The following is a 72,089-nucleotide window of genomic DNA, read 5'->3' as shown; positions in this document are numbered from 1 at the left end:
AACTATGATCAGTAATAAGGGTACACTTACGACCTTCCAAATAGTAACGGAAAGCCTCCAAGCCGTGAATAATAGCAAGGAGTTCACGCTCGGTAGTGGAATAATTTTTCTGGGCCTTATTGAGCTTCTTACTAGTATATGCTATGGGGTGTTCAGAACCATCTTTCATCTGAAAGAGTACACCACCTGAGGCGGTATTTGAACAGTCAGTCATGAGGTAGAAATGTTCACTGAAATCAGGTGAAGTCATGACCGGAGCACTAGTAAGAGCTTCTTTAATACGATGAAAAGCATCGTCGGCTTCAGGAGTCCAGGTGATAGTCTGGCCCTTTTTCCTATTCTTAAGGAGGTCAGTAAGGGGTGATAATAAAGTAGAATAAGAAGGCACAAATCGACGATAGTAACCACACATGCCCAAGATCCTACGTAGTTGTGTAGTAGTTTTAGGAATGGGGAAGTCCTTAATAGCGGTTACTTTATCAGGGTCTGTTCTCAAACCTTGATGATCAACAACATATCCTAGAAATTTCAAATTAGGACGACAAAAATTACATTTCTCTAAATTAACAGTGAGATTAGCCTCTTTAAGGCGTGAAAATAATTTCTCCAATATTTCAATATGTGAAGAAAAATCAGGAGTAACAACTATGATGTCGTCTAAATAATAGAATACGAATGGTTCGAGTTGGGGACCAATAACCAAGTCCATTAAACGACACATTGTTTGCGGAGCTGAAACTAGACCGAAAGGCATTGTGACAAATTGAAATAACCCTTTACCACTGACAGCGAAAGCAGTATACTTCTTACTCTCTTCGCTTAACGGAATTTGTAAGAAAGCTTTGGATAAATCGATCGAAGAGATATATTTGGCATTCTGAAGTTTGCTCAGAATTATATCTATCCGAGGGATGGGATAAGCATCTCGATTAGTAGTGATACTATTAAGTTTGCGACCATCAAAGCATACTCGGAATGATCCATCCTTCTTCTTTGTCATCCATAACGGCGAACAAAATGACGACGTCGACTTTTCGATAATGTTTAAAGAGAGCATCGAATCAATTTCTTTACCTAAATCTGCTTGCCATGCCTGAGGTATGGGATATTGATATTGTCTAAACGGAGTTGAAGTGTTCACTTCGATAGTATGAGATATTAAATGTGTACGGCCTAATCTATCTTTGGAAGAGATAGAAGAAAATTTAGAGATAATATTCTCTAACTGGTTTTGTTCTAAGCTAGACAAACTAGAAAACTCACGAATGGCACTTACAGTTGCGACATTAAAGGAAGATATAAACAACGAAAAATCTGAGCAATTTAGTGTACTATTAAATGCATTCAAGAAATCCATGCCAAGAATTACAGAATTTTTAACTGAAGGTATAACATAAAATGTAACCATTTTCCGAATATTGGCAACTACGATTTCTGTGTCAAATTTACCTGTAATTGACTGGATAGCACCATCCGCAGTAGAGACTTGTAAAGAAGAAATAGGCATACCATTAATATCAGTATTTTCTAATAATTTCAGCGATTACGAACCTATTAGAGAAATGTTCGAGCCACTATCTAATAGAGCTAAACAAGATTGTCCTAAAATTTCAATTTCAAGATAAGGTCGGTTATCATTATGTTTCCTAACTAATAACGAATTTATATCAAAATCCAAAATCTCTGATTTATTTTCAAAATTATCTGGTATTAACATAGACATATTATTATTATTTACAAACGTACAACCTGGTATAGAATTTGGAACTGTTTCCTCGTCTTGATTATGCTTATTACTAAAATTCCAGTTTAAGACTGGAGGGGATAATCTACGATCAAGCGAACCGCACGAGTCAACTGAAGTGTTACTAACAATTACTTTTTCCCTGATTTCGGTTTGCGTGCTGGTCTCCGATTGGAAGTGTTTCTTCCTTCCTGAGAGGTGTTCGAGCTGCTGGCGGGTATTGGACCTGAAGCTTCGTCTACAGCTGCGGTCATGTTCCCTGATGGGGCTGCTGTTTGAGGAACGCTCAGGGTACGAGCCTCTGCATGCTCGTTTCCCGAACACTTAAAACAGTTACGTTTAAGCGTATTTTCTCTACCACAACCGTGGCAGAAAATCCGTGTTTGGGGTCTGGTACAATCCCGAAATGCGTGACCAACAACCTGACAATTCCAGCAAGACAAAGAATAAGTAGTCACAGACACATTCGGTGTATGGGGTCTAGATTGCCAAGAACGATTTCTCGAGGAGTAAGAGTTAAATCCAGCACCAGAATTAGGTGTTGTAGGAGGATGAAAAGACCAGGATAGAGTTTCCTCTAACCGTTTACACTTATCTGTCAGGTCTTCGATAGTGGCTATATCAACAAGTGCCAATTGGGCATGGTAAAAAGGTAGCAAACATTTTAAAATTATCTTAATTTTTGCATTATCTGTTAAAGGAGTATCTAAACGACTACACATACCCAACATAGTGTTAATAAACATAGTCACTGATTCTCCAGGTTTCTGCTTGCGGTTCTTGATCTCGTCTAAGAGATCAGTTTGGAAAGAATAAGGCAGAAAATCGGATTTTAGTTTCTGAGCCAAACCAGTCCAAGTGGTAAAGCTACCACGGTTGTTCATAAACCACGTAAAAGCATGGCCTGTAAATAATTCGGCAGAAGCCGAAAAAAGATCTTCCTCACTCACACCTCTCGAAACACGAAGACATTCTACCCTATCTAAAAATGAAATTACTTGGTCATAATGACCTTCACCAGAAAACGAAACTCCCCACTTATGTACCTGCACAGGCTTGGGATGTAACAAGGAATTAGAGGCTTGAACTGAAGAAACAGGAGTGGACGTGGCTAGAGGATTTACTCGAGAATCGAGTTCACCTTCTAGACTGAGAATCCTAATGGACATAGAGCGTTTGTAAAGTTGTTGCTCCTCATCTGAGCAACATAATAAGTGGACACGACCAGAGATATGAGCAAGACGTGAAATGTATCTAGAATACATGCTATCATGGACAGTCCCTCTAAAATTATTTATCTTTTGCGTAAGATCCTCTAGTGTCTCATTTATTCCCTGTTGTTGTTCCAGGAAAGGAATAGCTGCAGCTGAAATCTGACGGAAACTCCTATTTCCTTGCTCCTGTTTAAGAGCACCACGCAATAGACTGCGTTTTCTATCACATTTAGCGGCTTCTTCAACCTCTATTTCCCTTATCCTCAGCTCATAATCTAACTCCCTAACTAACAAATGTTCTGGCTGAAAGGTACACATGGTAGTAGGAAAAATTTAGTAACAATAAACCCAACCCAACAACGACAAACCGAACCCACCCCAACAACTAACGACCCAATTAACCGACAATCTACTAAGCGAGCTGCTCAACCAACGAGCTGCTAAACTAACGACCTAACAAACCGACAAACCAAATATAACCGAGATATATATTTGGGGTAGATATTTAAAATAATTTAAGTAAATGTTTAAACGAAAATGTATATAAAAAAATGAAAACTTTATAAATTATATATAGGTATGGTAAGCAAAAATTTAGCTAACTGTAGTATATTGTGGCTGAACCTAAATCAAAAGTAGTAATGTACCTAGATATCAAAAAAAAAAAATCATTCAAAATTTTTCAAAATAAATATCCAGGTATCACCAAACCGACCAGACCGAAATGTCAACCAATACACCTGTTCAAATATTATCCTATTCACGATTTACAATTATTATTTTAAATAAATTAAAATAGTACCAATACAGCAATATAAGTGCACTAGTGTATTTTCCAAATAACGTACAAAAGGAATCAAAAATGTATCTCTATATAATTACAAAATATACAACAATAGACCAGAAAGATACTTACTAGAAAAATTTACAATAAGCAACAAAATAAAGAAAGGTACTGTCTTACTGAAAGTCGGGCTCCACGTTGGCGAGCGCCAATTGTAACGTATGATTATTCTGTTTGAATGGGGTAGCTTAATAAATGACTAAAGTTTTACAGAAATAGGCTAGCTGGAAATTGAAGAGACTAAACAGTAGGGCTCAGGGAAGGATCAGGCCGTATTTGCACGCCCTAGTAAGACGGTACCTACTGAAATACTTGAATGATAAAGAAAATAAATTAATATAAGGAGTAATGACAAGAAGAGAACTATTGACCAAGAAGATATTCAGAAGTAGTGTTGAGCGCCAGGGAAGAATTGAATAAATTCTTCTCCACGTGACCTATATTGCTGTACCTAACTAATACTATTAATAGATACTATTAAAATGATAGGATAATAAAACATATAAGTATGTACAACCACATTTAATAAAAAAATACCTATAAACCCTATATACAATTTTATACACTAGCTAAATATCCGACGTACTATGGTAGTACACTCCTGTCGATAATGCAGGTTTTACAGTATGAAAAAACTAATATATGTAATGAATTTATTCTACTAAGGAAGTGATTTGATCTAAATATGCATGTACAAACTAATTATTACTGTAGAATACAAGATTGGCTGACAATCCCGTATCTGATCGGAAGTGACAACCTGACAATATCTGGTGAATGGAATAAATATTATTGAGTAGGAAATAAACCCTTCGATAGTGTGCACAGTATCGTCCCAGATAGTTTACAATCCTGAGATTATTTTAAATACCTGATACAATCATGAAAATGAAATATAAAATTCGTTGACAAAAAAAAATTATTGAATATTATAAAGATAATAGGGTTTAAGAAGGTGAATTTATATTATTATTAAGGTTATGTATTTGAGTTATTGAAAAAAAATTGAAAATTGAAAACTATTATTTAAAAGGATTGAAAATTCAAATTTTATTATAAAAACCTGGCGTTTCTACAAAAGTAGGCCTGTGGCTTCTCCAAAATCCTGGTGAGGTTGATGATGAGAGAGCCAGGTACGTATCCTCCGATCTTCCCAACCCTCGGGAGGTAAGGAACAGCAACACAGAGTATTGACGAGGAGGTACTTGCTAGTGTCGGTAGAACTCAGTGTCTATTCCAGAAACGAAAAAAAAAACATCCAAAACTCTTCCAATCCAAACCCAAAATAATACCAAAATGATTGTTTATTCCATAAATAAATGAAGCATCCAAATGTGACTTAAATTTTGTTATAGTCTCCCTCCAGTGGCTAAAAGAACAGAAAACCTTCTATTAGCTGGTTTTCCTTAAGTATCTAAGAAACAGGGCCTCTATAAAAAGGTGTTTCACCTTATCAGAACTTGACAGAGAAAAAAACTACGGAAAAAGTGAGGTTTGATGTATATGTTTTCATTGACATTACAAAACTGCACAGTTTCTGTACCAAAATGCCTATACTGCGATCTCGAACACCTGGCCACAAATAAAATTTGCAAAGAATTCGAAAGACAAAAAAAATAAATGAAGTAATGGTATTTCAAGATCTCACCTTTTTTGAAGCTGCTAAGCTGTTTCCCCCAATTAAGGAAAAGCCAGAGAATTCGAGAATGTTTGAAAGAAGAAGTAGGGATTTTCCTTCCTTACTATCCAGTTCACCCAGAGCATTCACTCAAGCTCTTCAAAAATCCCCATCCTCCACTTCCCATTTCCAGAGTCAAAGTCATGTGGTCCCAGTTAAAATGAAAAATAAAGTAATTCTTAAAGACATTAGTTATGACAAAGAGGCGCATAAAGCTTTATTAAATGAGGATCTAAGCAGAAACTTATCTAGATTACCGATTTTAAACAAATTAAATGATTCACAAAAGCATATGGGATCACAAGGCCCAAGTGTTGCACTCTCATTAACAAGCAATCCTGTACATTCTCAGGACAGTGTATCTTCAAAAAACGTTGATTTAACCTCTGATAATAATATGGATTTTGCAGGTTTTGATGAGTCACATAATACATCTAATTTTAGTAAAAGTAGTGTTGAATGAATTGTCATTTATTTCTTACAGATAATGTAATATATTATTTTTTATATTAAAAAGAAAAAATAATAATAATAGTAACAAATTGTATATATAGTTATGATATATAGGGCCAGTTGTTCGAACGCTTATCAACATTGATCACTATCAAATACTTAATTACTGTCACAACTATCAATGTCAACTTTGGTTGGGTTGCCGAAAACATAATTATTGATGACAATTATGAAATTAGTTAATCAATTATGTTAATAATTGTTATGCTAATTGACTAACTAATCTCATAATTATAATTAACTATGTTTTCAGCAACCCAACCAAAGTTGACATTGACAGTTGTGACAGTAATTAAATATTTGATAGTGATCAATGTTGATTAGCGTTCGAACAACCGGCCCTTAATATTTTACATTGGAATATTAATGGTTTCTTTAACAATAAGCAAGATCTAATGGTTTTTCTTAACGAATATGATGTTAATATCATTCTTCTAAATGAAACACATCTGAAATTTTCACAGCACTTGCATATTCCCAATTTTTACTGCTATAGGGATGATAGGATTGATGGATGGGGTGGAATAGCGGTACTTATTCATCAGTCTCTGGCAGCTGATAGGATAGACATTTCACATATTCACTTGCCTGAAAAATGGCAGGCTATCATTGTCAAATTTGAAAAATTTTGTATTATAGGATCGTATAAGACACCAGATGTTCGTTTTCGTAAGGAGATCTTTAGAGAATTGGTTCAAATGTGTGATAAACCGTTTTTCTTCATAGGTGACTTGAATTGCCAACATTCTTTATGGGGTTCATCATCTAACAATCCGAACGGCAATCGTCTTGCAGATCTTTTGGAGGAGGATAACTTGTGTTTTCTCAATACAGGTGAGGCGACAAGAATCTCACCGCCTGACTCAAACAGTGTCCCTGACGTAGCTGTCGTAGCTATAGCATCTCCAGGTTTGACTGTGGACTGCCTTTGGGAAGTTTTTCCAGAGATAGGAGCAAGTGATCACTTTCCTTTTGTAGTGTGTTATGGGCAGGATAGAAATAGTCCCCAAAGAAATGACCCTCTTCAAGATCGCAGTATCTTTAATCTGAAAAAAGCCAATTGGGAACAATTCAACCAGCTAAGGCCATTCAAATGAAGAGAAGAAGAAGAAGGATTAAATCAAAATACAAATTTAGTTGTGAATTATTTTCTTTAATTTTATATTGTTACTTTTTAATTTACATAATTTTTCCTTCTTACTATCGTTAATTTTATTTACGTACGCTTTTATTACCGAACTTGAAACATTAGAATATTTATTTATAAAAGTTCTGTGACCATTTGTACTACATTTTGGAGAGTTTCTTGTAACATTTTATTTTAATTTATATTTAACATTTTCAACACTCTCTTGTATATAATTTTGAAAATACCTTTTAAATATATCATTATACCTCAAGTTGCACCTAAATTTCACACTATCAGGTGCAGTGGCGGATCCAGAATTTTTTTTGGATGGGGTCATGGATCTTGAGGGTGATTTAATTACTTTTCTCTTATGCAAGGTCACTTAGTCTTACCACCCCTTTCTAGGATAAGTGGGATTTTCATTATTTTTTGGATCGGCCTATTTTTTTTGTTTGACGGCTCTTGGTTTTTTTAGCATTATTGAATTGATATTTATTTTCGTCTGGAGGGGGGGGGGTGGTCATGACCCCCGTGACAACCCCCTTGGACAGTCTTGGGTTAGCCTTCTTGTAAAAAGAAATTGCAGCTAAACACACTCTTATCGGGGTGAATGGAGGCAAAGTAATACGTACATTTTTTAGTTAATTTTGTTGCCATCCTAGGTATTTGCTCAGAATCAATTTTACCGAACCTATTTTATAAGACATTTTGTGTAAAAATACAAATTCAATACCAAGATTAGCTAATTAGTTATCCAAAAATTAACAAATTTAAATTTGTATGTTTACATTGAGAAAACGTAGTTATCAACTCCAACCGGCAGAGGCGTTAGTAGCACCGTGCTGCCAGTTTTCTGTCGGAGTTGGATGTAATTTGCTTTATCTTAATGATGGATAAAAATTCAAAGCCGTCATACGAAGTACTTTGTACTTCAGTAGGTACTACTACAAGTAGGCACTGTACTACAAGTAGGTACTGTAGGCATAGGCGTAACCAGGGGGTTTTGGGGTTATAACCCCCCCCCCCACATTGGGCTGTACTTTGAGCTTTATACGCTTAGCACCATACCCCTCAGAGACATTGCAGTAGTTGTAACTCCCCTTTCCAGTAGTTGTAACCCCACCCCTTAGGATCATCCTGTTTACGCCTATGACTGTAGGTAGGTGTAGGTATATCTTTTTTCCTATCAAAGTATTGATAATTTTTAGCGAGTCGAGTATGTTATATGGTACGAAAATCTGAACTCTCGTTCTTTGTTATTGGAGTGTACTTTTTCCGAAAGAGCCACCTATGTATGTCCGATATTGCTATTTCCCCTGTTCTAGAGATAAAATCTTCACTTACTGCAGGGTAGTCATTTCTGGTGTTGTTAACACCCACTTATACACAGGGTTAACGAATGGGTAACCACAGGTTCCTGAAGTCGATTTCAGCTATGACAACTTACTTTCGTAGGTACCAGTGGCGCATCTAGAATTTTCCTCTTGGGGGTGGGCTGGCTTGGGTACCCATTTTTTTGTATTGGTTGTATTATATTGTTTATATGCCTTGCAAGGGGTTTTAACCCCCAAAACCCCCCTCGGTGCGCCAGTGGTAGGTACGAAAGTTGATAATTTCCGAAATACAGAGTGTCAAAGTTAAACTTTTATTTTATTTATTGTTGAATATTTCCTGACAGGCATAGGATAACAGCACGAAATTTGGTAAGCGGGGGTCTTTTGGGACGAGAAATCTAAATTCGTCGCCAAGAATTGTGTATTACCCAGAGGGCGCCACATACGTCCTTCGCGCGCTCATTTAATACGTTTAATTTAGTACCCTTTCTACATAGTTTTTGAATTAAAAATTTTATTCGCCTATTATTTTTACTTAAAAAAGGACCATATTAATCTCGCTAAACTCAACCGTTTTCGATATAAACGCATTTTAAATCAGCGATGCAAAAATTTTTTTTTGCATATTATTGTAGTTACACCGAAAAATAAACTTAAAACTATAATAATTTACAAAAATGTATCGCAAATTCCTTCAAATGGAATTTACTTTGCAATGACATAAATATGAGAACTTGCACAATTATTATGGTTCGTTTATTTTTCGGGTGTAACTACAATGTTATTATGCAAAAAATTATGTTGCATCGCAGATTTAAAATGCGCTTATTTCGAAAACAGTTAAGTTTAGCGAGATGAATGTAGTACCTATATCTTTTTCTATAAATAAAAATATTAGAATAAAAGTTTTGATTCAAAAAGTATGTAGAGTGGGGGATAAAAAAATTGAACGTATTAAATGAGCGCTGAAAGACGTATGTGCAGTGTTGCCAATCGCATTTCTCTAGATTATCCGATAATCGCTAGAAAAAATATCCGATTTGTCACGAAAAGGTACGCAAGGTCAAAAATTATTCTGTTATTAAAATCAATGTTGCCAATGTTATTCTTTTAGTCCCCTTAACAACCATCAAATAACAAAATCCGTTGTTCGTACGCCAATCAGTTGATTGTAATCAATTATCATTATGATAATTACCATAATTGATTGATTAATTAATTATTAATTATCAATTAACGTAACAATTATTAAGATAATTGATTAATTAATCTAATCTTATAATTGTAATCAATTATGTTTTCAGCAACCCAATCAAAGTTGACATTGACAGTAATTAAATATTAAATATTTGATAATGATGAGTTGATTCCATTTCTGCTTAGCGTTCGAACAACCGCAACCGGCACTTTAATCTACTACTGGATTCTCTATTTCAAAGTTCAAAAATTTTCGTTTATAGATGAAAATCTTGTATCCTAGCTGATTATTACCTAATTCATGTATGTAAATACTATTTACTTACTATTATTATATTATTCGTATTTTGTATTATAGTAAGTGTTAAATTCTAAATAAATAAATATAAATATTTCGTTATTTGGATCGTTATATTAATTTATTAATATAACGCTACAGCTACATTAAAAGCATAGGCGCAAAATTTCTGGTCAATGCTTTTAAAATGCATTATTTTTTCGAGTCCTGAGACAGCTATAAGTATTATTTAAAAATTTAAACGCAGAATGAAAGATTACATTAATACCGAGGGCCGAAAGTCTCTGAAGACTTCTATAATTTTTATTCTAATATGTTACAGGGGTAAAAGGAAAAGAGAATATTGAGTGTGATTTTTAATTTCAAATATCTCATTCAAAAGAAACATTTTGTTTATTCTAAGGGACTTTCAGCCTTCGATAATAATGTAATCTTTCATTCTGCGTTCAAATTTTTCAAAAATATTGATTAGTTTTCTCAAGATTCGAAAAAAATGAATAAGTTTAAAGATTATTGGTCCGAAATTTTGCGCCTACGCTCTTTTAACAACTAAAGATTTATTACAACTAAAACAATAGAAATGTATTTGACAGTCTTGTAGTTATTAAGGTATCAAAGTTATTATCCATAATACCCGTGGTGCGTTCAACGTTAATGTCCGGCTAAATAATTTTTATAGGCAAAAAATTTGAAGGATTTTTAAGTTAATTAGTAGATATCTAGATATTACTAGTTTCAGATAAGTAGATTTTTCTACAGCCACTATTCCAAATGCATTTTTCTGCACCATTTTATGTTAACAAACTTAATATTTTCTCACAGAATAACTGACAGTAGTGTGCAGAAAAGTGACGTTTCTGTGCCGGAAAGTTTTTTCTGCATAGTACCATTACATTCATCAAAAAAATCATAAATATAATTGAGTAAAACATTAGCTTCTAATAACACAAAAACATACTGGGTGATTCATTAAAACTAAAGATCATGGACTATGCTAGACTTTCGTGACACACCCTGTATATTTAAATCTATGTTTATAAAGCGCCCATTTGAATTTAAAAGTTAACGGGTCACAGCATTTTTTAATAATTTTCTAAAATAAGTACACAAACAATTTTATTCCATAAGTAGTTTCCATACTTTCTAATTTCAAAATTTCACCCTGTATTATTGTTAATTATATTTCGTTAAAATTGGTTGTTAAGCAGCTTTTAAAAATATAAAAATATATAGGGTGTTCCAATAAAAATAAAACATATGGACTCTGCCAGGCTTGCGTCAATCACCCTGTAGATTTAAATTTATATTTAAAAAATGCACATTTATATATATTAAAATCGATTGGTCCCAGCGCTTTTTATAGTTCTTTAAAACAAGGACACAAATAATTTTATTCCGTAAGTGCCTTTCACACTGTATAACGGTTTTTGAAATTTGAATTGGATTAGTATGCCTTAAGTGGATGCACTTGTGCATTTAAATTCTAAACAAAAGAATCGGCACATGTCCCTTTTGTCAAAAGATGAAAAGTATCGGATGTCACCTGATGTCACTAACATTCATCAAGTATAGGCTCACAAACCATACATACTTATAGACGTTTCACGACCATGTTAATCTTTTGGATCGAATTAACGCCATCTCTTGATTGGAATGGGAACTAAATTGACAAATTTTAGTTACGTGGGAATTTTAAATTATAAATTTTGCGGGATTTTTGATGAAATTTCGCAGGAAATTAAAACAACAGAAAGACAATTCAATGTTTTACTGAAAACTTCAAATATTCCAATTTGTTTTGAAAATGCTAAACACTACTGCCATGTGTCACGTGAAAGCACTGATGTAATATTGAGTTGAATGAAAATTTTTGAAAGAATCTTGTAGGATGATTGTTTAGATAAATACCTTATAATCTTTTACAAACTTCCAAAAATATATAGGCCCGAAATGTTGATGACACACTTGTCTATTGGAATAAACTGTTTCAGGATCTATTATATTGTTTTTTTAAATGTGGAGAAACACAACACGGGATGATCAATCAATGTAAACTAAAAATTCTACTCATAAAAACGGAGAGGAGGTTAATACAATTGATTAAAATTGTAATTAAATCTAATTAAAAACGTAACACCACTATACACAATAAAATAATTAAGTCACAAACTGTAAAATAAAAAGTAAATAACAAAACAAATTAATTTAATTGTCAACTGTCAGTTGTTAAATATGACAAGAGAATTGACTGACAGCGACATCTCTGGATTGGAATGGTAATTAATTTGCTGTCTTGACCTTGACAATTTACGTGAAACGTCTATGAGTATGTATGGTTTGTGTATAGGCTATTTATAAAAATTTGTGTGGAACCAAGCAAAATTAATGTGTTGTTGGTGTTGGGAATATGTATATGGATGAGAAAGTTTTAGTCGATGGTAGATATATTGAAAAATATCCGCAAATATCCGATATATTTAAAGGTACGAAGAAGATACGACAACTCTCCAAAAATCGGATAATTATCCGCAGATTGGCAACACTGCGTATGTGGCGCTATCTGGGTAATACATCATTTTTGGTGGCGAATTTACATTTCTCGTCCCAAAAAACCCCTCGTGGTGTTATCCCATCTTCTTCTTCTTTAGGTGCCGTGTCTGTATTCAGACGTTGGCCGTCATCATGTTTACAATTTCCTGAAATCTCTCTCTATCGGCTGCTGCGCGAAATAATTCTTCTACTGTGCAGCCACACCATTGTCTAATATTACGCAGCCATGAAAGTTTCTTTCGACCAATCCATCTCTTTCCCTCCACTTGTCCTTGTATTATAAGGCGAAGCAGATGGTATTTAGGTCCTCTAATTATATGGCCGAAGTATTCTGTTTTTCTCCTCTTTATGATGCTTATGAGCAGACGTTCCGAATTCATCATTTGAAGAACACCTTCATTGGAAGTGTGCGAAACCCACGATATCTTTAGGATTCGTCGATGGCACCACAATTCGAATGCTTCTATTTTGTTTAGCATTGTGGTTTTTAACGTCCATGTCTCACAACCATACAATAGGATAGACCACACATAACATTTCAGCACCTTCTTTCGAATATTCATCGACAGGTTTCTATTACATAAAACTGGTTTCCAGGTCATAAAAGCCTTCCGTGATATTTCGATCCTAGTTATTATCTCTTCATCAGAGTCACAATTTACATTTAACCAGCTGCCAAGGTACTTGAAATGATTTACCCGTTCTAACTCCTCTCCATCAAGAGAAAGCTGACCTTGATCTATATTAATCTTTCCAACTGCCATCCACTTTGTTTTTGAAATGTTGATTTTAAGGCCTCTCCGATAGCTTGCTTCACTGACTAGATTTAGTAGTGTCTGAAGATCTTGTAAATTTTCAGCAAGAATGGCTGTATCGTCAGCGTATCTAATATTGTTGATTACTTCTCCGCCTAGCCTTACTCCCTCTTGTCTGTCATCCAAAGCCTCCCTAAAGATTTCTTCAGAGTACAGATTAAAAAGGGTGGGTGATAAAACACAACCTTGTCGTACTCCACGTTTTATCGGCAGTTTTTCAGTACGACTGTCTCCAATTTGGATAGAGGCTACTTGATTGTAATATAAGTATTTCAGCAGTCTTATATCGTAGTGGTCAAGTTCTGCTGCCTGCAGGCAATCGAAAAGTGTATCATGTTTTACTCGGTCGAATGCCTTCTCAAAGTCGATGAAACAAACATAAACGTTCTTTCGGAATTCACAACTTTTTTGTAATAGAACGCGCATACAAAATAGTGCTTCTCTAGTTCCTAGACCATTTCTAAATCCAAATTGCTTATTACCCATTCTAGTTTCGCACAGAAGGAATACTCGGTTTTGTATAATACGTAAAAGTATCTTAAGTGTGTGACTCATCAAACTGATTAGTCTAAAATCGCTGCATTTGGTGGGCCTGCTTTTCTTTGGTAATGTTATAAACAGTGACTCCAACCAATCATCTGGTATTTTTCCTTCGTTGTAAATTTTGTTAAAGAAAGTAGTCAAGTAGGTAATGTTTTCCTCGTCCAAAAGTTTAAGTAGCTCAACAGGGATTTGATCTGGTCCAGGTGCTTTATTGTTTTTGGCTTGTTGTATTGCTTTTATGACTTCTGACTTCAGTATACTGGGACCTCTGTCTAATTGGTTGTCACAGGTAGTATTTGGAGCATTTTCTCGAGAAGCATCGTCAAAAAGGTCACTGATGTGTCTCTCCCATTCTTTGCATTGTTGTTCGTGATCACAAATTTTTCCGTCTGCGGTTTTAAGTACGTGAGCATTTTTCTGTTTTCTAATTCCGGAGGTATATTTAAGTTTCTTATGGAGGTTGAAACTGTCATGCTTTTTTTGGAGGTCTTCTATTTCTTTACATGAATTCTCGAGCCAGGATTCTTTGGCCTGTTTAATTTTTCTTTTTACGAGTTTGTTAATTTCACGGTATTTGATAATATTTATATTTTTGTATTTTCGTCGAACTTCCATCAAGTCTAGAATTTCTTGGTTCATCCATTCATTTTTTGCCAACATTGTAGGTGTTTTTAAAGATTCCCTTACGTCCTCTAAAATCGAGTTTTGAATATCGTACCAACATTTGTTAATAGTTCTGTTTTCGTTTGGTATATTTGATATTCTGTGCATTTTACTATTTATCTGCTGTGCTATGTGTTCGCGCGTTTGGGTGTTTTTAAGGGGGTCGAGATATTATATCTTACTAGGCTTAGTTGGCTTTGTTAGTTTCTTTAATTTAATTTGTATTTTGGAGCAGAGTAAATTATGATTTGAGTTTATGTCGGCGCCGGGGTAAGTTCTTACATCTTTAATATTGTTCCGAAATCGATGGTTTATTAGGATGTAGTCTATTTGATTCCGTACTATTTTACCTTGATGTCCATCTTGAGGGGATTTCCACGTGTAGAGACGCCTTTCTGGAAGTTGAAACCAGTTATTTGTAATGACGAAGTCATTTTCTTGGCAGAATTCTATTAGACGCTCACCTTAGCCGAACTTTCCGGTGATGTTTTGTGTCATCTTTTGTCCAACTTTAGCGTTAAAGTCTCCCATAATTATTGTTGTTTCGTGTTTCTTTGTTGTTCTTAGCACTTCTTCTATTTGATGGTAGAATTCTTCCCTTTTCTACTCATCTGCATCTGTAGTGGGAGCATAAACTTGGATGATATTTATATTTACAGGTTTAGCATCATTTTAGCATTCAGCTGTATTAAAATTACTCTGTCTGACATTGGGATGAAGTTAGTCACATATTTACTAATATGCTGTGTCATAATTATTGCTACTCCGTTTCGATGCATATGGTCTTGATTTCCAGAAAAATAAACGGCGTATCCGTGTGCTATGAAATTCCCTGTATTTGGCCATCTTGTTTCACATACCCCATGATAGTAATGTTTAATCTGTCCATTTCAGAGAGTAGATTTCTCAGCTTACCGGCTTCATATAAAGTTGTTACATTCCATGTAGCTATTTTATCCCATGCCTATCAGGAATTATTCAAGAATAAATAAAAGTTTAACTTTGACACCCTGTATTTCGGTTCAACTTTCGTACTAAAGTAAGTTAGCTTAAATCGACCTACTTTAAGCTCAGGAATCTAAGGTTAAGCTATGGCCCATTCGTTACCAAACACCCTGTACATTTTGACTTGTAGTTAGGTCCATAGTACTTACTGTAATACTTGTAATAAATAATATAATTCTTTTATAAATTTTACCACTTCATGTGCCGAACGGTTTGTTTGAATCTTTATTAGCCCTTTTGTGGCTGCTTAACTAAACGCTGCTAAATCCAGAAATTCAGTTCGGACACTTTTTTTGTAAATATACCTAGTAAATAATCCATAAAGGAAGTACTGAAAATATGTCATTGGTTAGTTAAATTTCAGTTCGGTTTGAAAATATGCCCTTTAAGGATCACCCTAAGACTTCCGTGGAATTTAGAACAAACACCAAAGTAACAGTTAGTCCATTAAAATGTTATATTTTTTAGGCCGTACCTTGCATTTCTTAGAGGAGTCAATTTTATTTCTTTAATGTGTAGGGGGGATCAGTAGAAGCTTAAGTTTTTGGGGTTGTCATCCTTGTCCCCCGGTCGCCATCTTGGAAATGGGATGCAAAGTGGATTCGCGCTATATCTCGTAAACTACCAACCCTACGGAAAATCTAATTAAACATAGAATATAGCAAATTAAATTTTCCACAATTTTGTTTCTATTACTTTTTTCGTCAAGTGACCAACAAAAAAGATATAACCAAAAATATGTAAATTTTTTTTAACAAGTTTCCTTTTGGAGGTTATAACTTTTTTTCAGTTCATTTTAAAATAAAATAACATTATAGCAATTTTGTAGAGGGTTTTTCAGTGAACAATTTCCACTATAAAGTTGTTTAATTCTATTTATTTATATAGGTTTTACAGCGCTCCAAACTTGACCAGATTCTTCAACGCTCATAGGGATACAATAAAAACAAAAGTTACGCTTACTTTTCTATCTATATATATTTTTTATTCATACAATTTATTATGATTTTAACATTTCTATGCTATTATTAATCTGTTTTTGACCTTTCTTCCCACTATAAAACTTATAACTCTAAGCAGATATAGAAAAGGCCCAAGAAGTTGTTGAGGACAAACTCGCCGCTTCAGAAGAAGAATGACGCAACCGCAAAATTCTTAAGCATAGCAAAAAAACGATTTTTGATATCAAAATCATAAAGTATGATAAAAATTAGCCATTCACCACACCGTGGTCAGGATCTCGAGATATAAGCGTTTTTTGGAGTGTGCCGCTTGTATATGAAGTAACATAACTTTTTTCCTATTACATATTTTGACTTAAAATTTTCCAAAAAACTTTTTCATGAACTATATTTTATTTTTGTGTTGGTTAAAATTATAAACTAAAAGTTTGTCACTCAACTTTTTTAAGTAAACATGAAACTAACGAAATATGATGACAAAATGTTAATAAATTAACAACTCCTTTTTTAATGTGTTTAAACATTTTGGACAAATTTCATTGTTATCTACATACTTCAAAGATGACACAGTAAAATTTTTAAAAGGAAATATTTACAGAGACCAAAGATACAGCGAGGTAACTTTGAAAAATCATCAAAATTGATTTTTTGGCATTTTTGTATAAAATTTATTTTTTTAACATGTTCCACCAACTCTAGATAAAAATAAACTTCATATTCGGATTCAGCAACCTCGAAAACATAAAAATAGACCAAAATTGATCATCCACCTTAAATTTGATTTTCGTGGTTGGCATAACGGTTAATGCCGCTGGTCTAATATAGATAGAAAAGCATTATTTTTCTACGAGAATTTGAGAATCTGGTCAAGTTTGGAGCGCTGTAAAACCTAGATAATAAATAAAATTAAACAACTTTATAGTGAAAATTGTTTATTGAAAAATCCTCTACAAAATCGCTATGATGTTATTTTATTGTGAAATGAACGTAAAAAAAGTTATAACCCCCAACAGGAAATTTTCTCTTATTTTTGTTTATAACTTTTTTGTTGGTCACTTTACGATAAAAAGTAATAGCCATAAAATTGTAGAAAATTTAATTTGCTTCATTTTATGTGAAAATAAATTTTCTGTAGGGTAGCTAGTTTACGAGATACGGCGCGAAAGCCCTTTGCACCTCTTTTTCCAAGATGGCGGCCGAGGGACAAGGGCCTCAACCCCAAAAATTTGAACTTAAGCTTCTACTGAACCCCCCTACACATTAAAAAAATAAAATTGACTCCTCTAAGAAATGCACACTAAATGTAACATTTCAATGGACTAAGTATTTTCCCTCTGTAAATATTTCTTTATAAAAAGGACATCTTCTTCTTGATCTAATTTCATTATCCGGTGAGAAGTATGTAATGAAAGTGTGACTTGTGTGTCTTCGGAGACCCATGTCAAAGGATAAGATATTTTTGATACCTTTCGTATTTCTTTATATCCTTTCTTTCGGTATCTTTTGTTTCCTTTGCCTATTTTTGGATATAAAGTTATATAGTTATAGTTGGATATAAAGTTAGTTCTACCTAAATAATAGGTACATCGGGAAATTTTCTTGAAATAAAAAACATGTAATAAAAATAATGTTCTCTTATTAAATAATCAAATAAATATCGTTGTAAAAACTTATGTACAATTATATAAGTACAAATGTAATTTGGCAGCTTACATGAATAAAAATCTGGAATAGATTCAAAAATTTAGGAACTCAAAAGAATAATAAAAATTATAACTCAGTCATTATCATCTTTCTTTTTTCTAAGTTTACCTTCTCTTTGAATGGTTCTAGTAACCAAATCAACACATTCAGAGGTGGAAGGTTCACTTTCATCACTTTCATCGTTTACAATGGAAGACAAAGTCATTATATAAGAGCAAGCTATCCTTAAAACAGATAACTTTGATAGTTTTTGATTATGAGAAAAAGAAGGTATCGACCTCCTCAACGTATCAAACGCGGCACTAATTGTATGCACTCTAGTCCTTTCTCTAGCATTAGCTTCGATCCTCCTCTCTCGTGTCATGTTTTTGTAGTTTCGTTGCTCCCTGCGAGGCATCTCGGAAGATTTTCTACTGGTACCAGGAATGGAACTTTGCAAGGTAGGAAATAATTCGGATGATTGTAAGATTAACCTCTCTGTTTCTGCGGTAGAAAGACTCTGGATCTGAGGATGGATAGGAACACGTATGTCTTCGTTGTTAGGAACTTCCTCTCTCTTTTTTATTAATGGCACAGGTTCAGACTGTTGATAGAAGTTAACTGGGGAAGGTGGTCTAAAGTAAGGCGCAAACTTGGGTTCCACCTTTTCCTCCAATCGTCGCTGGCACTCAATTTTCGGTAACTGGAAGCTAATTGGTTCTTGTTTCTTAATATTAACCACAGTCTCATTTTTAACAGTAACTGGTTCCTCTACCTTCTTAGGAGAGGGACTCCAAGGTCTGAAGGGATGGCTATCATTTATCTCAGCTTTAACTTTGAGGCACATTCTCTTTTTTAAAGGCCCGGTAAATGTTTCCGGTGTCTTTCTTGGATCTATCCGTTTTCTCTTATTAGACAAAGATATTGCTGATACTTTGACTTCAACACTATCTTCTGAGCTGTCAGTAGGGGAGTGGATTTCGTGCTCCAAATAGTCTTCGCTCGAACAGAAGCCCATGTCTTCGGAAGGGACAGCCATTTTGAGATCTGTAACAAAGAAAAATTGATTAGTTAACTTATAGATATTATTTATTCGATTATTAAAAAGATCATGATAAATACAGCAACGGGACTAAAGAGTATAAACGTAGTAAAAAACAATAAATTATTAATTAACAGGTTGAACAAAAAGAATATTAACGGTATGTCCACAACCTGACAGATACTGTTAAGAAAAGGTTATTTACAAGAGATACCATAAATTTATGCTTATTTCTCCTTCCCTCTAATTTAATAAAAGTTGCCTTATTTCTTTACTATTTAGGAAAAACTTATTTATGGACATGTTTGACGTTTTAGAGGATAAATTGAGAAGGACACAACGTAAAATGGAGAGATAAATGCTTGGAATAAGCTTAAGAAACAGACTAAGAAACGAGAAAGGTCGTACACGAACCAAAGTGGAAACATTATCGAACGTCTTACAAAGCAAAAAAGGAGATGGAATACATGGAAAAATGTCTGGAGGAGGCATTGTTAACAATGGACAAATCACAAATCAGATCAGATTAATGATAATATTACATATCATTATGCAAAAACAAAGTTATTAACATTTATAAGTTACTGCAAAAATAAGGATTTTCTTTTGTAATTATCTTGGTAAATTATTTATGTATCTTAATTTAGAAATTCGCAAATTTAAAAACTTTCAAGATCTACAAGTTTTTTATCTGAACCATTTTTCCAATAATTGTTTAAAAAATTGTTTAAAAAACAAAGCAAACAAAAAAGCTGTCTTCAAGAATTTGTCATCAGCTATTCCTCATATAGGTACCTATTAGTATTAGAAGCTTCAAAATCCATTTTCAAAAAACGATTTTTGCAGCAGTTTTTTTTCTTTACTGGTCTATTATAGTGATGTAACGAATATTATATGTATGCACATTCGCATTTGCGAATATTCGCATATTTTTGCATATTCGCATTCGTATTAGCATTCGCGAAATTTGTGCTAATATTTGAGAATATGAATATTGGAAAAAAGAATGTGTGTGTACTTTGTACGCACGTAAGAAGATATTCTTCTATTATATAATAGGTAATTTAAACGAAGTAAATATACTTAACAGGTTATTTGTATTTTATTTAAAAATCAAACTAACTTTCTTATCTACCACTTTCAAAAAATTTTTATTAAAACAACCAAAAATAAAAAAATATATATAAATCGCCCAGGATTTGAACCCGCGTCATTCCAATCTCAGAGCTAACGCATTACCAACTAGTCCAGCGAGGTCCTTGTAATTGACATGTAAGTTTCGGATATAATTACACAACACGGCGACATATAGTGTAAAAATGTTATGCTTACATAATATTTTATTATTTTACTACAGAGAAACACAAATCCAAAAACACAAGAATTATAATAAATGCATAATACATTTCCTAAAAACACTAATATATTATTTTAATGACTTATTTGCACGGTTACAGATACATACATACCTATCTTGAAAGATTAGCAATGAACTAGATACTATCTGTGTACATACTGTTTGCGCAGGCGCGCAGATTTATGTACAATTTTACCCTCAATCGAATCGCGCCTAAAGAAGAATATCTTCAAAAAATAATTTGAAGATAACATTAGGTTAATCAAATCAAGATCTATCCACTTCTTATCATCTTTTTTTTATTAAGAAAAGGTAACTTAACCTCGTATAATCACATTATCAACCTTCACTTTATTTTATTATTTGGTATTATGTAAGCTTAAGATTCAGTTTGATTTACACTAAATATCAATTAACTTCTCATTATAAATTTAGAAAACATTACAAAAATAGAAATTTTTTTTAAACTGAATATTCGCATCCGCATTCGCGAATGTCGGTATGTAGCAAATATTCGCATTCGTATCCGCGAATGTTCAAAAAATGACATTCGATATCATACATCGCTAGTCTATTATCTCATCTTCCAATTTCAAATTTTATTGCTTTTCGATCTGAAGAACTACAAATAATCGGGAGTTATTACTGAAGCGACGATTCTGATTCTCCTAAATTAGTTTATTTTTCAAAACTGAATAGTAACCATTCGTGCCAGCCGCATCATATTCTAGTTCAATCGTGTTGCAACAAAATTGAAAGTGGTTATTCATTTTTAATTTACATGTTTACTCTGATTGGAGTACGAAGGGAACCATTCTCGTTGGAACTTAACCGCGCTGAGCAGACGGGACGTGAATTATAAATTGTAAAATTCCCTCATCTTCCTTAGTCTCAGCATCCGTTATGGCTTGCAAATTGTAGAAGCCTCGGAGGTGTAACCAGAGAAGGTTCCCATTGTTTTCAGTCTGGTGGGATGTAGAGTAATATTTTTGGTGTTGTTCTATGTGCTATTAGATTGAAAACTTAGTCTTAAGTTTATTTTTGTTAAATATGTATTCCTTTAATAACGATTGTTTTGTCAAAAAAAATACAAAACAATAACAAAAAATAGGCTGGTCTAGAAGTGAATTTAACGAAGCTTTGGAAGGGTAATGTGGAGTTCGAATTGGAGGAGAAACTATTAACAATATCAGATATTATGCAAGTGACACAGCGATCATGGCTGAAAGTATCGAAGTTCTTCAATTCCTTATAGATCGAGTCACTACAGAATGCTCCAATAACTATCAAAGACAAAGTTACTTGTGGTTGGTAAACAAGTCGTTGGGTTATTTATGCCTATCCCTTATCCCTATGCGGGGTCGGGTTCCCTAATTGCATTTCTCCACACAATTCTATATTGGGCCATATCAATGTTAATCCCCTTTACCAACATGTCCTGCCTTATCGTCTCCCTCCAGGTCTTCTTTGGTCTTCCTCTCCTACTCCTTCCAGGAATCTGCACTTAAGCTATTCTTCGTATTGGGTGATTAACGTCTCGACGTTGAACATGACCAAACCATCTTAACATATGCTCTCTCATTTTGGCATCAATTGGTGCCACACCTAGACTTTCCCCAGTATACTCATTTCTAATTTTATCCTTCTTTGTCACTCCACTCATCCATCTAAGCATTCTCATTTCCACCACATGAATTCGTTGTTCCTCTTTCTTTTTCACTGCCCAACATTCAGTTCCGTACATCATAGCCGGTCTTATGGCTGTTTTATAGAATTTTCCCTTCAGCTTCATTGGAACTTTTCTGTCACACAACACACCACTAGCTTCTTTCCACTTCATCCATCCAGCCCTAATTATACTGAATGCATCTCCATTTATTTCTCCATTACTCTGTAATACCGATCCTAGGTACTTAAAACTATTGCTTTTCACAATAATTTCACCATCCAAAGATACCATTTTATTTGTAGTAACTCCATCTTTAAATGAACATTCCAAATACATACTCTGTTTTTGTCCTACTAAGTTTTAAACCTTTTTCCTCCAGAGCTTGTCTCCACTGTTCCAGTTTTTGTTCTAAGTCTCTTTCACTATTTCCTGTTAACACTACATCATCAGCATACATTAGGCACCATGGAATGCTACCCTGTAGTTTCGCTGTTATCTGGTCCAAAATCAATGAGAATAAATAAGGACTAAGCACCGAGCCTTGGTGCACAGAATCTCTCGAGGAACTCTATCGTATGCTTTCTCAAGATCAATGAATACCATATGAGCGTTGGTCTCTTTATTCCTGTATTTTTCCATCAGTTGCCTTACAATGAAAATTGCATCTATATACAACTTGGCTGTACGTTGGCCCTATACAACTAATTGTTAAAAATAAGTCGATTATAAAAGTTAACCATTTTAAATATCTAGGATGTTGGATAAACCAGACACTGAATCCTGATGAAGAAATTAAAACTATAGAAATTGCAAGAGGAACATTTATGCAACTTAGATCTATACCGTGCAATTCTGAGCTGAACTTACAACTAAGAATCAAGTTCCTAAAATTTTATGTGTATCCTCTATTACCATGTATATATGGATGTGAAACCTGATCCATGAAGGCTAACATGATGAACAAATTAGAAGCCTTGGACATGTAGTCATATCCTAGAATAACCAAAATATCATGGATTCAACGCATTTCACACATATAAATCTTAAACAGAATAGGTAAAGGCGAAGGTGACTTAACGAAGATGATATAAATGAGAAAACTTGAATATCTAGAATCTAGGGCATATAATGAGAGGTATAATATATATAATCGATTATATACATCTGCGTCAGATTATAAAACTTAACAAGGAAAACCAAACAGCAGAGATCAAAAGACGAGTTAAGTTAGACTAGCATGAGCGGCATTTGGCAAACTAAGCTACATCCTTAAAAACAAAAGATATCCACAACATCTTAAGACCAAGGTATAAAATCAATGCGTACTCCCTGTTCTCACTTATGGTTCCCAAACGTGGACGTTTACAAATGCAAACATGGACAAAATCATAACGCAAAGAGCAATGGAAAGGCAAATGTTGCACATAAGACTAATGGATAAAAAAGAAACGAGTGGATAAGAGAGAAAACCAAAGTTAGGGATGTTAGACAAGAAGTTGCAAAATTGAAATGGAGATTTGCCGGACACAATATAAGACAAAAACAAGACAGATAGAGCAAAATTCTTATAAATTGGAGACCGTGGGAATATAAACGAAGCAGAGGAAGGTCCCAAATGAGATGGTAGATAGATAATAAGATTAGATAGATAATGAGAGGTAGCAGATACTAGATCCTGCAGTTAATACTTAAAGGAAAGACCCAAGGAAGAAGAGAAATTTGTAGGAAGAAATATTCATGACTCCCAAACCTTGGTCAATGGACTGGTTTATTAGCAGATGAATTATTGTTACATGCCGCGCAAGATCGAGAACTCTATCGGCAAATGGTCATGAAAGCAGTACTCAAAGAAGAAGTGAATTTGTGAAATTTACGGCTGGTCAATAACGTGTCAAAACAGAGCTTTCCAAGATGGATACCAATTAAGAAAAGAATCTGTTTTTGTAAGAAAAACAAGTTCCTGAAACTTATTCGTCCATGAATGAACAGCACCCGATTATGTATTGATATTCTTTGATAAACTGCCAACCCACATGTACCCGGTTCTCTACGTGAGTTTGCAAAGCCTTTCATCGTAACAACATTTGCTACATCAAAACATCCGCTAATAAACCATAATGCTACGCTTATTTATGTATTAGCATCTTGAATGAAATCTATTTTAGAAGTCTAGGTAAGTAAATACACGGCGCAAAGAGATGGTGTGTTTAAAAATAAATTTTAACTGTTTAATTTCATAAGAATCGTTTCAGATATACCGAATTACCGCTAAAAATATCATTTCTTCTCTTTGTAAATAAAATGCTAATGGAATTGATACCTTGATTATTAAAATAGGTATGAAGGAATTTAAAGTATTTAAACTAAGCGTGTGGCAGCAAACATACCAGGTATCTCAAAAAACGTGTTTTTTCGATAAATTTAGTTATACAGTGCAAAAGATCTTTCAAAATCAAATTTTTACAGATGAAAGTATGTACCGGGTGTCCCAATAAGAATGACTCTCGGCCATATTTCAGGAACCGTTTATAGTAGAGCTTTGAAATAAAAAATTTTATAACAAAAGTTGCCTCAGGAAAAGCCTGGAAATTATTTTCATAATTGTGGGTCCACCGCCAGAGGGCGTAATTGAATATCAAAAATTAAAAAATCAAAATTTTCCTAATGAAGAGGCATTGGAAATCCGGTCATCGTATTTTTCATATAATTCTGCGCATATTTGATTTCGCAAGTTTAGGTCTACCTTTGCAAATAAGAGGTGGGGGTGAGTGGAAACCTTGTTATGAAAAAATGGCTGTGAGTCCGGTTCTGTTAAATCAAATCTTGCAAATTTGGTCTTGTTGAAAACAGATCTTTTTCGTCAATGTAAGAGTTATGATTTCGAACCAACCTACTAAGTAATATGCCAGCTATAAGGCGTTATTTAATTTTTTTCAGAAATCTAGTTTTCTTTGGAAAATATTAAATACAAGTATGCATTTTTAAACCTACATTATAAAATTAGATGAAATTAGCAATGGAATAGCGAAAACCGCATGTCGATACCTTTTTTCTATCTCGAGATATCATACGAAACGTGTAATTTTAAAAACATAACTACTGTCACCGGTAAACGAAGTTAAGAAAAAGTAATGTGCTATGATAAAAACAAAGAAACATTTTCCAGATGTCAACGTATATAATAGGGCTTTTCAACGCTTCTCATTTGTTTCGAGCCTCGGTCATATCTCGTATACCTATTAATATTATCACGGATTATACGACATATGACAGAGGCTCGAAACAAATGAGAAGCGTTGAAAAGCCCTATTAATTAAAACAACAAAAAAATAAAAATAGCTATTTAGTGCTAGTGACGACATAAATGTTCAAATTTTTGCAAATCATTTTCGTTGCAAGAATTTACTCTTTCAGATTGAACAGCGGTCTCAATTTCTGCTCTTGAAATGCTTTCGTATTCTCTGGATAATGTTTTCTCGAGTAGTGTATTAGTATTGTAAATGCTTGCTTCAAAAATTATGGACAATAATTTGAATATTTAGGTCGTCACTAAGTATGTAGTTGTTTTTATTGCTCTGTTATATTTTATAGTGTTGTTTGTCTTTATATTGTTGTTTTAATTAATTATATTTTTATACGTTGACATCTGGAAAATATTTCTTTGTTTTTTCCATAGCACAGTAGTTTTCATTAACTTAGTTTACCGGTGACAGCAACAGTTATGTTTAAAATTTACACGTTTCTTAAGATATCTTGAGATAGAAAAAAGGTATCGACATGCGGTTTTCGCTATTCTATTGCTAATTTAATCTAACTTTATAATGTAGGATTAAAAAGGCATACTTGTATTTAATATTTTCCAAAGAAAGCTAGATTTCTGAAAAAAAATTAAATAACGCCTCCCAGCTCCCAGCTGACTTATTACTTAATAGGCTGGTTCGAAATTATAACTTTTACATTAACGAAAAAGATCTGTCTTCAACAAGACCCAGTTTGCAAAATTTGATTTAGCAGGACCTGATTTACAGCCCCTTTTTTCATAACAAGGTTCCCACTCACCCCCACCTCTTATTTGCAAAGGTAGACTTAAACTTGTGAGATCAAATATACGCAGAATTTTATGAAGAATACGATGATCGGATTTCCAGTACCCCTTCATTAGGAAAATTTTGTAAAATTTAGATTTTTTAATTTTTGATATTCAATTACGCCCTCTAGCGGTGGACCCACAATTATGAAAATATTTTCCGGGCTTTTCCTGAGGTAACTTTTGTTATAAAATTTTTTATTTCAAAGCTTTACTATAAACGTTTCCTGAGATATGGCCGAGAGCCATTCTTATTGGGACACCCGGTACATACATTAAAAAACTTGCAATTTTTTTTAAATTGCGGCTCAAATGGCTGCTCACTCGTTCAGTTTTTTGGTGTGTCCTCATTTCTTAGAAACGAATTATTTGAGAGCAAAGAATAAATGGTTTCATATTCTGTATCGAATTGGCGATGGTCATAAGTACTACATTTTTACAAAAAAAAAACAAAACGACAGACTTTTGAATTTTTTGACTCTTTTTTGCACTTTTTGAAAATGTACACTACTATTCCCTAACCAGTGAAAGCTAATAATCTAAGGAGGGTTTCGAAGAAAAAGGGGGGTTGCCTTCATAGGTTTAGCAGCAGCTTACAACGTAGATACTGCTATACAAAATCTATGTTACTCTTAATGATAACATCTAGTTTGGATCGCTCCTTCTTAATTACAGAGAGGAAGAAGAGGCCCAGGAAGAAGAGGCCCAGGAAGAAGAAAATGCTCCTGGCTGAAGAATGTAAGAGACTGGATTGGCATGGACACACATTCGATACTAAGAACAGCTCAATGTAGAGAGCAATTTGCTGTAGTTACAACCAACATTCAGTAATGGAGAAGGCACCTTAAGAAGAAGAAGAATTGAAATTGAAGAAATTGAAACGCCGAAACAAACGTAAAAAATGTAATTTCTATTTCACTAAATTGTGTGTTGGGTAAACATGGTAATTTGGTAAATTGATAAACAATACTGTTTGGCTATGATGATTCATAATGAAAAACGTGAACTTTTAATAGAGATTTAAGTAATAAACGTAAAAAAAAAACACAATTCATGCTCCCTAGATGGCATCATCAACCTATGGAAAAGTGTAAATTTATAAAATAACATGAATTTGTTGTTCACAAGATGTACAAAGCAGTTTCTGATAAAAATGAAAACAAAATGCATTATTCAAGAACAGATGGTTAGCAGTAAACTTTATCTGATATAAATTATCGTATTATCATCAATCGACCACTTGTATTGGCCATATGGAAACAGGATATTAGTTCGAATACGATTGTGACTGTTAATTTTACTGTTTGTATAATAATTGACAAATTATGTTCACATAATATATTGAATAGAGAAGCAAAAAAATATTAAAAAATCCGAAATTGAAACAGCAAATCTCATATTTATCATCAATAACAATAATTATAAATTTAGTTTAGGTAACACCTTTGCCATCATCAAGGAATCCTAGAACAATATGAATAGAAATTAACTTCTTATTTTGAGAAAGTCGTAAATACGTCTATAAAAATCCTAAGTACATATACAAGGTGTTTCATTAATAATTGTCCATTGAGTAACTGGAGAAACCTTATCACAATATACGAAGATTTAACCTAAAACACCTAAATAAAATGTGGTTCCTTACTGAGTTACAGGGTGTTTTATCTACAAATTTAAAAACTATTTTTGCTCAGCATTTTAAAACTACTCGACGTATCCTTTTCATACTTGGCAGAGAGTGCGACTAATAGACACTCTACTAAATTATGATAAACAAAAGATTCTGGCTACTACCAGAGGCGTACGACAGGGGATGGTGAATGGTTGACCCTTCTCAAATTCTACGCCACTGGAAGAAATACTATTTTAATGCCATTTTTAGATTCTACAATAATTTCTACGTAAATAATATGCTCTTCATTGGTAACGATAAAGTCATTAGTTTTCGATATATTTGAAGTTAAATATGAAACGGCACAGTTATTTTGATTAATTTATGATAATATGATTCATATGATTAAAATTTAAAAATTATTTGTACCCAGTACTTTAAAACTATTTGGCGTATCCTTATCATACGTGGCATAAAGTGTAGGTACTGCACACCCTACTAAATTAAGATAAATAAACGTTTCTACCTACTACCAGAGGCGTACGACAGGGGGTAGTGGCTGGTTGACCCTTCCCAAATTCTACGCCACTGACGAAATTGCTATTTTAGTGTAATTTTTTGATTTTGCAATAGTTTTTATTTAAATAATATACTCTTCATTCGTAACGATAAAATGATTAGTTTTCGAGATATCTGAAATTAAAAATGAAGCGACGCAATACACTGATCAGAATAACCGTGTCGTTTCATTTTTAACTTCAAATATCTCGAAAACTAATGACTTTATCGTTACGAATGAAGAGTATATTATTTTCATAGAAAGTATTGAAGAATCCAAAAATTGAACTAAAATAGCAATTTCGCCAATGGCGTAGAATTTGAAAAGGGTCAACCATTCACTTTCCCCCTTCGTACGCCTCTGATAATAGCCATAAACGTTTGTTTAACATAATTTATTAGCTTGTACAGTACCTATACTTCCTGCCAAGTATGAAAAGGATACGTCGAACAATTTTAAAATGCTGAGCAAAAATAGTTTTTAAATTTTTAGATAAAACACCCTGTAACTCAGTAAGGAACCACATTTTATATAGTGTTTTAGGTTAGATCTTCGTATTTTGTGCTAAGGTTTCTCCAGTTACTATATGGACAAGTATTAATGAAACACCCTGTATAAATTCATTATTTACTGGATGTAGTATTATTAGAAGAATATGTTTGTGAATAGATGATCAACGTAAAGGCGCAAAATTTCGGGCCAGTGCTTTTTAAATGCACTCATTTTTGAAAAAATTAAACATAATAAAAGATTATTACCGAGGGCCGAAAATCCCTGAAAACTTCTATGTTTATTTTAATAAGTTACAGTGGTGAAAAATAAGAGAAAATTGAGTGTCATTTTTAATATCAAATTAATATTTCATTCAAAAGAAACTTTTTGTTTATTCTAAGGGACTTTCGGGCCTCGGTAATAATGTAATCTTTCAATATGCGTTTAATTTTTCAAAAATGCTTATTAGTTTTCTCAGGATTTCAAATATTGATTCAATGATAAAAATATTAACACAGCGTAGATACACCCCTACATAGTAAAATTACCAACAAGGCACTGATCGTATCAGCGCCCTAGCTCCATCGAAAGGGGGACGCTTTAGTACATACCTGTATGTTAAAATTATTTCGAACCTTGTGATTTTACCAACAATTCACGGAAAAAAGAGCGCCACTCCACAGGACAATAAAAATGGGGTCTTCTTCTTCACGTGCCATCTCCGCGACGAAGGTTGGCAATCATCATGGCAATTCTAATTTTAGATGCTGCTGCTCTGAATAGTTCGGTTGATGTGCATCCGTAGAATCCGTACCATTCCCTCAAGTTACGCAACCATGAGATTCTTCTCCTTCCTATACTTCTCTTGCCCTGGATTTTCCCCTGTATAATCAATTGAAGTATGTTGTATCTCTCATTACGCATAACATGCCCCAGATACTGCAGCTTTCGTGTCTTGATGGTTTCCAATATTTCCAGTCTTTTGTTGACTCTTCTCATGACTTCGTTGTTTGTTATATGCTCGGTCCATGATATCTTCAGGATTCTTCTATACACCCACAGTTCAAATGCTTCCAACTTTTTAGTAGTCGACGCGTTAAGTGTCCATGCTTCTATCCCGTAAAGCAGGGTCGAGAAAATATAACACCTTGCCAGAACTCTCAAGTCTAATTTCAGTTCTCTTGCACAAAGTACCTTTCTCATTTTATTGAAGTTTGTTCTTGCTTTCTCTATTCGAACTTTGATTTCTTTGGAGTAATTGTTTGTGTGATTAATTATTGTGCCAAGATAGTTGTAGTTTTCAACTTGTTCTAAAGTTTTACCTTTAATTGTCAGGCTTTCATCATTATTTTGGGTTTTTGATATCCTCATAAATTTAGTTTTCTTGATGTTTATTGATAATCCATATTCTTCTCCATACTTAACTATCTTGTTCATTAGCTTTTGGAGGTCTTTAAGGTTGTCTGCTATTATAATAGTGTCGTCCGCATATCTAATGTTGTTAATTGGCGTTCCATTTACCTTTATTCCTGCTGTTTCTCCCTCAAGAGCTCTTTTCATAATTTCTTCAGAGTATGCATTGAAAATGGGGTACAGAGGTAAAATATAAATATTTATTATTAATATACAAAATATATGTTATAGTCTTCGAATGAATAAAAACCAAGTGTTCATAACAATATATTTCGTTATTTTGCCAGATATTGGGAGGCTATAAGCTATAAGTAATATTGTTGATGCCTTTATTACCTGCGACATTATTATTACACGTTTAGAGATCCACAGCTGTTCGAGAAACATAAATTCCTACTGGCAAATGATTCAACTTTTTACGATGCCGTATTTTAATCATAACTTCCATTTTTAACTACACTGTTTATTTTCCTGAAAAATATTCCGCCAACTGATTCTATTAAAAGCCTCCGTATTGAAAAGAAACTGGAAAGCTGAGAAATTCACGTGATTTTTTCAAATTCCACCAACTAAAAATAGTTACGACTTCTAATTATTTTTGGTTTATGCTAGTGTAGGTTGTTAAGGAATTCGAAAAAATGCTGTTAGCAACTTGTAAACATTGGAAGTGATTCATAGTGGTTGATTTTGCGAAAAATATTGTTTCCTTCCGTCAGAATTTTGTTACTGCGTTTTATTTTTACTTTTGTTTTGATTTATTCCGTCCAATTTGGTTAGAAAGAGTCGTATTTATGGTTCATTGAAAAATAAAATTACCCTGTTTTCAGTGTTTTCTATTTGTGTTTCATTAGCAGATGATCTAGTCATCATAGCAAAGACGAAGAGGACACTAATAGAAGCAGTTGAAAAGCTAGATAAGGAAGCCAAAGAGAATAGGGCTAGAGATAAGCCAGCACAAAACAAAATACATGACGATCGAGAAGGACGACACAACGATTCGGAAATATCTAATAACAAAAAACCATAAATTTGAAACTGTATCAACATTTAGTTATTTCGGAATAATAGGAAAACCCGGCAAAGAGAGAACAGAGGAAAGAATTCTGAAAGGCAAAAAACATTTGGAACGAATAGAAATCTGCTGAGAAGCAAGACTCTAACTAAGAGAACAAAGATAAACCTATACATATAACCCAAGTAGCACAATAAAAACATTTTAGTTTTATTTAAGGTTTATAAAGGTTTTATTGTGGTAACTAAGAAGATAATGGTTTTAAAGCTACCTTGTAGATATACTGACAGAAATTTAAAACTGTAAGCAATTGTCACTAGTTTTAAAGTATCTAATAAGCGTATCAAATAAGACTAATTAATCTTAATAGATAATTTGTCTTATTATAGTTTTAAAATTCTCAGTTCACTTTAAAACCAATCAATTTTATGAAAAACTTCCGGACTGTTTGGTTTTATTAGATTTTAGTTTGTTACCTTTTAGTTTTATTGTAGTTTCAAAGATTCTCCTAATATGACTATAAAACCTATTATTAAAACTACTTGATCTCGAGAATATTATGTCAGTAAAACATATGTCCTAAAACTATTTTTTTAGTTTTCTTTAAAGTTGCTTTCTTAAAAGCAATTAGTAGGCTATATTGAAACCAAACGCTCTTAACTGAATCAATTTGGTTATCGTAAAAACTAAACTATGCTTCTTGTTCGAAACAATAAAACTATATCATCCCCTCTTCTTTCATGTCCAAAAAGGTCGGCCATTTATTTTAGAGCGACACAGTGGTGTCAGTATAAAGAGGGAACCTCTATATACTGTGGTGGTGTAGTGTGTTGTAAAAAGTGGAAGTACAGTTAGTATGGAAGATATGTCGATTTTAGGTTATATTCACGTTAAAACCGAGTGGCATTATTGACAACAGCATTAAAACTAAACGGTTTTAATTCCAAGGCAACCTTGCTTTTATGTAGGATATATGCTCTTGGAAACGTATAAAATAAAACCATTTGATCTTAACAATTTTCTGTCGATAGACCAAACAGTTTTATTTGGATTTCGGCCATATTGCTTTCTGGAGATGCTGAAAGCCATGATAGATTACAGTATAAAGCTTGCATAAAAATTATACATAAGCGTCTTAAAGACATAAATTCGATTTATTTTAACATTAAAAAATTAAAATTGTAGATAAAATTATTTTTCTTTCAAATTAATATTTTTCGGATTTAAATTTTTTTATTTTTATTTTTTAATCGCCAAAAGTCGGAAGTTATTTGATATTTAGACCTATTTTTGTTAAATTTTGACATTATCAATAAAGTTGGGTGCGCAACTGTTTTTCTACCTATCAGACCGAAATAACCGAGTATGTACTTTTTATTATTTTATGGTTACAAATACCTACCTATCATAACACATGTAAAAATGTGTTGACCTATATGGAGTATATGGGTTTAAAGAATCATTTAATATGGTAAATTGTCATAAAAAGTCTCCATTTAAGAAACCTTTTTAAGTTTGCTATAAAACTGTCCGCATTAAAGTGTCTTTTAACATGGTTTTAAAGCACTTTTACAGCAGCTTTAAAACCAGTTGCTTAAGAAAAAACCAAGTTTTAAGGTTTTTATTTTTGGTTTTATTGGCCTCTTTCAGAGTGGGCCCTTTTATGATGAAAGCGGTTTTGTTGCAACCTTGGTTTACTTAAAAACCAAATGGTTTTAATTTTAGTTTTATTCTACAGTTTTAAAGCATCCTTAAAAGACTTAATAAACCCGTTCAGTGCTACTTGGGAAGACCTGTTGTTACATATAAACATATATGGGATAGAAACAATAACGATTAACAAGAAAGCGGAAGACAGTCTTCAGAAATTTGAAAGAACAATAATGAGAACGATACTGGGCCACAATGTACTAAGAGAGGGAGTAAGAAGAATGAAAACAAATGCCGAAATTGAAGAAGAATTAAAGGGAGAAAATACAGTTAATTACCTAAAATCTCTTCGCTTAGAATGGATAGGACTGTGGCGACACGCTTCAGTTACTATTTTGCTAATTTTAATTCTTAATAACTTTTTCAAAATGAAATAATACGTCCCATTTTAAAATTCACAAACCATATGCATAAAGGGCCTATTAAATTTTAAGGAACGAAATATATCAGTATTCAGATAAAATGCCTTATCAGCTTTTAAAACACCAGATGTTGATGGCCTGTTCAGTTTATGTATGGGAAACGCAAATTCCATAATAGATGGTGGTTTACGGAAACAATTAAATGAAATTACAATAAGTGTAAGACAACGAACAATAATATATTTATTTATTTTTGGTTAAAAAGGCGTACTTATATCTCGTAAGAGGGTTTGTTATTCTTTGCGGGACGAGGGTTTGTGTCAGACTGCCTGTGGACTGTGGATGAACTAAAAACATTAGTTTTTACATTTCTGTGATTTTTAAAGAAGTTGAAGACTGATTTATTGACATAAGGAGGCTGGCCCTTTATCGTCCCGTAATCTATTATGGAATTTGCGTTTCCCATACATAAACTGGACAGGCCATCAACGTCTGGTGTTTTAAAAGCTGAGAAGGCATTTTATCTGAATACTGATATATTTCGTTTCTTAAAATTTAACAGGCCCTTTACGCATATGCATTCATTTTGAAAAAGTTATTAAAAATTAAAATTAGCAAAATAGTAATTGAAGCGTGTCGCCACAGGACATAAATATACAGAGAAGCTCACACTCAGATATATTGAGAAGGATAACTAACGACACCGCTATGGCCCAGGTGTAGGGGAAGGCCGGGAAGAAGATGGATGGATGATGGAGAAGAAGATATAAGAGCAATGAATGTTAAAGATAGGAAAGTTCAGTGCAAGGACAGAAAGAAATGGAAAAGAGTCAGGACAGCGGCAAAGACACACAGCAAGCTATAAATGGCAGAGGATTAATCCACTTCACCCAAAAATAGGATTTTGAACGCCATGGCGTTAGGTATAATCGGCGTTATTATAATGTAATGCTTCATGAACGAATGAATGCTAATAATATAATATTAATGCGTTGTTTGGGAATTCGAAAAATTGTTGCTGTTAGCAACTTTGTAAACATCCATAGTGGTTGATTTTGCAAAAAATACTGTTTCCCTCCGTCAGAATTTTGTTAGTGCGTTTTATTTTTACTTTTGTTTTGATCTATTCCGTTCAATTAGGTTGGGCAGAGTCGTATTTATGGTTAATTGAAAAACTACCCTGTTTCTATTTGTCTTTCATTAACAGATATGCTGGAACATTCGCTCATAAAAGCATAATATTTGTTGATTGCATTAACTAGTTCTTTATTCTGTACGCAGTAATCAATCTATGTTTACAATTATTATTGTTAAAAAAAAGAACACATTTCGATTGAATATAGCAATTTAAATAGGTATAATTTTGGTCAGGATATAAATAATTACATTATTTGTTTTTAAATGATTAATTTGTTTTTGTTATACGCTGCTAACAATAATTCAGAAACGTAGAGTTAACAAAAAAAGGATAATGTTTCTCAATAAAAATGTCATATGTATTTCTTCTCAATAAGTTAAAAGTTCAATAGCTGTCAGTTAATAGTTTTTAAATTACACTTTATTTGGTATTGTGAGAGAGTTATATACGACCCTACGAGCTGCAAAGTGACCTAACCCACACAGGTATTTACCAAAACGCGTTTATTACATTAAAGTTATTCCTTTTGTAAAACATTGTAACATTTTCCATATCATAACTAACTCCTCGTTTTCGTTTTTCTGTGGGAAATGGGGGTCCATATTCTAACACTTTTTTGGGGATTCTTCTTTCGTCTTACGTGTCCGTACCATATTGTACCTATTGTTTTTTGATGCCATCTATGATAGTTCTTTTTATTTCCATTTGTTGTCTAACGTCATCGTTTCTTATGTGTTCTATAGTCTAGATCTTCTTGCTGACCTCCAAAAATCCATCTCAGTTAATTTATCTTCATACTTTTTGGTTAATTGCCAGACTTCAGCTCCATATTAACACTGGTTTTAATATTGTGTTGTAAATTCGATTTTTATTTTCTGTTCTTATATTTTTTGCAACAGTACCCAATTCAGGGCTCCTATCACCTGTTTTCCCTTTACTACCCTTTCTTTAATATTTTCTTCGTTTCGTCCTGTACTAAGTTAGTTAGTTTTTTAGTTAGTTTTATTCCCATCTATTTATATAGTCCAGAGAAATAAGATTTTTCTCGTGACACATCCCCCTCCAGGCCGAAACCAAATTTTTTGAGTAGTATGGACTATGGACATCTATATTAATAACCTATATGTTTCCTGCAGCCGATTTTGATGATATACATATTTATAAACAAATAAAGATCAAAAAAGGGTAAATTTTCGCTTTTTTCGTCTGTTACAAAAAGTGAAGCATTCTAAACAAATTTGAGAATAAGAAACTCATAAATCATATAAAAAAACTTCAATACGGCGTTCGCTAAATATGTCTGTCCTTATTTTTACTTAGAAAATTGCAAAATAAGTCATAAATTTTGAGATTTTATAAATGTTCATAACTTATGTAAATATTAAGTTAGAACATTCTTATTACACGGAATGCTGAGACTTCCTGTGCTTAAATTATATTTTAAATTTCAAAGCAATTGGTCAAATAGGTTAAAAGTTATTTAATTTGTTTATCCCAAATTCATTTTTTGCAACACTATAAGTCAGAAAATTATGAGGTTACAGTAATACTTCGGACAGTTTATGAAAGAAGAACATTTGTACTATTAACTTAATTTAAAAAAAAATGGCAAAAAGTAATTTTAAACAGTGTAATTATTTTGCAAAAACATGTCGATTTTTTGCTTACTTATAAACAATTAGAATAACTTTTTAACCGTTACCCGTAGAAAAATTATTTTTTTTATATTTAGAAAGACTGAATTTTTATACACATTTAGAAAGACAAACAATTGTCCAAGGACAATTAGGGACGAAGTTAGCCCCCCCCCCTTTTTAATTCACATGTTCTTGCAAAATAATTTTGCAATATTTAGAATTATTTTTTGTCATTTTTTTTTTAATTAAATTAATAGTGTAAATCTTCTTTCATAAACTATCCAAAGTATTACTGTATCATTTTCTGACTTATAGTGTTGCAAAAAAAAATTAATTTGGGATAAACAAATTAAATAACTTTTAAACTATTTGACCAATTGCTTTGAAATTTAGGGTATGAATGAAGCACCATAAGACTCAGCATTTCGTGTAATAAGAAGTAAATGTTCTAAGTTAATTTTTACATAAGCTATGAATATGTATTTATAAAAACTCAAAATTTATGATTTATTTTGCAATTTTCTAAGCAACCGATAAGGATAGACATATTCCGCTAACGCCATATTGAAGTTTTTTATGCGATTTATTACTCTCAAATTTGTTTAAAATGCTTAACTTTTTGGTAATAAACGAAAACAGCGAAAATTTACCGTTTTTTGATCTTCATTTGTTTATAACTATTGTATATCATCAAAATCGGCTGCAGGAAACATGGTTATTATTATAGATGTCCATACTACTCAAAAAATTTGGTTTCGGCCTGGAGGGGGTTGTGTCACCAACAGGATATTTTTTCCTTATTTCTCTGAACTAATATTCATTGCAGCTTGTAACTGTCTCCTGTTTCAGGTTTATGTTCTCCGTTTCTTCCCTTCCTACGCATAGGTATTGTGTTTTCTTGGTATTCTACTCTATTAGTTTGCTTGTCATATATAGTCAAGATCTTCCTTGCCCTGCAAGGATCTTCCAAATTACAATTTGGTTATCTGCATAATGCAGCGTGTAGAGGTAGAGTATCGTATCTCCTATCGGTAGTCCCATTTCATTGCACTTCTTCCATTGTCTAAGAGCTTCACATAAAAAGTTTAAATGCATTTTTATTGAAACCAATTAGCGTGTAGAGTATCGTATCTCCTATCGGTAGTCCCATTTCATTGCACTTCTTCCATTGTCTAAGAGCTTCACATAAAAAGTTTAAATGCATTTTTATTGAAACCAATTGGCTATTCAACACATCTTTAGGAATCCACCATCATAGGCAACAGCAAACATTGAAACACAATCAAAGTCTGTTCATTAACGTATTTAAGCATTAATAATTGTTTCTGAATTCATACTGAATATTAATTAATGAAACAGGCGGAAGCGGACCCAGTCAATTAGGCATACAATAAAAATATGGCGCTTGCAGTCAGTAACCAGTGATATGTAAATACCCAGAATAGATAAGAGCATTTTTCAAAGGTCAAACTTAAAAATGTTTAATATGGTGTTAACAAAAAGTGTTCGATGTTTTACAATGTAATTTTGAATTAATTCTGGTTGAACGTTAACAGTAATTAGAACTTCTATCAGATTCTGTATCAGAAGTCAAATCCGAGAATCTAATAAAAAAAATGGAAGGAAACTTCTATTGTTAGAACCAAGATGGTAATACCAACCTGAATTCCTGCCTTCTAAAATTTGCAAGATAAACGAAACATGAATAAAACAGACTAGGGGGAATCTAAGATTGCATTCCACAACCGGTCGATTCATCTAGGTAAAATTCCATCGAATCTTGAGAAAGAATAGCATTCTTTTTCGTTCCTAACTTCCATCGCTACACCTCTTTCAGGGACAGGGGACGCTTCAATGTCTTACTGGTTATTCATATCAAGCGATTCTCACCAACCACTCTTCTTTTCCGTTCTGTAATATGTTCAGTTTACTCTTTTATTCTTTTTAATGAGCAGGGATTATCGAGGGGTTTTATCCAAGAACATCTCTACTTGAACTCCATGATATCTTACAATCAACATCCCTTACCTCAACTGTCTAATGGGTTGAAATGGATCATTATGCCTGATTTATAGGACGATTTGTTAATGGATGCTCTAGTCTAGAAGGTGCAGAAAAGGACTTAATGATAGAAGGAAAATGAAATACAAAGTGTGGAACAACTCCCCTGGCAAATATTATGTTATATACGGAAAAAAAATACTTTCAGTGTAGTTGAGCCATATATAAGAAGAAGAATTTCAAACTGCCAGATGTCGCGAGAAGTGGCATCGACTATTAAAAGTCGAATAATTGACTTGAGACACTTATCAAGCAAGCGTAGAATGAGTCAATACCTTTCGTGTCCAGTGCAAACCTACGATTTGCCATCAGTGTTCTAAGCCGATTTGTATTTCATGCCTTCAAACATGGGGAAAGTCAGTGATTGCTGCAGACCACAATCTTGGTACTCTGCACCCGATACACTCTCAAACAAGTGAACCTGTTCACATTCTTCTTCTTAGGGTGCCTGTCCGTTCCGAACGTTGGCGATCATTCTGGCTATGATGACTTTGTTAGTTGCTATACGGAATAGTTGTGTTGAGGTCTTTCTATACCATGCTCTCAGGTTAGCAAGCCAGGATATTCTTCTTCATCCTGGGGCCCTTTTTCCTTCAATTTTACCTTGTAAAATGCACTGGAGTAGCTCGTATCTGTCTTGATTTCTCATTATATGCCCCAAGTACTGCAGATTACGGCCCTTCACGATGTTGGTTAAATCTGCGGTTGTGTTCATCCTCCGTAGTACTTCTTCATTGGTGACTTTGTCTGTCCATGGTATCTTCAGAATCCTTCTGTACAACCATAACTCAAAAGCTTGAAGTTTCGATAGAGTTTCCGCCTTCAATGTCCACGTTTCTACTCCGTATAGAAGAACACCAAAATAAGATTAGTACGTGCCTTAATTTTTCCCATACTTATTTAATTACGGATCCGAAACATGGACAATGAATTCGGACGACAGAAAAAGGATTGACGCCTTTGAAATGTGGTGCTGGAGAAGAATGCTTCGGATCTCATGGACGGAACACAGAACAAATCACTCAATCCTCCAAGAGCTTAATATTCAGACTCGACTTTCCTCTATTTGCCTCTCCACCGTCTTAAAATTTTTCGGCCATATTGCAAGAAGAAGTGATGATAATCTTGGGAGACTTATAATTTCGGGAAACGTTGAAGGGCGCAGAAGTAGAGGTCGCTCACCTACTCGATGGACGGATCAAGTACAGAAAGCCAGTGGAAAAACATTGTCTGAATCCATGAGGGAAGCTCAGGACAGAAGCCGATGGAAAGAGATAGTTGCTCGTATTATAGGGAATCACGACACTCATCAATGAGGAAACGACTGACGAGAGAGGAGAGAGATAAAAAACAAAAAAGTAAAAAATTCTTCTATCTCGGGGTGCCAAGTCTGTGGACACAATGGCCATTTTTATTTTTGAAGTTGCTGCTCTAAAGGCAGGGGCGCAAGACCAAAAGTAAGGCCACGGAAAAGGTGGGAAAATGAAGTGGTAGCGAACGCTACCTGGAAGTGGACGAAGATCAGTGCGGAACCGGCAAGGTTGGAGGAGCCTAAGGATCATTTGAGCTGTATCGTCATTGGAAAGATACTTTAGTTTAAAGCTAGATTTGTCCACGGGAGAACCAACAGACCATGAGTACAACCTAACTTTTGTTTGGCATAAAAGAAAAAACTAAAAAATTCTTCTACCTTGGACTGTGCAGTCTGTGGACTATGGACACATTTTTATTTCTGAAGTTGCTGCTCTAAAAAATAACTATGCTCAATGCTCAAAAATTCTGTCGTAAGAATACCTACCAGATTTGAAAGAGAAATACCTCGTTTATTGCATTAAACTGCAATAATAAGTCCTGTGGCCTCAACCAAGGACGACAGTTTCCTTATTGGTAGTTTTAGGATCTCTTCTGGTACAAACCTCAGTTGACCAATAAATTCCTGCCTCATTTTATGCAACATGCTTCATTCACCTTGCCTAGTTTATGTAGCTGTTTTCTTAAATAGCAATTTCAGTTACAGCATTATATCTGTTTTTTGTCAATATTAGGTACTTATAACTTTATATTAGTAATATTGTTTAATTTTTGTTTTGAATAAATTTTAGTAGAGTTATTGATTCTTTTGCAAGGTTCTAATACGATTGAAATTTGGTCAGAATATTTTCAGAAGAAATTTATTTTCTTACTGCACCTTGACGATCTATTTGTTCCTTTAAAAATCAGTTGCAGTTGCAGTATTCGATAATGGAGTATCTAGTATCTCAATATATGATACATGTCCCAAATACGATGTTTCTTAAATTCAAGAATTCTTGTTGACGTTATCAGTCATCAGTATCAGTTGACATATTATCAGCACTCGAAGATATTTATTTTGTAGATTATTTGCATTTGAATAATAATGATAGCCCCCTGCACATGTATGTATTTGAAGAGCAACAAAAAACTGAGAAAGTAAATACCAAGGTGTAGTTTGAGTAGTTGGACTCTAACAAGAACCGGTGCACAAAACATAGAAGCAGATATTGAACACATGAAGTGTTATTCATATTAAGGTTTCAATAACAACGAGATTTTTACACTGTTAATTAGGTATATGTATTATTAAAATTGTGATATTTTGGTTCTATGTCATTGTTATCTTATATATTCTATAGGTACATACATTTCAATTATGTAAAGAAGACACTTAAATACTGCTAAATAAATGTGATATTTGAAATCATTATACTATACATGCCAGCCATGAATGATGATATAGAAAAGAACTTCAAGAAAAAATCAAAAGAAGTTACACTATCAAAACTGATTTGAAGTATTTTTTATGCTAAAAATTCATGTAGATTTGTCAAAACTTGTGTGAGTACGTGTGACCATTTCTAGAAACGTTCTGGGGAGAAGATCGAGAGTCATGATCATGAGAGACCATCTAGAGGTGATGGTCGGACCATCACCACTAGATGGTCCGACCAAATTAAGAATTCAGCTGGAAACTCATTCTGCGAAGCTCTTAGAGCAGCTGAAGATAGAGACCAATGGTTAGGAATATTGGAAGAAATCACGATGCTCAGTAATGGGGAAACTACAAGAGAGAGATGCTGCATTGGGCGGGACACATAGGAAGAATGGAAGACAACCGTTGGACGTTGGACAAAGCGAATTCTCGAATGGCGACCAAGGACAAGTGGGCAAGCAAAAGAAGTAGAGGCAGATCTCAAACAAGATGGACTGATGACATCAAGCGAATGGATGCAAAAAACAGCAAACATATATGAATGGACTAAGGGGGGCTTACATACTAAAGGAAGCTTCCGACGAAGGATGGAATAGATGTTGTTGATAATGAGATGATGATGATGCATTGGATAGCAGAAGTGCAGAACAGAAGATGGAAATATCTGGAGGAGACCTATGTTCAACAATGGATAAATCAGGGCTGATTGATGATGATGATGCTGCAACAAATATCTAATGAGCTATTACCAGTGGTGTCATGGTGCGGGAACGCCGTTCCGGCACTGGTTAAGAAAAGAAAAAAAAATAAATAGAGAATTTAGGTTTTGTAAAGGGATAAATCGCCAGGAAAAGACGGGATAACTGTAGAAATGCTAAAAAATGGTGGGAAAACAACTAGAGAAGTTTTGTACACACTTATGAATAAAATATTAATGACAAAACAAATACCCAACACTTGGAACGAAGCAGTAACATTGTTACTATTTAAGAAAGGAGATAAAAAGGATCTAAAGAATTACAGACCCATAACTTTACTAAATGTGATGTACAAACTATTAACCAAAATATTAACAAACAGATTAACAACTAAATTAGATGGATACCAGGCAAGAGAACAAGCTGGATTTAGAAAGAGCTTCAGTACAAGTGGCCACCTTTTAACGATGAAGATATTAATCGAAAAAGCTAACGAATATCATATCCCGCTATACAATATTCAGTAAATACAAATATATTATATAATAAGGCAACAACAACTATTAAGCTAATGAAACAAACGGAGCCTATTAAAATAAACCGAGGAGTAAAACAAGGAGATACCATCTCGCCCAAGCTATTCAACCAAGCGCTAGAAGATGTGTTCAAACAACTGCACTGGGATGGTTTGGGTATAAACATAAACGGGCAATATCTGAATCACTTACGATATGCTGATGATATTGTATTAATAGCAGAAAGAAGTGAAGAATTACAAAGAATGATGGAAAAACTAGATAGAGAATCGACAAAGATAGGACTGAAGATGAATTACAGTAAAACAAAAACCATGACCAATCAACAAGAACAACTAGTAATTACAGTGGCACAAACAAGAATAGAACAAGTAAAAGAATATATAATATGTATATCTAGGACATATCACTAGATTAAATAAAGAAAATCAGACCGAAGAAATAAAGAGAATAATAAGATTGGCCTGGGCATCATTTGGAAAACTGTCATTCTAAAGAACAGAAAATACCCGCAATACCTAAAAACAAAAGTCTTCAATCAATGTATACTCCGTTTTAATATATGGCTCTCAGACCTGGACGTTTACAAAAGAGAATTATGGAAAAAATAGCAAAGACAGAAAGAGCCATGGAAAGACAAATGCTGAACATTAAATTATCAGACAAGAAAAGAAACGAATGGATCCGTAACAAAACAAAAGTGAAAGACGTCTCTACCCAAGTAGCAAAGCTTAAATGGAAGTTCGCCGGACATACCCTACGGCAGAAGGATAAAAGATGGACTAAGACGATACATTGGAGACCATGGAACCACAAACGAAAAAGGGAAGGCCACAGATGCGATGGTCAGATGACCTGAAGAAACACACTGGATCAAAATGGATGCAAATTACCCAAGATAGAGAGGCATGGAAGAAGGAAGGGGAGGCCTATATCCAATGATGGATGTTTAGGGCTGATTAGATAGACAGATAGAAACAAAAATTAGCAGTGCGTTTCGCTTCCGGTACTGCGTTCCGGCACTGCTAATTTTGCCATGACACCACTGGCTATTACAGCTTAGAGCTCAGAAAAACCAGAGGCAAAAACTACATTCTCTACAGTTTAATGCTTTTTTTAAAGCCATATACGGAGGCAAAAATTTCAAATAAAAAATTATGAGTCCTATTTCTTACAAGACTTTTCATACACTTTCGTTAAATTGTTACACATTTGACAAGCCCTAATATTATAGCAACTAACTTGTTTGTAACTTAGTAACTTTACTACAAGTTTGGAGTCAAAATTTTAAATAAGGAAAAAAATGTAGATACTAACCGTTGATAGACAAATCAAAACAATCACCATTCGTCATAATCCCATAAAACTAAATGATGATATATCACAGCACATAAAATGTCACAAAAAACTGAAAATTTACAATTGAATCAAAAAGCGCGTGTGTTTTGAACTACTGCGAAAAGTCGTACAACCAACTCGTAGTAGATTTAATGAACAACTGACGGCAAACAAGAGGACGTGCTTTCTGTTCTGGTCGCTGCAGTGAATGTTTTCAGTTGTGCGGCCCCAAATAGGAGGAAGGGGGGTGTGGGCGCACTCTTTGGCGCCAGCTGTCTGGCCAAGCTGACTTGTTAAGTGTGAGAAGTAACAGGGCAGAGGGCCCGCTGCTTTGGAATTTACAGATACGGACTAAGTGTCTGTTTTGATAGAAATAACGAAACAGGTGTTTCGACCGTGAGATTAAATAAATTCTTAATTTATCAAAATATCTCTACAGCTTCCGTTATCAATGCGGAAGTTCTGCCTGCCGGTATCCTAAGCTTTAAGTGAATATTTTGTCACCTTACCGTATCATCATTATTATTTGTTATTTAAAAGGTAATATTTTGCAATCTATTGAGTATCATACACATAATCGTTCCTATTCTACCGTCAAGGTGCGTCCCGATATGCTGCAAATGCCGTATCGAACCTTTAATGTCTGGACCCACCTTTAGGTGTCGAGGAAGATACTGCTAACCCTTAATGAATTCTCTCCATTCTTTCCTTTTCTTCGCCATTTGTGTTGCTTCTTGCTAAGATTTGCTATTATTTTGTATCATCATCATTCTCTTTGCCTTATCCCTATGCGGGGTCGGCTTCCCTAATTGCATTTCTCCATACAATTCTATCTTGGGTCATATCAATATTAATCCCCTTTACCAACATGTCCTGCCTAATCGTCTCCCCCCACGTCTTCTTTGGTCTTCCTCTCCTACTCCTTCCAGGAATCTGCACTTCAGCAATTCTTCGTATTGGGTGATTTGCATCTCGACGTTGAACATGACCAAACCATCTCAACCTATGCTCTCTCATTTTGGCATCAATTGGTGCTACACCTAGACTTCTACTAATATACTTATTTTTAATTTTATCCTTTTTTGTCACTCCACTCATCCATCTAAGCATTCTCATTTCCGCCACATGCATTCGTTGTCCCTCCTTCTTTTTCACTGCCCAACATTCAGTTCCGTACATCATAGCCGGTTTTATGGCTGTTTTATATAATTTTCCCTTCAACTTCATTGGAATTTTCCTGTCACACAGCACACCACTCGCTTCCTTCCACTTCATCCATCCAGCCCTAATTCTACTGCATGCTTCTCCTCTATTTCTCCATTACTCTGTAATACCGATCCCAGGTACTTAAAACTATTGCTTTTTACAATCAGTTCACCATCCAAAGATATCATTTTATTTGTAGTAACTCCATCTTTAAATGAACATTGCAAATACTCTGTCTTTGTCCTACTAAGTTTTAAACCTTTTTCCTCCAGAGCTTGTCCCCATTGTTCCAGTTTTTTTTTTCTAAGTCTCTTTCACTATTTCCTACTAACACGGCATCATCAGCATACATTAAGCACCATGGAATGTTACACTGTAGTTTCGCTGTTATCTGGTCCAAAACTAACGAGAATAAATACGGACTAAGTACCGAGCCTTGGTGCAATCCTACTTTCACATGAAATTTATCAGTCTCTCCCACACCTGCCCTAACACTAGTCGTTACTCCCTCATACATATCCCTCCCAATCTTTACATATTCACCAGGGACTCCTTTCTTATTGATACAGAATCTCTCGAGTTACTCTATCATATGCTTTCTCAAGATCAATGAATACCATATGAGCGTTTGTTTCTTTACTCCTGTATTTTTCCATCAACTGCTTTATAATGAAAATTGCACCTGTAGTTGATCTTATTGTTGATCTGATTTGCCCTTATTTTGTAATATATCTTATATGTCGCTGATCCACTCTTTTATTGGCACTCTTCTGTTTTTTCCTATTGGTTTAGCTTCCCACACTCTTTTCACTCGCCTGTTACTGTCCATTCGCCATATATGACCGAACCATTCTAATTTTTCTCCTTTATCGTTTCAAGTAGCAGTTTGATTTTAAGTCTGTTTCTTATTTCTTAATTTCCGAGTCTGTCTGTCCTTCTCACCCCTATTGTTCTTCTGAGGTATTTAATCTCTGCCGCGTCTATCCTACTCTGGTGTCTTCTGTTTAAGATCCAGTTTTATGTTCCGTATGTCAATGTTGGCTTATATTATTATATTGTTTGATATATTGTCATCTTCGTTTTCCTTGAAATTTCTTTGTTGTTAAGGAATCCTCTATTTAGAGTCTGGTATACTTTTCCTGTACTCTCTAGTCTGTCATTGAGATCATCCTCGAAGTGTCATCTGTCTTGCATTTTTCCTATATATTTCAACATCTCTGGACTAACTTCGTCGCTTCCAGGAGCCTTTCCAGTCTTTATCTTTCCTATTGCTTCCTCTAGTTCTTCTTTCTATATAGCTTCTGTTTCCTCCGTATTTTTTCTGGTCCGTCAATTCCGTTGGTTTCATTTTCCTTTGGTTTCACTTGCTCTCCTTTCTAAAGTTGTCCGAAATTTTCTCTCCATCTTTCCATTATATCTTTGTTATCGGTTAATATTGTTCCGTTTTTAGTCATTATTTGTTTTAGTTTTATAATGTTCCGTTTTTAGTCATTATTTGTTTTTTCTTCGTAGGGTTTTCAGTGTTCTGTAAAATATTTTTCCACCTACCTCTACCGAAAGTATACTTTTCCTGACCTGATTGTAGGGAGCAAAGTCGTACTTTTTCTCCCTAGGGAGGGAAAGTACTTTTCCTCCCTAGGGAGGAAAAGTAAATGTAACGTCATGGTATGTCATTGATGAAATAACTTATTGACACCCTATACAATATTCTATTATCTATTACATAAGTATCTATACATTTTACCGTTTATTTATAGAGCACCCCAATTTAACTTATATTTGACAGTTGACAGTTATACTGTACCTACTTGTTAGTTTTAGTGCTCTAATAAATTTTGTCAGTTAGTTACATAAATAAATTATTTAAAAATGAAAAAATTACTTGATATTTGAGGAAGGTGGAAAAATCATATGTCTAACATGGGAATAAAGTGTCTTTTCCTCCCTGGAATGATTCGAAACTTCATTCTCGGGAGGAAAAGTAGCACTTTCCTCCCTTGTTATACAAACAGCTATTACATTTTATTTACTGTTTTCTTCCATTTTTTCTCCGAACTTTTCCCAGCTTTTCTTTTTCTCATTTTAACTATTTCTTTGACTTTTGTTCTCTGTATTTTGTATCTTTCATATTTTGGTTGAGTTTTGTCTTCTAAGTATTCTTTCCACAATTTCTTCTTTTCTTTAATTTCTATTTTTACTTCCTCATTCCACCATGGAGTCCGTTTCACTTTCCTATTGTTTCTTGTTGTCTCACATACTTACTAGTTTTGCTGCATTTTTCGTAGCATTTCTTCTTCCCATTCTTCTTTTATTATATCTGTCATTTCTCCTTCTTTGCCGATTTCCTTCTCTAATACCTCTTGATATCTGATTTTTGTTGATTCTTCTCTTAGGTTCTGTATTTTATGATTTCCTTGTTGTTCATATTATTATCTTCTATGCTTTTTATTTTATTTTCTTTGCTGTTGAATGGTCAAGATGACATTGGTTATAAGTATCAAAAATAAACAAAATAACGACAATGACTAAAGACAAGAAGAATTTTACCCACTGGTAAAATCAAAGTACAATTATTATAAAGTCATATAGGAAATAGATATACAGTTTATAACTACTAACTAATTAGTTTACAATTTTACTCTAAATGGCCAGTCCAGTGGTTTGAATCTCTTTAACTTACGTTGTTCTTGGGAATTGTCTAGGTCCAGGAGGTTAATAAGTGATTTTGTGACTGATTGTCTAGGTTAATAACTGATTTTCGTGATCTTCCAGCTTGGTAATGTATGCAATGCTACATTTTTTGATGACTTCCTTAACCATATATTTATTTTAAGGTCACAATAAATAATTATTCTGTTGTGAATGTACCACGGTGCATTGGTGATAGTTCAGCTGAATTTTTTTTGGAAGCATTGAATGATTTCGATGTTGGAGTGACTGTTTGTTCAGTGTTCCCCATAGTTCCAACCCATATGTCCAGATGGGCATAGGTATTGCCTTATACAGCAGCAATTTGATATCCAGGGATAACCTTGATAAGCGACCTATTATCCTACACATATTCCTGAATTGGAGCCCTAGTCGCTTTCTCTTGGTCCAAATATGTTTCATCCATGTGAGACTTCTGTCCAATTGAATACCAAAATATTTACCTCGTTGGCTGAAGGAATTGATGATTATTTAAAATTAGAGGAGGGCAGGTTCCTCTTCGTATTGTAAATGTAACATAAATAGATTTTTCTTCGTTGACTTTAATTTTCCATTCCAAAAAACCAATCCTGTAATCTGTTTAGATGCGCTTGAAGGAGATGAGAGGCATTAAAAAAGTCAGCATGTGAGGCTAGAATTGCAGAATCGTCGGCAAATGATCCTAGATCATTTCTTTTGTAGGTGGTCTCTCCTCTAGTGGTTACTGAAGAGTTGTAGATAAATCTACATCTAAGTCGGTTCTGATAAATGACAAAACAGGTGTTTCGCTCACGAGATTAAATAAATTCTTAATTTATCAAAAAGATCTCTACAGCTTCCGTTATTGACGCGGAAGTTCCGCTATGCTAAGCTATAAGTGAATATTTTGTCATCTTATCTTATCATCGATATAGATAACAGTTTAGTAGGAAAACATCCGATTATTATTTAACTGTTATAATTAGACAAATATTGTTTGTATTTATTAAATATCGTGTTTTTATAGCATTGGCCAAAGTTGATTGTAAATAATGACAATTACATTTTTAAACGCTTTTCTTTAGTTCAATCGTTCAATTTTAGTTCAATCAAATTTTTAGACGTTAATTTGACTGCCTTTTCTTCAATGCAAATGAATGAAAATTTGCAGACATATGCATTATTTTAATGGAAAATGCTTAAATTCTCCTCTTTTTTACAATAAAGAAACTTGAACCTTGTATATGAACTATACTATACATATAATTTCACACGTAATTACTTTTTTACGTTAACTGTTTACGTTATGTTTCATAAATAAACAATAAAGTTTCAAATTTTTTGCCGATTCTGGCTACTTTTCATCATCATTCTTTTTGCCTTATCTCTATGCGGGGTCGGCTTCCCTAATTGCATTTCTCCATACAATTCTATCTTGGGTCATATCAATATTAATCCCCTTTACCAACATGTCCTGCTTAATCGTCTTCCCCCACATCTTCTTTGGTCTTCCTCTCCTACTCCTTCCAGGAATCTGCACTTCAGCAATTCTTCGTATTGGGTGATTAGCGTCTCGACTCTCGACGTTGAACATTACCAAACCAACTCAAGCTATGCTCTCTCATTTTGGCATCAATTGGTGCCACACCTAGACTTCCCCTAATATACTCATTTCTAATTTTATCCTTCTTTGTCACTCCACTCATCCATCTAAGCATTCTCATTTCCGCCACATGCATTCGTTGTTCCTCTTTCTTTTTCACTGCCCAACATTCAGTTCCGTACATCATAGCCCGTCTTATGGCTGTTTTATAGAATTTTCTATTCAGCTTCATTGGAATTTTTCTGTCACACAACACACCACTCGCTTCTTTCCACTTCATCCATCCAGCCCTAATTCTACTGCATGCATCTCCATCTATTTCTCCATTATTCTGTAATACCGATCCTAGGTATTTAAAACTATTGCTTTTCACAATCATTTCACCATCCAAAGATACGATTTTATTTGTAGTAACTCCATCTTTAAATGAACATTCCAAATAATCTGTTTTTGTCCTACTAAGTTTTAAACCTTGTTTCTCCAGAGCTTGTCTCCACTGTTCCAGTTTTTGTTCTAAGTCTCTTTCACTATTTCCTACTAACACTACATCATCAGCATACATTAGGCACCATGGAATGCTACCCTGTAGTTTCGCTGTTATCTGGTCCAAAACTAATGAGAATAAATAAGGACTAAGCACCGAGCCTTGGTGCAATCCTACTTTCACCTGAAATTTATCAGTCTCTTGCACACCTGTCCTAACACTAGTCGTTACTCCCTCATACGTATCTCTCACAATCATATTCGCCAGGTCTTATTGAGTGCCCACCACAGAATTTCTCGAGGAACTCTATCATATGCTTTCTCAAGATCAATGAATACCATATGAGCGTTGGTCTCTTTATTCCTGTATTTTTCCATCAGTTGCCTTACAATGAAAATTGCATCTGTTGTTGATCTGCCCTGCATAAAGCCAAATTGATTTATTATCGGATATTTCGGTTTCTTCACGTATCCGTCTATCAATTACTCTCTCCCATATTTTCATGGTGTGGCTAAGTAGTTTTATAGCCCTGTAGTTTGTACATTGTTGTATGTCTCCCTTGTTTTTGTAGACAGGTACTAATATACTGCTTCTCCATGTCTCCATTCGTCTGGTATTTGTCCAACTTCCATAATTCTATATGAATATGAATACTATGTACAACGTTAAAAATGATATTAGTCGAAATAACATTTTTATAATAAACAGGCAAATATTGCTTATTATGATATACACTCCAGTCGTGATATATTTTTTTTAATATTGGCACATTACATAAGTGCAATATGTTGGTTTGAATCCGGTTCTGTCTGGAATTCGTTGGGCGACGTTAGTTAGCGATGCAGGTGGACCGCTTTTTCATCAAAAGTTTTCGGTGGAAGGTTACACAGGTACCTGGTAGGGGGTATTTGGCTTTTTAACGCCACTTGTAATATCACGCTTCGACAGGTACCCATTGGCAGACGGGCTAATTGTTGTTATCGGGTCGGGGAAGCTGCAATAAAACCTAAAAGGCGTGTTATTATTTTAAACTGTAATAATCATGAGGCGGATGAGAATGCTAGTGTTCTTTTGTAAATGGGTCGCCGCTCGTTTGATATAAACACCTTATAGGAATTCGGTAGGGTTCGAAGTTCAGGTATCTGAAAATAATAATTTATTTGATTAGTTAAAACCAAACTTATGTTGATCTTAATTCTAGAATCTAGAACAGTGCCGTTTTATCCATTGGGCGCTTGGGGCGGGCGCCCAGATTCCCTTATAATAACAAATTAAAGTCCGCTAAATAATCGAGGACCATATTTTTTTAAATAAAGAAAAAGACTACGAAATAACTGCGATTTCGATACGGTCTGTCTGATTTTAAGACTGATAAATAAGAACTGTGACAACTTTTAAACCAAAGAGCGATTCCTTAAGGCTTAAAAAATTGTAAAAAAATGTATGAAGCTGGACCTGGAGACAAATAGACAAAGCTTATAATAGAAGATTAAATGAAAGCAACTCTTACAGAGTAAAACCTAATGGAGGCAAAGAGAAGTGTTAAAGCTGTTTATTGTTACCCGTGCAAAATATTTTCAATTGAAAAAAATAGTTGAACTGATTTTGGATATATTTTACCCACTGGAAATATTTGAATAGTTTACTCAAATCTCACGAAGAAAGTAAATTTCATCTGAACTCTATGGTTACATTAATAACAAGATCATCAGTTGGAGTTAGATGGATCATCAGTTAAATTGGAGTTATAGACGCTGGCTTGAAAGAGCAAGTAGAACGCGAAGCTGACTATTGAGTAAAGGTCCTAAGAAGAGTTGTTGTCACCATTAAATTACTTGCTCTTCAAGGACTAGCTTTTCGTTGATACCATGAGAATTTAACGAGTCGTCATAAGGGAAATTACTTAAGTTGTCTTGTATACTTTGCTAAACTTTGCTTTTGACAACTTCTTAGCTCAGCATTTACAGCGGAATGCGAATAAAGAAAAAGGTTCTGTCTGACCAAACTTGCAATGAATTCCTGGAAGCGATGAAAACAAAACATGTAGAAACTTTTGACGCTGTAAATGCTTTACTTAAAATTTACGGATCCATCAAACATATTTTTCCAGTTAAGCAAGAATAGAGACAAAAAATCAGCAGTTAGAAGTGAAGCCAAGGCACTGCATAATAAAATGGATACCTCTGAGACAGGTTAACTTGGATACTCTATTGACACTGATTTGGGCAAGGATTTTAAAACGAGTGAATGCAACAAGCAAAACGTTAGAAACTGTGGACTTGAACGTGCCAATTGGAGTAGAATTAATGACATTTGAGCTTTGTTGTAGACGTAAGAAATAAATTAAACGAAATTGAACTATGTAGAAGCCTAAAATATTTTTTTGTGAAGGCAATAATCTCAAACATATTCTATAGAATTGGCCTTCAAAAAACAAAGAAAAAATTTTTTTCGATGAAGCAGTTGAAAGTGAAACAATTTTAAAGGGGCAAGAGATTCAGAATTGAAGTACATACCTATTTAATGTTATATGCCACAATATTTCTCAAGATCTTTTAAAGAGAATATAATGCTACAAATATGTTCAGATCAGCTGTTAGATGTTTTTTACGCTAAATAAAGAAGAAGTCAAAAAGTGAATTAATATTATATGCGAGGAATATAAAAAAGATGTTGATGAAACCAAAGAGAACTTGCATAATGAAAGTATTCATTTTATAACGTTATGCCAAAATTTGAATAAACATTTGAAAATTTGGTGTCATCTAGGATGCAAAGGCAACTTTTGCCAATTTTTAACTTTACTGCAAGTTTATTTGATGATACCAATTTCTAATGCGTCAGGCGAGCGGTCTTTTTTGGCTTTAAACAGAATAAAGATACATACTATTGTGTTTTCAATTTATCAATCAAAAGCAAAATGAAAATTAAATTAAATTTTTTTTAAATAATGCGGGCACATAAATTTGATACACCCTGTATATTGAGCTGTAAATATTTATTAGAATTTAGTTTGGATGTAAGTGGATTTCTCTTTTAATGAGCTTTCCGATGAACCATTAAAGACTTTTGTGAATAATAAAAGTGAAAAGGACGATGTATTTAGATTTAAAATGGAAATAGATTGTTTATTACGAGAACTATAGAATCCACAGGTAGATGTAATTATCACTTTCAAAGTCAACAAGGGAGAGCTGTTTTGGGTCACGAGAAGACATCAGAGTGAGTGAAGCAAAAGGTCAGTCAATTTATGTGAAAGAGATTTTTATGTTCGGAAACTAAATTTTTTAGTAAAAAGCATATGAATTAAAATTCCAATATTTCAAAAAGTAAATAGTAAATATAGGTAATCTTGCGAATACATAAATTTGTTTTGTTTTAGTTTTGTTTTACCAAAGTCATCGGGAACAAACCGATAAATTGTTTTTTTTTACTAAAATAAATTTAAGTGGTAGAAATTTCATTCGGACATCTGTGTCCACAGGTTTTAGATTTGATAGATTTTAGAGTATTGATTTTGATAAATAAAAGACAATTCTGTATGTTTATTTTAATATTTTGCTTTATTTCTTTTCCCTATTTTATCCCGATTAGGATCAACTAAGAGATACTGAACCCACGAGAGAAGATAAGTATAACGTGAGATAATTTAGATTTTTTTTAATAGTATAAAAAGGCACCCTGAGATTTTTTATTCATTTTTATGTATGATTTGCGACAATTAAATAATTAATCAAATAAATAATAATTAATATAAAATTAATAAGAAGCAGATCATAACAACATGGCGCCCAACGTGGGGAATTAAAGTATCTCTGGCTGTGAATTTGAGGGGAATAGGAAACGGAAAAACAGGTGAAGGAAAATTTATTTGCCCGTCGGTAAAAGTTGATATATTTAAAATTTTTGAAATATTTGTTTGACTTAATTTTTTTATCTAGGTACAGTTTTTACATATTTATTTTATTTTTGATTGATTTGAATTTTGAAACATTTAAAAATTTGTGGGATAAATTGATTATACTTGGGGAGAGAAAAATTTTCGTCTCGACAGCATACAAGGTATTTTCGGATTTCATATTAGGCGGGGATAAATTTTAAATACATGTCGATAACAACCAGAAGCAAAAGCAAAGAAAACAAAAACAAGAAGAACATTTGGAACAAGAAGAACATATAGAACAAGAAGACATTTTTGAAACAACAATCATGGCATCAGAACAACAGGAATTATCAGGAATAGATAAAGTAATACAACTGATGCAACTCCAGTTACAAAAATGGGACGAAATATTAAATAAAAGGGATAAAAATCAGGAAGAAACATCAAAGAAGATGGATAAAATGGATAAAATGCAAGAAAATCAGGAAGAAACAAAACGAGCGATGAAGGAAACACAACAAAAAATGGATAACAATCAACAGGAAACAAAACAAGCAAAAGAAAAAGAACAGGACATTCTGGAAATGGACAAGGAACATATATATATATATATATATATATATATATATATATATATATATATATATATATATATATATATATTGTGGCTTATTTCCCATTCTAAATAGTTAAAATTGTAAAAATGCCACAAGAAAATAGCTTCAGAACAACATTATATATATATATATATATATATATATATATATATATATATATATATATATATATATATATTAAAAACATGAGATGTAGATCCTTGAAACACACTCAGTGATCAAAAGATCCAAGGTTAATGGTTTGACGACCACTCGTACGAAATCAAACAGATGAAATAGAGAATGTGGAAAAATCCCCTTACGAACAATTCACACATCCACCATTTCGGGTTGGGAAAAATTTTTTGAATAGAATCAAAGATCCAAACACCAGTTCTTAGAAATGTGTTTCGCCCTCTTCAACCTCTCTGGGCTTATCAATAAAGATGAGAGGTTGAATATCTTTAGACACATTCCAATCAAAAAACAACATTCGAGACCTAGACATAGAAGGTGCGTAAATCTACGGCAAGTCCGACAATGACAGTCTCAAGTTTTAATTCCCTAATTACTTAAAGTAAGTAACCCTTAATTATATATATATATATATATATATATATATATATATATATATATATATATATATATATATATATATATATATAACAAAATTGTTTTTCTTGGGCTTAGGTTCAAAGATTAGGTTTTAAATTTGGAACTAGATTTTATTTTCCATTTATACACAATCAACGTTTCGGTGGATATCTCTCACCTTTGTCAAGATTGATTCTAAAATTACAAATGAAAGACAATACATTATTTTAGAAAAATATTAAAAACTTACCAAACACGTAAAACGACAAACTAACGACGATGAACAGACACAAATTAAAAATTGAGTGTTGATATCTCATTGCTTACTGTCCAAACATATTTTATAGTTAATTACAGGAGCGTATCTTTTATGTTGTGAAGGGATACAAAGTGGAAATATGTTATTTTAAGAATTTTTTATTGATGGTGTGATTTATTATTAATTAAATTAGATTAAAATAAATTCTATTTAGGTTATCCGTGTCTTTCCTATCGTTGATTGAATTTTTGTTTCTTTTTATTTCTATTGATTCGTAAATCTCCCTCTTCTTTTTGTTCTTCTCATATATATATATATATATATATATATATATATATATATATATATATATATATATATATATATATATATATATATATATATATATATATATAATCGGTTCATAACGTTCTACGACGTCTTCCGATTCCCAATCGCCATTGCTCTCGATCGTAGCACATGTCTTCGTTCAAGCCTCTTTCTCCGATTTCCCTATGGATTCCTTCTATCCAGCTTTTCCTAGGTCTTCCTCTCTTCCGCCGTCCTTTTGGTGCCCATCGTAGCACTTGCTTGGGTAATATGTCTTCTTCCATACGTTGTACGTGGCCAAACCATCTTAGTTGCTTTGTTTTTATATCGTCCATTATTGTATGCTTTACATCCATTATCTCCAATATTCTTGTATTTCTGATTCTGGACAAGGAACATGAGAAACGGAAAAAGGATAATTTTGACAAAAAACAAACGGTGGAAATGAATTTGGCAATGAAGCAAGGACAGAGAAGAAAGAGGAGAAAGCAACAGAAGATAAATAAAAACAATGAAGCCTGGGATTCCTCGAAAAAAGAGATGAGCCCACAAGAAGAAAAAGAAGAAAAAAGAGTGACAAAGGAAATTGACGATTGGAATTCCTCGAAAAAAGAGATGAGTCCAGAAGAAGAAAAAGAAGAAAGAAGATTGATAAAAGAAAATGAAGATTGGGATTCCTCGAAAAAAGAGATGAGCCCAGAAGAAGAAAAAGAAGAAAGAAGATGGATAAAAGAAAATGAAGATTGGGATTCCTCGAAAAAAGAGATGAGCCCAGAAGAAGAAAAAGAAGAAAGAAGATCGTCAAAAGAAAATGAAGATTGGGATTCCTCGAAAAAAGAGATGAGCCCAGAAGAAGAAAAAGAAGAAAGAAGATTGACAAAAGAAAATGAAGTTTGGGGTTCCTCAAAAGAAGAGATGAGCCCAGAAAAAGAAAAGGAAGAAAAAAGATTGACACAGGAAAATGAAGCTTGGGATTCCTCAAAAGATGAGATGAGCCCAGAAGAAGAAGAGATCAGAATAGAAAAAGAAGGCGAAAGAGATACCTTTGAAACTGTGTTATTTGAAGAAGAAGTAAACAGGGGAGAAGCCAGAATTGAAAAAAGTGGTATTTGCACAGCAGTCGCGCTGAGATATTATTTTATTTACGAAAATGTAGGCGGAGGAGAACCTGAACTTCGTTTTGTGCAACATCCCTTAATCGAACTAGAAGTTGATATTCCAAAAGAGGACAAAGAGGAAGAACTAACTCCAGAAAACGTGGACTATGAAGACGATGTAGAATATTTGAGAAGTTTAGACCCTAAAGAATGGAGGTCACAAGATCATTACAAAGTCCTAGGTATTCCAAATATAAGATACAAAGCAACAGATGACATTATCAAAACTGCCTACAGGAAGAAAGTCTTAAAGCAACATCCTGACAAACGTAAAGCACTAGGGGAAGAAATCAAAACAGATGATGACTATTTTACCTGTATAACAATGGTTTATGAAACTCTAGGAAATATAAGTAGGAGAAGAGCGTACGATTCTGTTGATCCACAATTCGACAATGATCTACCTTGTACTAGTGATATAAAAAAAGACTTTTATAAAGCGTTTACGTATTATTTTGACTTAAACTCCCGATGGTCTGAAAAAACACGGGTGCCCAAATTAGGAACTGAAAATTCGACAAAGGAAGAGGTGGAACACTTTTATTCGTTTTGGTATGATTTTAAATCATGGAGGGAATATTCCTATGAAGACGAAGAGGATAAAGATAAATGTGAAGATTGTGATGAGAGAAGGTATGTGGATAAGTTAAACAAAGCTGAGAGATTAAGAAAGAAAAAAAAAAGAAATAAAATTGATATGTGGAGAACAAAAGGAGAAGGAACTGCGTGTAATATTGATGGAATGTGAAAATTTAATAAATGAAGAAAACAGAGTAGCCAAAAAGTATGAAAATTCATTTGAGACTAAAGACTTAGGAAATTTTCGATCGAAAACTTACCATATCCCATCTAAGTACAGACACTGGGAAAAAGAAAGCAATTGTTTTTCAGGTGGGACTCAATATTTTGACACAATAGAAAAGTGTTGTTGCCGAGAGAAAATCATATTTTTTTGCACTCATTAATACTGATTTTATCTCAGAACAAGGCGGGGATGTTTTTGTGTTTTCAATTTATCAATCAAAAGCAAAATGAAAATTAAATTAAATTTTTTTTAAATAATGCGGGCACATAAATTTGATACACCCTGTATATTGAGCTGTAAATATTTATTAGAATTTAGTTTGGATGTAAGTGGATTTCTCTTTTAATGAGCTTTCCGATGAACCATTAAAGACTTTTGTGAATAATAAAAGTGAAAAGGACGATGTATTTAGATTTAAAATGGAAATAGATTGTTTATTACGAGAACTATAGAATCCACAGGTAGATGTAATTATCACTTTCTAGAAAAGGTAGTTTAAAAGAAAGTTTGGAATTTTAATATCTTTGTTTCAACCCGAGTAAATATTGTAGGGTTCTCAGAAAGTAATTAGGATGGTCGAAATAATTTTGAAAATGACTGTTTGTTTGTCGAATGGAGAAGTCGATGTTTCTGATTCTTGGCAATGTGGAAGGGGAAAAGTGGATTGGATGATTGAGAGAGTTTGAAAAAGAAGTCATTATGTTTTTGGTATCGCTGAGGAGCAGTTCGACGTTTTCGTGAATAGATAGTTAGCAAGTACCAGTGGTTGTTTGATAGTGGAGAATAGTTTGAAAAGTGGAACGAGAGACAGATCAAATTGAGACGAAATACTTCTTTGATTCTGTATTATTGTGAGAAGGAGAGCAGAGAATTTTTGGAGTTTTGTTTGAATCGAGTACGTGTCAAAAGAGGCCCGGCTTGTTGGAGAATTGGTGCTGGTATGCTGATAGTTTTGAAGCTGGAGAACGGAGAGGGCTTTGATGAGTAGCCTTTAACATAGTCAACAAGGGAGAGCTGTTTTGGGTCACGAGAAGACATCAGAGTGAGTGAAGCAAAAGGTCAGTCAATTTATGTGAAAGAGATTTTTATGTTCGGAAACTAAATTTTTTAGTAAAAAGCATATGAATTAAAATTCCAATATTTCAAAAAGTAAATAGTAAATATAGGTAATCTTGCGAATACATAAATTTGTTTTGTTTTAGTTTTGTTTTACCAAAGTCATCGGGAACAAACCGATAAATTGTTTTTTTTTTTACTAAAATAAATTTAAGTGGTAGAAATTTCATTCGGACATCTGTGTCCACAGGTTTTAGATTTGATAGATTTTAGAGTATTGATTTTGATAAATAAAAGACAATTCTGTATGTTTATTTTAATATTTTGCTTTATTTCTTTTCCCTATTTTATCCCGATTAGGATCAACTAAGAGATACTGAACCCACGAGAGAAGATAAGTATAAGGTAAGATGATTTAGATTTTTTTTAATAGTATAAAAAGGCACCCTGAGATTTTTTATTCATTTTTATGTATGATTTGCGACAATTAAATAATTAATCAAATAAATAATAATTAATATAAAATTAATAAGAAGCAGATCATAACAATACATACAGTGGAACCTCGATTATCCTCAGGGCACCGGACCAAGGGTATGACGGATAATTGAAAAGACGGTTAACAGAACATTAAAAAAAAAATAAAAATTCGTAGTACATATAACTCTCAAATTGTATTTGTATGTTTTATTTGACAATATAAGAGGGATTTATGTTAGTACAGTAGAATCAATTTAATTTAAAATATTCCGAAATCTTTGGTTGTTTTATTGTTACTTCACATTTTGCAACGGCTGAATTTCTTAATCGAGATAAAATCATTAAATCTAATAATAATTATTGGGCTGTGCGTTTTTATTTTCGGCTTGCGATTCTAAAAAATTGAACTCTAAAAGCACGGTATCATTTATCATTACCTATTTAAATTGAAATTTAATCCAGAGCCCTGAATAAGAACAAAAATTATTTACATAAAAAAATGCGGTGGTGGCATAACTGCACGTGTACATTTCAACGAATTTCGTTTGGCTTATCGCAATGCGCAAACAAAATGAATTGATGACTAAATGTTTACTTATGTAGTCAATATAACTTATGTATGGACCCTGACGGTTAACAGAGGTGACGGTTAATAGAGAGACGGATAATCGAGGTTCCACTGTATTATATTGAAGGTCAAAGGGTCAAGAAAACCTAGACGCATTATCACTATCGTATTATAAAAAATGAAGAAGTGGAGCAACTGAATTTTGATAGTATTAATATGGCAGTTGGCTAATGCCTATAGTCAAGAAAAATAGTGAGGTAAGTTTTGTCTTATATATTTTTTAGAATATGTTTTTTTGTTTGTCATGTGTTGTTCTGTAGAAATTTCTGTTTTTTTTTTATAATTTTAAATGTATTTTTTGGAATATTTTTTACGTTTGCTATTAATCTCGTTTGTTTTAAAAATCTTTTTTAAAACTTTTAAAAATGTATGGGTTTTACAATAAAGGTTAATAGTTAATGTAGGTTAATGCATGTGTTTTTTTGTTAAGAAAAATTGACAACGAATAGCAATGAAGGGGGCCCTTAAATCTCGAGTGCCCAGGGCCCGAAGTTAGGTTAAACCGGCACTGATCTAGAAGGTGAAGTACGTAACCTACATATATGTATATCGAAATTCTACAAAACCAAGGGAGTTTTAGTTCTCAGATGTATCCCTTCCCTTTCATATTTTCTTTTTACTGTAAATTCGACATCTTTTTATTTTAACATTTTGAATTGAAGTTCCCAAGTTGCATTGGGAACTTCCATTTTCCCAGTAGTCCAATCTCTATAAAAGACAGTAGCACCTCTAAAAATCATACGAAAATGCTGAATTTTGCTGATAATGCCATGTTTCTTCCAATTCCAAAACAGGTGCAAAAATTTTGCCGCTACTGCCCCCGAACTGCCCCTAAAACTGTTCACGTAGAGGGGAAAATGGAAAACATCGATTTACCAAGAATATGTAGGTATACGTCCTAAAAAATATTTCAATCAAGAAATGTATCTGAGATAATTTTGAACAAAAATGTTTATTAGCACTTTTTGTGTAGAATGAACCATTCTCTCAGAAACAAGCTTGAAGGGACCGGCGATTGTGAATGCCACTTGGGCGCGAAATTAATTTTTTCTACGAGCGTGCAAAAATGTCTACTTTCGCTCACGCATTTTAGTTTAGAAAGTTTCACTTTTCCGCACGCGTGTTACTTTTCCGCACGCGGTTTTTACTTTTCCGCACGCGTGTTAATTTAGATATGTTAATATGGCCTTAAAGTAATTATAATACATGCAATATACTAATATTTAGATATTATTTACTAATTTATTTCAAATATATCTTATTGTGTTCCTGTTTTAATGAAATTAACGCGACTATTTCACTAGACTGTTTTTAACTGATAAAACTTCATAGCAACGCATCGTTTCCTACTGACAAAACTCCTTAGCGACGTGATTTCTCAGCGACAAAATTATGACAGATCCGTCACGAAAGTGTTTGGTAATAACAAATTAATAAAGATTATATTTCGTTGATATGGTGCATTAATTGTCTCGTGAAATAGTCTTGTCGAATGTCATTCGAGAGAAAATTATTTACCGGCAAAATTTTCTCCTGGTTTCATTCAAGTTCGTTGCCTTTTGGTAATTTTCGCTTATGAAATTTTGACAAAATCACTCGACTGACGTCTCGTGATTTAAGTCAAAATTTAATTCGCGAAAATTGCCAGGCAACAAACTTTCATACCAGTCGAAAATATTGCCGGCAAAATTTCCTCTGTTGTGATATTATACAGTACGTAAATTGTTCAGCTGGACATAGGAAACATACATCGTATATATTTAGATACATAAATCCATACATTGTATTATATTGAGATAATTGTGGCAACTGAGCTACAAATACAAATTGTCAGTAATTGTTTATCCTTTCAAAATTCGTTAAACGTCAAGTATTATTTGTCATCTGAACCCCGAAGCGAAAAGTATTGTTTAAAATGTTTATTTATACTTCTCCAGAAAAGATGCAAATAATTAAATGGTATTATCAAGGTAATTCGTTGGCAGAATGTGTAGATCTATTTGCTAATACTTTCGAAACTAGACCCATACCTTGTAGACAAACAATTGCAAATGTTATAAATAGTTTTGAAATACAACATTGCTTAAAAGATTGTACAAAATGTCACAAAAGAAAAGAGATGTCCCCGGAAAGACAGCAGGAAATCGAAAGAAGGGATGAAGATATTTGTTCTACAATTGAGGTAGATAACTGCAGAACCACCAGAAGTGTCGCCAAAGAGTTGGAGGTTTCGCATACCACAGTTCATAAAGTTCTAAAAAAATATGGCTTTAAGAGTTTCAAATACTCGAGAACCCAGGAGTTATTTCCCGGAGATCATTATCGTAGAATGGAGTTTTGTCAAGCTGCAATGGATGCATCTCACGAAAATGATGATTTTGTAAAAAATATTCTTTTCACCGATGAATCGTCATTTTCTGTACGGGGTCATCACAATCCTTCCAGAACGCGGTATTGGTCTCAGGAAAATGAACATAGAAGCATTGTACATCGGACTCAACGCCCTCAAAAACTTAATGTGTGGACCGGCATTTTGGGTGACCATGTAATTGGTCCATTTTTCATTGAGGGAGTTCTGAATTCAGCTAAATATCTTGCTCTTTTACAAGATAGCATTATTCCAGCTATTCAGAATCTCCCAGATGTACGTTTAGAAGATGTCTGGTACCAACAGGATGGCTGTTCCGTTCATAATGCGCGTATCGTGAAAAATTATTTAAGCACAATTTTTCAAAATCGCATTATAAGCGGAACAATCAACCAAATTAAATGGCCTGCAAGATGTCCCGATTTGGCTCCCATGGATTTCTTTTTCTGGGGACATATTAAATCCACCATCTATGGCAACGATCTCGAGAGGGCACATAGTCTAGAGGATTTGGAAAATAAAATAAGAAACGCTTGTGCTACGATTACGCCACAACAGCTTGAAAACGTGAGACAAGCATTTTATGATAGACTAGGTTATTGTTATTTGAACCTTTCATTTAGTTTACTTATTATTTTCTACCGTATAATGTATTGTTGGATTTCCAATTACTTTAAATTAATTATTTATTTGTGTTTAACTAGTTTGAATAATAATTTTTCGTTTTTTGTTGGGCATAGTACACAATAAAAATTTTGAAGGTTTTTAACTGCATTTTATTCATTTTAAATTATTTACGTAGATTTACAGATTTAGCAGAATCACCTCCCTCGAGTCACACGTAATAGAGTCTTTTTCATGAAAGAAAATTCTACATACAGTTTAAAAACAATAGGCGTGGTTTCCTGTAGGCCTATTGGGGACTATCTTTCAACAATAGAAAAGATCAGCGCACTGGCTAGCTTACTTCAAGTGGTATGAAAACGGCTAGGTATGTTTGTAGAGGAGAAATTTACTTTACTCAAAGGATTGTGACCGATCAGAGGTCACAGGTCAAAGTATCCTCAAAATACTAAGGTAGCCACTTGAGGACACTTTTGCCTTTGACCCCCTACGACACGCAAAGACCGCCGTTCGTGAAGTCACAATCCTCGTTTATATCCATTTCGACTGACACAAATAAACGTCAAAACATGACAATATAGTAGCTGAATATTTTTGGCCTGAGGGAATGAGAAAACTGTGTCTGTTTAATTTTGTAATTAGTTTTAAATAAAAAATATTTTAAAAATTAAAGTAAAATTATTAACTCATCAATCATAATCTTTGTTTTTGAGTTATTTATGGACATTCTTGCTTACAAATTCACTTATTGTATTCGTTGTAACAACTCTATTGCACCAGAAACTCGAACACAAGCTTCAACTAACACAGATTAGCGCAGTTGCCACACTCAACTTAATAGACATTGCCTATGTCCAGCTGTACGATTTACGTACTGTATACGACAATTCGATGAAATAAAATTATTTTGACATAATATTCGAAAGTCAAATCGGTAGACAATAACAGTCGTTTTGAATCATCGTCATGGAAACCAAGATCGTCGTCATGCTAACTAATTATATTGAAAGTTTGGTTTTGACAACCTTGTCAAAGAATTAATTTGTGTATGTATTTTCATATTAATTAAATTAATTGATTAAGATTTGGTAATTTTTAAAGACTCTTAGAAAAAATATTATTCCTAACTCTTGCAGAAAGACTCTTTGCCGCACTCGACTGCTTGCCGAACTCCCGCTTCGCGTCGTTCGGCAAACTGCAGTCGCGTGCGGAAAAGAATGACTTTCTGCACTTGTTAGGAAATAACTATTTTTAATAAAATTTGTATCTACTCGACGCGCGACGGTTAAAATTCGATATTTTCCTGTGTCCTGTGGACAAAAATCAAAATGCGGTTTAAAGGTGAAGAGTGCAGTTTTCGCATGTGAAAATTTTAAATTTTGCCGCAAAAGAAGTCAGTTTCTATAAAGTTGTAAAAGAGACGTTGCGCGATTTTTGCCGTTCTTTACTTTTCCCATTAGAAGATGTGTAATTTTGAAAAAGTACTTATGCAATAAAAAAGAAGCCGTTTAAATGTTTTAGATATTTAGATTGTTCGTAATGTGAAAGTTTCAGTTCAGCATTCATTTTTTAGTCATATGTCAATTGCCTCATACGTGTTGCTAAAATTCAAAATTTAAATTTCATATAACTTATAGGTACCATAAGTATGAGTTTTTGTGGTTTTTCTTTTTCTTGCAGTACCGTCTCCTATCGGAAGTTGGCTACCATCAAAGCAATCTTAACTTTGTTGGCTGCAGCTCTGTAGCCAACTGATTGGCTACAGAGATTCAAAGATACAATATAATTGTATTGAACTGCACCCGTACCACTCTCTTAAATTTCGCAACCAGGAAATCCTCCTACGTCTCACATTTTTTCTCTTTTCCAAAATTTTTCCTTGGATTATGAGCCTTGGCAGGGAGTACTTTTCCCCTCTCCTTATGTTGCCTAGATATTCCAGTTTTCTCGCTTGTATGGTACCTATTTATGACTTCCCCATCTTCAGCAAAACATCTTGATTGAGACATCTTGATCTCTCTCTGTCCATGGTATTTTCCACATTCTCCTGTAGCACCACATCTCGAATGCCTCAATGTTTTTGATGTCACATCAAGAACTGTCAAGAAGGAAATTATAAAAGATGTTTCAAGTCGTATTGTAGAGAGATCTACACGTCCAAATGACCTTTCTCTAATCCACAATATAATATAATACGTTATATAGTATAATAAGTTTCTCAATCCTTGTAGGTATATAATTCTCTGTTTTGTGGTTTAATCTCATATAAAGTAATATTAAGTATGACAAAGCCAATAAACAATATGCAGATAAAAATACATAATAAATGGCAAAATATATTAGGGGCTAGGGGAGTGCAATTAGAACGAAAACATGCATTGTTTCGGAAAAATTCAAACAAGCTTATATTTTTCTAAAACTTTTTTTGTTAGTTTATATACATGTTAAAGTAAAAAGTTTTTTTTTTTAATTTTTTTAACTCGCAGATTTGGCCGCTAATTGTTTATTAATTGTTTAAACAATAACAATTGTTTTGTATAAATAATTTTAAAAATATCGATAAATTCATTATTTTACTTTGATCAAATATATTTCTATTTTGTTTTTGATTATGCTGAATCCGAATATAGCATTGCAATTTGAAAATTCGTATACAGAAGCTCTTATACAGTGTGTCTGCGTAGCTAGGAACCACATGGAAAACTTTTTTATTATCAATTTCACGAAAACAAGTTGTTCTTAATAAAATGCTCTGGATAGTCAAAAATCTAAAACTCAACCATCAGATATCAAATTTTATCAATTTTATACGAGTTCTGTCAAAAATATGAATTTCGTTAAATAGTAAAGTACCTTTATATTCCAGAATATCAAAAAATGCTATTATGAAAAGTTGTTTGAAATTGAAAACTATGTCTAAATATACAATTACATCATTCTAATCGAAAAAAAAAAATTCAATTTTTTCTCAAATTACGGATACTCATCATCATTTTATTACAATTATGATAACTATTTTATTATCACTTTTACGAAAAAAAGTTATTCTTCATAAAATGCTCTCCCTGGTCTTAAATCTAAGATGCAATCATCAGATATCAAACTTTTTTAATTTTATACGAGGTATGTAAAAAATATGAATTTTTCTTAAGAGTTAAGTGCCTTTATTATTCACAATATTTTAATTAGAAGGATGTAATTGAACACTAAAACAAATTTTTCAATTCCAAACAACTTTTCTTAATAACAATTTTCGATATTGTGAAATGTAAAGGTACAGTAGAACCCTGCAAATCCGAACTAATTGGGGGGACAGCCTGTTCGGATTCCAAAAAGTTCGGATTATCCGAAAGTTAGCCTTAACTAGTAGTTCAAGGTTTTCATTGTGATTTTGAGTAGCCAAGCGTTCTCGCAAGAATGTGGACAATATTTTTGGACTCAAGTTGACTAAGGGAGAACCAAAGTAAGTTTGTGTTTAACCTTTATAAATATTTTATGAACCTATATATTAAAGTATAATATTTATTTTTAAGAAATTTTAAATGTCAAAGTCCTAGTAATCCTACATTGTCCAATTTTCTGGCTTTACTCTGTATAATAAACATGTTTTTAAGTTTTTGTCTTGAATTTTTAAATTTTTTTCACTTTCCGTTGGTTCGGATTTGCCGAAAGTTCGGATTCGCGGGGTTCGGATTTACGGGGTTCTACTGTACTTTACTCTTGAGTGAAATTCATATTTTTTGACATACCTCGTATAGCATTAATTAAATTTGATATTTGATGATTGCCTCTTAGATTATATATGATGCAGAGTATTTTATAGAGAATAACTTTTTTTCGTAAAACTGATAATAAAAAAGTTATCAATAGGTTCCAAGTTACGCAGACATATTGTATAAGAGCTAAAAAAAATGTTTTTTGCTGAACATTTATTATTGTTGAAGCTTATTATTAAATGTATTTTAGGTAAGTTTTACAGAAAAAAGTTTTGATCACTTTGTATAAACATTTTTTTAGCTGGTAATTTTCGGTTTTTGTATTACATTTTTGTTATCTTTCTTAATTTTCTTAAAAGAAATAGTTTATTTCATTTCTAAAGTAAAATAATTTAGTGCATTTTAAAGATTACATCGTAATCTTTAAAAAAGCACTTATAAAACTGTAATAGATCTGTTCAAACTTGAGTAATACCGTCTTAAAGTGGTGGTAATTCTATAAAACTACGAAGATTTCAACAATTACAATTTTTGAGACGTCATATCAGTTGAATTAAATTTTTGAGATTTTTTTTGAATGAAACATCATTTAGTAAGATGCTTGAAAGGTAAGTTGTGAAAAATTAAGAGTTTTATAAGAAAAATTGTATTAGTTACACATTTTTAAATCATTTTTAAACAAAATTCATATAAGCTTCACTTTCCGCCCACACCGTACTTATGTCCATACATTTTATTTCTTTCTATTATAACCATAAGATACCTTAGTTATTCTTCTTTCATGTTCAATTTGTAAAATTTTATTTGATCAATTAGTTAAAGAATTACGTTAAAATAACTCAACCGTGCACTTCGCCGTACGTTAGTTTACAGTGCGCCAATGTTTGTGAGAAGGGTGACTTTAGCGTTATAAATAAAAAAATATAGAAGGTACAGATTTAATTCTAGAAAATTCTTTATACATATATTTTTTTTTGTAAAATTTTCTGAATTTTTCGAAAAAACATCGAAAAAACATCTAATTTCGTAGTTCATTTGTTTAATAAAAAATGAAGCACCCACTTCTCGAGTAGAACTTTTTGATCGGACTGGGACGTTTCGCCGTCGCCGTTTCGCCGTCGCCGTTTCGCCGTCGCCGTTTCGCCGTCGCCATTTCGCCGTCGCCGTTTCGCCGTCGAGCCACTTGGCCGTCGGCCGTTTCGCCGTCGAGCCAGTTCGCCGTCGCTATCCCGGCATTGGTTAAGTTTACAAGAACGTGATAACATACTAACTTTAGTATAATTAGAATACATCATTAAATAGATAAATATGACTATTATCGGATTCCCGGAAATAAACAATATTGAGAAAAGGGATTTCAATTTCAATTGTTTTTACTGTATCAAAAATAAAAAACTTCATTATGCAAAAGTGATAGTATATAATCGTTGAAAACCATTCAAAACTTTTATATCAAAGTAATGATCATCCCAAAATTATAAGTACGAATGCTAACAACGAAATGGCGACGGCGAAATGGCTCGACGGCGAAACGGCGACGGCGAAATGGCTCGAGGCGAGACGGCGACGGCGAAATGGCGACGGCGAAATGGCGACGGCGAAACGGCGACGGCGAAATGTCCTAGACCCCTTTTTGATATGTTGTTTATTAAACATTTCTTAATGAAATTACAAAATTGTTTGATTTTTTCCGAAGTGAAAACCTATATGATATTTTTTTTGAAGAACTAAAAATGAATCGCATAGATATCTGCGCTCTGACAGAAACAAAAAAGAAAGGAACTGGAATGGAACAAAAGGAAAACTACATTCATATCTACAGCGGAGTGAAGAAGGAGAACAGAGCAAAGTCAGGAGTATCATTTGCAATACGCAAGAAATATAAGAAAAGTATAAAAGATTGGGAATACGTAAATGAACGAATTTTAAGAGTAGGTCTAAAACTCTATAACAGAGAATTAGAAATATTTGTTGTATATGCTCCTACCGATGATTCAAACCAGGATGTAAAAGATAAATTTGAGGAAAGCCTAGCGGACACCATCTCAAAAATCAGCAACCGAAAAGAGATTATCATGATGGGCGACTTCAATGCCAGAACTGGGTCAAAGATCAATGACGACATTGTGGGAAGATTTGGCGAAGAAACTGTTAACAACAACGGAACAAGACTTGTGGGACTATGTGAAGCGTATTCCTTACGGATAACGAATGGATTTTTTCAACACAGATCCATCCATAAATACACATGGACGCAGCCAACCCGACAATTGAAATCGATTATAGATTACGTCATCATGAAGCAGAAATCATCAATTGTGACGAAAGATGTACGAGTCTATAGAGGTGCAGAATGTGGAACTGACCACTTTTTACTCAGAGCAGATCTATACTTTCCATATATCTTGAACAACAAAATTGAAGAGACCCAGGAAGAGATTACAGAAGAACACCCGCCTCAGTACAAATACAACATCGACGCACTGAAAGATAATTCAATCTCCTTTCTTTTTAAATTAAGACTGAGCCAAAAGATAACCAATACACAGTTTAATACAAGAACAGCAGATGAAAAATATGATCGGCTAAAAAAGTGCTTACATGAAGCTGCATTCGAAGCGTTAGGGGAAAAATCCTCAAATAACACTAATCACCCTTGGTTTACAGATTCTTTAAAAGAAAAGACGAGGGAAAAAAAAGAAGCATATCAAAAATGGCTCAGTACCAATTGCTCAGAAGACCGAAAAACCTACGCAAGAATAAGAATGGAAACAAAAAAAGAAGTGATTAAAACCAAAGAAAATATGTGGCTGAAGAAATGTGAAGAAATAGACACTCTTATGGGAGGAACAAAAAGCAGAGAAGCTTGGAGAACAATATCAAATACAAGACAAAACGTACAAGAAAGATGCCAGATATCCCTTATAAGTGTAAACGAGTGGGAAACATACTTTAGAAACCTATTGCAAGAGAATAGACAGGAATATGTAAGGCAAACCATCATCGCCCCAAACAACCTGGAACAACTAGAAGATATAACTATTCGAGAACTAGAACTAACGTTAAGAGAAATGAAAAACAATAAAGCTCCTGGTCCCGGAGGTATTCCAATTGAACTCATTAAGCACAGCACGACACAGGCAAAAGAAATTTTAGTTGAAATATTCAACGGATGCCTTTCAGGCAATAGTGGCGTGCCCTCTGAGTGGAAAAACTCCATAACTACCCCTATATACAAAAAGGGTGGTAGAAAAAATTGTAATAATTACAGAGGCATTAGTGTGACCAGCTCAGTTGGAAGACTGTACGGACGAATAATAAAGAAACGGATAGAAAAGGAGTGGCAAGATTCCGAAGAACAAAGTGGATTTAGGGCAGGTAGATCATGCACAGATAACATTTTCTGCATAAGGCAATTACTAGAAAAACGTTCTGCTAGAAATCTAGAAACTCACATGGTATTTGTAGACTTAAAAAAAGCATACGATACCGTTCCCAGAGGAAAAATGTTTGAGGTATTACAACAAACCACTTTAAATAGAAAATACATCCAAACAATAAAAGATCTCTATGCTAATGCAACAACAGCAATTAAAATTGGAACGAAACTTTCAAATACCTTTGAAACTTCGAAAGGCCTTTTACAGGGATGCTGTCTGTCGCCCACTTTATTTAAAATTTACCTTACACATGTGTTAAAATATTGGACTAGGAAATGCCAAACAATGGGGATACCAGTAGGAGATTCTTATTTGTATACGTTGCTATTTGCTGACGACCAAGTTGTGATTGCTGCTGATAAAGATGACGCCAGTTACATGATTAGAAAATTGAAAGAGGAGTACCAAAAATGGGGTTTGGAAATGAGCATGGAGAAAACTGAATACCTTGTAGTCGGAGGTGATACTGAAGACTTAGAATTAGAAGGGGAATACATAAAAGGATGTGATGAATTTAAATATCTAGGTTCAATTTTTGACAAAAACTCCACATGCGATCAAGATATAGAATATCGAATAAGCCAAGGAAGAAAAGCTATAAAACAGCTAAATGGCATTTGGTGGAGTACAGGACTGCAAAATCAGACAAAGAAAAAAATCTACCAAACTATCGTGGAAGGAATTGTCCTGTACAACTCGGAAGTGTGGGAAGTAAAAGACCGACAAAATAAAAGACTTCAAGCTTTAGAAATGGACGCGCTTAGAAGAAGCTGCAGAATATCTAAACTGCAGCATATCCCAAACGAAGAAATAAAAGAAAGAATGGAAGTAGAAAAGGATATTATAGACAGAATAGAACAAAAAAGATTAATATGGTACGGGCATGTCCAGAGAATGGGACCAACAAGATGGCCCAAGAAAATGATCCAGTATGTACCACCCGAGAGAAGAAAAAGAGGCAGACCGAAGAGAACATGGATACAAGATGTAGAGAAAGCAATGAACAGTAGACAACTCAACGAGGAAGATATTCGTGACCGAAAAGCATGGCGAATAGGATGCGGGAAACGGCGAATGCTGTAGAACACCCGATATATATATAAAACCTATATGCACTCCCCTATTTTGGGTGTAGATATAAAAAAATTGGAAGCATTTGAGATGTGGCTAAATTGGATAATATGTACTTAAAATACCGTGGACTGACCGAGTCACAAATGAGGAGGTCCTCAGAAGAATGAAGAAGAACCGAGAGGTACTGACCACCATAAAATCTCTCAAGTTACAATAGTTAGAACTCATACAGATCATCCTACAAGGAAAAATATTTTGAGAGCGATTTCCAGGAAGAAGAACATCCTGGTTAAAGAATCTCAGAACCTGGTAAAACACAACATCTGTGCAGCTTTTCTGCACTGCTGCAGAGAAGCTAACGATTGCCATTATGATCGTCAACATTCGTCACGGATAGGCACATCAAGAAGGAGAGTAAAAGATGTTTCAGGTCGTAGTGTAGAGAGATAAATCTGTAGGTCCGAATTAATGACCTTTTTCAAATCTACAATATTACCAGAGAACGGCAGTTTTCGCCAGTGGAGCACACCTACACCCCCTACACGCGACACTATATACACACGAAATTTTCGATTTTCTAAATCTGACTGAATTGAAAATTGGGTTAACTCCCATCTTAAAGTTCAGGAAAAGACTCACCCATTCATATGTCAACCGTCCATTTTGGTCCAAGGGTGTGGATTTTACGACCCTTCCTATTTAGGATCTGTTTTTCGTTCTCGTCCCCAAAACTCCCAAAAACTTCGAAAATTTAACTCCGACCTTTGCGGCTTCTAATAGAAGCGATCATTACCTTTCCAACGCATGTCTAATTTTGAAAATCGGTTATACCGTTCAAAAGTTACCGAGCTCAGAAATCTGAGTCAATTTTTATTTAAAAAAGGAAAATGTCGATATGTATGTATGTATGTGTGTGGAAAAGTTAAAACGATCTGAATTTTTTTTTCTGTGTTTGAAGAGGGAGTGAGGGCCGATTCAGAACCGGTGTAGTTTGTGAGTTTTGACTACCCATAAGCCAGCTATATCAGCTTTTTCAGGGTAAAAAACGGCATATTTTTTGGCGGTATATATCTTCGGTTCAAGAAGAGAAAGGAGAACAGTAAATACACCAAATAAATACCGTTGAGTTAAGCTTTCAAATGGTGTCTAAACTGTCAGGATCAGACATATACACGGCTTAGTATAGCCAAAATTTCAACCTACGAATTACACCAATAACTGAGCGTTTGTAGAAGGACTCTAGACGAATCTAACGGTGTATACCTTATATCCGGGAAAATTCGAATTTTTAAGTTATAGGCTTCATAAGTATGATCAAATCTATTTCTTATGGGAAAAACGGCTTTTCAAGCTCAATAATTCCTGTAATAGCTTCAGTTATCATACTTGACCTTAGATGCATAAGATACTACTTGTCAATACGTTTCAAACTCATGTTTAGTGAACAAAATCGGTTAAGTCGTTTAGAAGTTATTAAGCTACAAAAGTATAATCCAATTAACGATTATTCCCTA

At 33.7% G+C, this 72,089-nt stretch overlaps 1 protein-coding gene across 1 annotated transcript; it reads right to left on the bottom strand.

Moving 5' to 3' along the window:
• Nucleotides 1–18,108: 18,108 nt before the first annotated feature.
• LOC114335829 (uncharacterized) lies at nt 18,109–43,894 on the bottom strand. Its single transcript, XM_028286120.2, has 2 exons — nt 43,606–43,894; nt 18,109–19,219 (listed from the first exon to the last, which is right to left on the bottom strand). Exons 1-2 carry the CDS (start codon nt 43,640–43,642, stop codon nt 18,267–18,269), a joined length of 990 nt encoding a protein of 329 aa, XP_028141921.1. The 5' UTR covers nt 43,643–43,894; the 3' UTR covers nt 18,109–18,266.
• Between the last annotated feature and the right edge of the window lie 28,195 nt (nt 43,895–72,089).

The sequence above is a fragment of the Diabrotica virgifera genome, chromosome 4 (genome assembly GCF_917563875.1).
Source record: "Diabrotica virgifera virgifera chromosome 4, PGI_DIABVI_V3a".
NCBI lineage: Eukaryota > Metazoa > Arthropoda > Insecta > Coleoptera > Chrysomelidae > Diabrotica > Diabrotica virgifera.
Note: the sequence above shows the minus strand (reverse complement) of the source record. Positions and strands in the feature narration are given on the sequence as shown.

Bases quoted from the DNA above. Each gene is read 5' to 3' on its own strand.
- LOC114335829 (XM_028286120.2), bottom strand. From the start codon at position 43,642: ATGACGAATGGTGATTGTTTTGATTTGTCTATCAACG. The intron at 19,220-43,605 runs GTTAGTATCTAC...TCTTTGTTACAG, and splicing joins TTTTGATTTGTCTATCAACG to ATCTCAAAATGGCTGTCCCT.